The following is a 63,314-nucleotide window of genomic DNA, read 5'->3' on the forward strand; positions in this document are numbered from 1 at the left end:
CGTCCCTCGTGCCTCCCCACCCTGCCCATCTCCAGGCCCCTCAAGAAGAAAACAAAAAACAAAAAACAAACAAAGACATTTTTTTTTTTCAAATAAGACATCCAAGTGGCTAGCAGGTACATGAAAAGATGCTCAACATCAGTAATCATTAGGGAAATGCAAATCAAAACCATAATAAAATATCATCTTACAGCTGTTACGACAGTTATTATCAAAAAGAGATAACAAATGTTGATGAGGATGTGGAGATAAGGGACCTTGTGCACTGTTGGTAGGAATGTGAACTGGTACAGGTACTACAGAAAACAACATGGAGCTTCCTCAAGAAATTAAAAACAGAACTACCATATGATCCATAGATCTCATTTCTGGGTATATTCTAAAGGAAACAAAATCATTATCTCAAGAAGATATCTGTACTCTCATGGTCATTGCAGCATTATTTATGATAGCCAAGATATTGAAACAACCTGTCCTTTGACGGATGAACGGATAAAGAAAATGTAAGACACACACACACACAATATTATTCAGCCTTCAAAAAGAAGGAAATCTTGTCATTTGCAACAACATGGATGACTCTGGAGGGCATTTCACCAAGTGAAATAAGCCAGATAGAAGACAAATAACACACATTATCCCTTATATGTGGAATCTTTAAAAAAAAAAATCAAACTCATAGAATGAGAGTAGATTGGTGGTTGCCAGGGGGTGGGGGAAATAGGGAGAGGTTGGTGAATAGGTGTATTAACTTTCAGTTATAAGATGAATAATGTATCCATATCTAATGTATTATTGTATGGTGACTATAGTTGTTAATACTTTATTGTATAATTGAAATTTAGGTAAGAGAGTAGATTTTAAATGTTTTCATCACCTCCCACAAAGGGAAATATGTGAGGTGATGGATGTGTTGTGAGAATCCATTAACCATTTATTTATATATCAAATCATCACTTTGTATACATTTTTAAAAAAGATTTTATTTATTTATTTATTTAATAAGAGAGTGCGAGCAAGCACATGAGCAAGGGGAGGGGCAGAGGGAGAGGAGAGAATCCCAAGCAGATTGCCGTGAGCACAGAGCCAGATGCAGCCTGCTCCCACAATCCAGAGATGATGACCTGAGCCGAAATCAAGAGCTGAACACTCAACTGACTAAGCCACCGAGGCGCCCCCACTTTGTACGCTTTAAATACATCATTTGATCAATTATACCTTGATAAGACAAAAACAATTTTAGTCCATTTCCCTCATTTTAATATGAAGGACAAGAGAGGTGTTAGGAGATTGAAACTGCAAATAATTACAAAAACAAAATCTAAAATATTTGTAAACCACATGGTTGATAAGGGGTTAATAACCAAAATAAACTGGGTGTATCACTGTTCTTCAGTAAATGGAGGGATGAGAATCTCACATATTGGAGGTTCACCAACATCATCCATTTCCTTCCTCCATTACAACAAAAAATATCAGGAGAGGGAGAAGTGATTTTCAGGAACTGGCATCTCCAGTATGCTTAAGTACTTAAATCTTGTGCTATTCTACTGCCCTCTGCTGGATGTATGTGATACTGGTCACCTCAAAACTAGTTCTAGGGTGGTAGCAATAGTGATCATTATCATCATACTAGCAGCAGCATTAAAGGTCAAGCACTGTGCTAAGTGCTTTACACGTACTATCTTATTCAATCCCCTTAATAACTCTATGGCTAGAAAATGCAATTCTTATAGGTGAGGAACCTGGAGGTTCAAAGGCAAGCAAACCGACTAAGTTTACACAACTGAAGTAAGGGAACTGGGAATTAAATACTAACTCTAGAGCCCAGTTCTTAGCTATCTCCTGTTTACTAAACTTTCATGCTACCAACTGTACTGGAGATAAATCTGGAAAGGTATTATCATTTGAGACCTGTTGATTCACTGATTAATAATGGAATCAAGAAAACGACTTTTATTCTAAAAAGCCCAAGTAAGTATCTTCTAATTTTTCCCTCTCAAGCCCTAAAATTATTCAAAAAGGAAGAGTTTACTCAATTAAGAGGAGGACAAAGTGTTTCTTAGGGCTTCTCAAAGTGTGATCCATGAATCTTCTGCATTAGAATCATGTGAGTTGCTGGTTCAATGTGCAGAATCCCAGGCACCAGGATGCATTGTGGAGGTAGAGAGGACAGGACCTGTTACTGAGACATGATATGTGTTACTAATGTAGGGGTTGACAGAAAGAGGAAGCAAAGATGATTCCTAGGGTTTTTCCCTTAGCAACTGGATTGGTAGTAATGACATTAACTGAGATGGAAGATTGGAAGAAGATAATGGGTTTTTATTGTCAGCAGCTCAGTTGTGGTAGTTTGGTGTTTGGTAGTGGATATAGAACTGGGAGTTTTGGTTTAGACATGTTTGTAATGTCTAATAGGTAGCCAAATAAAAATGGGAAACAGAAACTGCAAAAGAAATAACAGACCCATTTTTTTAATTCAGAACCGTATTTAAGATCTATCCATGTTGTGGGCGCCTGAGTGGCTCAGTTGGTTAAGCGACTGCCTTCGGCTCAGGTCATGATCCTGGAGTCCCGGGATCGAGTCCCGCATCGGGCTCCCTGCTCAGTAGGGAGTCTGCTTCTCCCTCTGACCCTCCTCCCTCTCATGCTCTCTCTCTCAAATAAATAAAATCTTTAAAAAAAAAAAAAAAAAAAAAAAAGATCTATCCATGTTGTGTCATGTTTATCTAATTGCTGTATAGTATCTTGTAACCCAAAGATGAAAATGGCCAGATCGCTTCCAACTCCTGTTACCACAAACAATATAGCAAAGGCATCCTCCCAACTGTTCCCTATAAAATAATAATAATATATAGATTGGTCCTTGCCCTCAGTTCTTGACACCGGGATCCTAAAACTCTTAGAAATTCCTAAAAAGAACACTAAGAGCATCTTTTATTCTACTGAGGTGATTCTGGGTGGGTTGTGGTTGGCTGCTGGTCACCAGAAATACCAAGCCATGATTAGAAGTTTGGAATTTTCTTTTTATTTATGTTATGTTAATCACCATACATTAGTTTTTGATGTAGTGTTCCATGATTCATTGTTTGCGTATAACACCCATTGCTCCATTCATTATGTGCCCTCTTTAATACCCATCACCAGGCTAACCCATCCCCCCACACCCCTCCCCTCTAGAACCCTGAGTTTGTTTCTCAAGGGTCCATAGTCTCTCATGGTTTTTCAGTACCGCACCTCATCCTCCAGAGAAGGGAGAGGGACTAGAAATAGAGTTGATTGATCATGCGTATGGGAGCAAGTGTTCACAAAATCTCAGTAGTAAAGGGTTCAGAGAGCTTCGAGTCGGCCGAACACATTCACACTGGGTGAGACACCCCAACTCCACAAAGACAAAAGCTCCTGTGCTCAGGACCGTCCCAGACCTTGCCCTATGTATCTCTTCATCTGGCTGTTCATCTGTATCCTTTATCATATCCTTTAATAAACCAGTAAACATAAGTGTTTCTCTGAGTTCTGTGAACCCTTCTAGCAAATTAATCGAATCTGAGGAGGATATCGTGGGAACGTTTAATTTTGTAACCAAATCAGATGTAAGTTGTAACCTGGGGACCTATCACTTGCTATTGGGATTTGAAGTAGGGTGGGCACAGTTTTGTGCGACTGAGCCCTTAACCTGTGGGTCTGATACTATCTCCAGGCAGTGAGAATGAAGTTAAATTGCAGGACACCCAACTGGTGTCACAGAAAACTGCTTGGTGTGGGGAAAAACCTTTACACATTTGGTGTGTTCTACATGAGAAACACAGGTAGAAAACTGAGTTTGTCTAATACATCCCTGTAAGGTCTTCTGCATCCACTTCTTTGATTATACTCAGGAGTGAGACATTCTTAATTTGATGAAGTACTACCAGATTCTTTCCTAAAATGGCTGTATCAGTCTACACTCCAGCAGTGCACAGGGTTGGTTGAAGCATCTTCGCATGTTTTTGAATGCCTGTCATTATCCAACCAAATGTTTGCCAACTAAACAGATATAAAGAAGCATCTTGTTTTAAAATCTCTCTGGTAAGTTTATCTTAATACACTTCTTAGCTTTTGGGGTTTTTCTTCCATAAATTGCCTGTTCATACATATTTTATCTTTTTAAAAGAAATTAGAATTCCTGGCTGTAGACTTAGTGAATCTACAAGATGGCCCACAATGATCCTTGCCTCACGGCATTCACGTCTTTGGGTAGTTTCCTTCCACACTGGATAGGGCGGATCTGTGTAACCAATTGGGTATTAAGGAAATTATGGTGTGTAAATTCTGAGGTCATAAATGATATTGTGGTTTCCACTTTATTCTCTTAGATGACTTGAGCTCTGGGAGAAGCCTGCTGTCATGTCCTGAGGACACTGAAGGAAACTTATGGAGAGGTCCACAAGGTGAGAAATAGCTACCAGCCAGCACAAACTTGCTGGTCATCTGGCAAGTGAGTGAGTTGTCTTAGAAGTGGATATTCCAGGACCTGAAGCCAAGCCTTCAAGTATTTGCAACCATGGCCAATAAGCTGACTGCAGTCACGAGACCCTGACCCAGAAAAAGGGCTAAGTCACTCCCAAATTTCTAACCTATAGAGACTGCAAGAGATAATAAGTGCTTATTACTGCTTTAAGTCACTACATTTTTGGGTAATTTGTTATACAAAAGATTACTGACACCCTGATTGCTCTCTGTTGTTGATCTGTAGGACTTCCCTGCATAGTCTAAAAAGATGAGTCCCCTGTCAGTTTTAGACTTTATAAATATCCTCTTTCAACCTACCATTTGTCTATTAAATTTGTCTGTATTGCCTTCTTAAAATAAATCCGAAACTTTGATATAGTAAAATTCATCTATTTTCTGCATTATGGTTCATGCTGGGTAGGGGGAAGGGCTGGTGTTTAAGACTTCTACATCCTAGGTCACAGGTATTTCCTACATTTTCTTCTAGGAAGTTTTTAATTTCACCCTTTACGGGTATTTTTGACCTACTTCTATACTCTCATCAGACCAGGTTTACCTCAATTCAGGCACATATAATTTTTCACTGCAAGAATATGATCCCTTATTTGGGGGCGCCTGGGTGGCTCAGATGGTTAAGCATCTGCCTTCGGCTCAGGTCATGTGATCTCCAGGTCCTGGGATCGAGCCCCACGTCGGGCTCCCTGCTCAGCAGGGATTCTGCTTCTCTCTCTTCCTCTCCCTACTGCTCCTGCTCTTTCTCTCTCTGTCTCAAATGAATAAATAAAAAAAAGAATCTTTAAAAAAAAAAGAATATGCTCCCTTGTTTGGACGTAAAAAGAGTATAAATTATAAATACAAAGCATTTTCCATCCTGTAGCTTGAGTAATAAGCTTTACCTATGAATCAACTTATTCATGTGCTTATAAAAGAATTCCTTCTAATAAGCCTGTTTTTCTTACTTACCTAATACTTTAGGAGAATCGAGGTTCAAGTTTCTTGCTTATCTCTCCTTAGAAGTCCAAATCCTACAAAATAAACTACATTCTTTAGACAACTGAAGGGAGCTCTCAAGTCTTTATCACACTATCACGTATTTCCAGTTTAAATCATTTATATGCAGAGGTCAGAATAAACATTCTTCCACCACTTGGCTTAAATGAATATATCTTGAAATTGGTCTTTTAAAAAACATAAAGACTTTTGCCTCAAGATGTAGAGACCAGGAAAAAGTATTTCTTCCACCCTTGCAGCAAAAAAAAAGAACAAAACTAGCTTCAAATTTAAGACTTTATGTGAATCCACAGGAGACCTAAGGTTGCAAAGGAAACAACTGATCCAAAGTCTTCCCTGCAGGAAAAAGGAGAGGTGACACAAGCCAACCTGAGCAGTACAGCTGGTATAGCTGGCCAACGGGAAGGCAGACTCCAGAATGGCAGAATACTGTGAACCATGTGGGCCAAAGATACCCGGGGGAGTCCACACTGTCTCATAGGCTCTTCTTCCATGAATTCTACCTGGCACTCACAGAAAAGATCAGAAGGAACCTTAAGAAGTATCCACTGTGGTACAGATCCGGGGTAAGGGAACAGCAGCTCTGCAAAAGGGGCAGAAACTCCACCAAGACCTTTCCCCTCTATCTCCACTATAGAACAAAATTCCTTCAAGAATACAAGTTATCAAACTCAAGAATAAATAGTTAAGTATAAAGAAATTGAACCTGTACTTAAAAATTTCCAAAAACTCTCAAGGCCCAGATGGTTTCACAGGAAAATTCTAATTCTATACACAGTATCTTCAAGAAAATAGAGAAAGAACGCTTCTCAACTCATATTATGAGGCTAACATTACTGTAAAACCAAAATCAAAGACATGAGAAGAAAACTCCTGACAATATCCCTCATAAACACAGATGTAAAATTCATCAATAAATTTCAGCAAATTGAATACAGCAGTATATAAAAGTAATACATGGTTCATCTAACAAATGCAAGGCTGTCTTAATAATCAGTGTAATCTCTATTACAGACATAATACAAAACACTATATGATTGTTTCAATAGATACAGAAGACAAATCTAACATTTATAATAAAAACTCAGCAAACTAGAGACAGAAGGGAGATTCCTTAACCTAATAAAGGGCATATACAACTAACATCCTACTTAATGGTGAGAAACTGAGTGCTTTCTCCCAAAGATCAGGAACAGGTAAGGATGTCCACTCACATTACTCCTAATCAACACTGTACTGGAAGTCCTACCCAGTTGAATGAGTTAAGAAAAATATAAGATACACAGATTGGAAAGAAAGGAGTAAAACTATAATTGCAGAAGATATGACTATTTATGTAGAAAATCTAAAAGGACTTGCAACAAACAACAGGAATTAAAAATGAATTTGGCAAGGATGCAGAAGACAACATCATTATATGAAAGTCAGTTGTATTCCCATTACGAGCAATAAACAATTAGAATTTGAAAATAAGAAACCTAGCAGACACCACCTTAACCAACTGCTTCCTAACATAATGCAAAGAGAAGGAAGGGCACACCAGCTCAGTGGTATTCTTCCCCCCCAATTTTTTTTTTTTAAAGATTTTATTTGTCAGAGAGAAAGAGCACAAGCAGGGGGAGCAACAGAGGGAGAGGGAGAAGCACGTTCCCCGCTGAGCAAGGAGCCCGATGTGGGACTTGATCTCAGGATGCTGGGATCATGACCTGAGCCGAAAGCAGACGCTTAACCAACTGAGCCAGCCAGGCGTCCCTTTTCTCAAAAATTTTAAACTCAGTCTAATCATGAGCAAACATCAGGTAAATCCAAATTGAGGGACACTGTACAAAATTTCTGACCTCAATTACTCTTCAAAAGTATCAAGGTCATAAAAGACAAAGACAGAAACTTTCACAGGTTGGAAGGGACTAAGACATGACAACTAAATGCAATGCAGTATCCTGGATTGGATTCCAGAACAAAGACATTAAGTGGAAAAACTGAGGGAATGTGAATAAAACATGCAGTTAATAGTATGGTATCAATGTTAATTTCTTAGTTTTGATAAACATATGGTTATGTAAGATATTAACATTAGAGGAAGCCGGGAAAGGGTATACAGGACTTGTGATGCTTCTATAAATATAAATTTCAAAAGAAAAAGTAAAAAAAAAAAAGCAAGAAAAAAACTGTTACCATTTGCTACTATTTATACAAGTCAGATGTTTAAAAACACCATCAGGCTAATATAAAAAGTAAACTGGTTGCAAAGGCTTGTAAGATTGTCATCCACAAACTGAATTTCATCAAAACAACCCACTGTTGTCATAAAACTCCTATGAACTTACAAAAACACATATCATTAACAAATCCATTTTTGTTGTATGTATTAAGGATCCCTACAAAGATTTCAATTGGAAAAAACATCTGAAACTAAAAAGGTTTGACCAGCAAAATTTTTATGCCCCCCAGCAGTGACAGAGATAGATAGGACTGATAACTTAAAAGATTTGAAGTTATTTGTACTTTTGGTAAGTAAGATTTAACTGGGAAAAAATGTGGACAATGTGGTAATATCTAATAATGGATATCATTTAGACTGAAGGTATTCAAAACCAGAATATATCAGTAAAATCAGTTTGGAAGATTAAATAGAGAAAGGAAGAGAGCTTGCTGGCTTTATGAGCATGCAGGATACCTAAAGTGTATTAGAGGATGATGCCCATATTTGTATCTCCATATTACACTGTATCACACCTTAACTCTGACTTGGTCATTATCTCTATTATGGAGACTTCCTTGCAATACAAGAACTGAACTACAATTGGAAAAAGGAGAAAAGTAAAGGGGCACTGAAAGTAAAGAGTATTCTTGAATGATGATAAGAGAAAAAAAACAACAACAACTAAGGTTCCTTAAAGACAAGGTTAGTCACTCCATTATGTGCAGAATAGAAAGAACAGGGACAAGAGGCAATGTATAAAGAGAATGTCCTAATGGGCACTCTGGTCCTACTGCTTGGCTGTCCCACAGTAGAATGCATTTGACCTTTCTGAACTCCTACATCCAGATCTACACACTGATGTGATACAACAAAGAGATCCTTTTAAAGGCTAATATTCTACTATGCAATCACAACAGGAGAAATATTCCTGAATCCTTAATATAAAGTAATTTTGGTGGTATCAACTTACTAAAATAATCAGGAAAACAAGGTAAATATTAGCACATTTCCTGCCACACAGTAAGTTCTTCATAAATATTGGCCATTAGCAGGTAGGAGACTTGGGAAGAGGGGAGGGGACAGAAAATAAAAAGAACAGAGAGGAAGAGAAAGGGAAGGTATGTCTAGCCTGCAGTAATTTTTAGCCCTAGTTCATACTATTACAACACATTTAATGCCTTCCTCATACATGTGAACCAAAAATACTCTTTTATCATCCTATAGGAGATACTTCTTCACTTTCAGAGTTCTTATTTAAAGAAAATACTGTTACCATCTTTTGATAAGAAGCAAGAACAGTTTCTTTACACTCATTTTTATTAAACAAATAAGTCTGGTAGTGGAACTTTTTTTATTTAATGCATAAACATATAAGTCTCTTTATTAGAGAAATTGTACATATTGGTGAATATGATCAATGGTCACATCTATGGGTTAATTGTTTAAAAATCAGAAACAATAATTAGGATAGATTCTATGCTCTCTTCGTTACATTGTGAAGTGTCTTGTGTAGTCATATTCTATTGTTGGAATGACAGCTTGTACAAACTTCAAGAAAATTAGAAGATACCTATAGGTCTTTAGCTAAGGAAAACACATTGGTAAATGGTACTATGATTTAAGCTAACATTGTAATTATCCTTATTAAGCAAAGATTTCTCAGAAAAAATATGAAAGACAAAATCTTAAATCATGTATATTAAAAAAATTCACTCATGCAAGTTTGTTTCTATTCAACATGAGGTTCTCTATAACTTTAAGACTGCCTGACCCATTCCCATTTAATATTTGAATGTCAAACTTCCTAATAAGTATGAATTCACAGGAGCCCAATTATTGTGATATAAAAATAAGGACAAGCTTGTGCATATTTAAATGAGTGGGAAATGGTTCCTTTACTGCCTGTTAGTTTGCTAGGGTATGTTAGAAAATAAGGCAGGGTAAAGAATATAAAAGCACTGAAGCAAAAGAGAAAAAAATTAGTCCCTCTGTAAGGACTAATTTTAAGTTAGTGTATGTACTTGCCATAGAATCTGCTACAACGGACTGTCTTTAATAAAATCCTGATTTTTTCCCTATGTTCCACTGTTCTTGGATATATTAAGAGCTTAATTTTTATTGGGGGAATTGATGAGTCAATTATTAAACACAGAGTCTTCCAAGTTGCTACCTAGCCTATAAGAGAGATGAACGCTCAAGTTAGGCATCATGGGCTTTCAGGAGTAAATCTGGTTTGGACTAAAAGTTCTTGTTTCTTTTTTTTTCTTTTTAAATTTTTTATTGTTATGTTACTCACCATACATTACATCATTAGTTTTTGATGTAGTGTTCCATGATTCATTGTTTGTGTATAGCACCCAGTGCTCCATGCAGAACGTGCCCTCTTTAATACCCATCACCAGGCTAACCCATCCTCCCACCCCCCTCCCCTCTAGAGCCCTCAGTTTGTTTTTCAGAGTCCATAGTCTCTCATGGTTCGTCTCCCCCCAAAAGTTCTTGGTTTCTTTTAATGCCAAATAGGACCAGTGTTCCTCTGAGGAACACACTTTATTAGCAATTCTTAAGTTATTTGTAATTCCAAGACAGCGGTGACCCCCCTAACACTGAGTGGCATGAACTACCAAGTGTAACATCAACCTAGCACCAGATTAATTCAGACTATTTGGCATTTAAATCATTGATTTTGGCTGCTATTGAGGAATCCATGCTATGGGTACATGTATTTCAGGATCCAGCAGTTTACTTAAGTTTATTCCTCTTGTCAACCACAGAGAACTAAGTAGGAAAACCATAGTAAGATATAAGAAGGGTGCTTTTATCTGGAGAAAAATAAAAATACTATACTTTAAGAATATCTGAAATATACTTTGTGTGTTTTACTTTTTAATTAACCTATTTGTTAAGCTGAATTCTTTGCTTCAGAGACCTTAGAATGACACAACCTAACTTTACCTGATGGGAAGCACATTTTTTATAACAGTTAAATTGGAAATATACTTAGGGAAAAGATACTCATGTGTTATCTTCTAAATTAGTAGGTTACTCTTCTTTCATCAATAAATTATGCCCACTGAGTTTCTCTTCCATCAAGAGCAATGGTTTTATGTTCACATGCTCTTAGCCATTGTCTCTTGGACAGACAAAAGCAACTGGCAAGCTGCTGCCTAGAAAAGTACCTATTGATCTGAGGCTCTGGAACAAGGCAGAGCTGACTGGTGCACACAGGGACATGTGCTAACCAACTGAACAAAGCAGAACTATCACAATGTAACATTTTCCAAATAAAGACTCCTACTAAGACTTCCACATATGAGGGGCTAAAACAAGTTATAGGTACTGTGGCACTAACGTTGTACCAACATTTTCCAAAGAGGAAAAAAAAAAATCCTAGGAGCCAATATGCCACTAATGACATATATAGGTAAGGATACATATGAACACCAAGTTCTCCCCCTCCTTCTGCAACAGTCTCAATGATTTTCTTCATCACCTCAGCATGCCTAAAAGCAAAAGAACAAATAAATCTTATTAGCATAGAGCAATTAGATCAAAATTGGAAAAGCAAGTTTTTGTGAAGAAATCTACCTTATTAGTGTTTGTGATTTAATTTTAACATAATAATTATAAAATATTCTCCTCCCTACTCCCCAACAAGTCAGATTGTTGAGAATCATGTACAGTTTTATTGGAACACAGGCTAAATTTTAAAAGCTATGGTAGTCAAAACACAATAGCACTAGTTTCCCTATAACAGGGGTGGAAAAGAGGTGGGGGGGGGGCGGTTAGGGCAGCAGAAAGCCAGAGAAAGGGAAATCATGCCAGGGTGTAATTGCAGAGCAAGAGCTCTCTGCTCTAAGAAACAAACAAGAATCAGACCAGGAAAATTCAAAAAAGCCACATGGTAACAGCTAATCAAAAAAACAGACATATTTATAATGCTGTGATTTTGACTATTCAAATATTTAGCAGATAATAAGCCTAAATTGGGTTTTAAAAAAGCTAAGTTGGTTAGAGTCACCAAGTTATATATTTTTAATTTGTCCTAATGCATACTGTAAAATTTATCTGATTTTTTTTTTTTTTATTTGAGGAGAGCGCATTAGAGCATGGCGGGAGGGTGAGGGAAGGGGAGAAGCAGACTCCTTACTGAGCAGGGAGCCTGACACAGGGTTTGATCCCAGGACCCCGAGATCATGACCTGAGCCGAAGACAGACGCTTAACCGACTGAGCCACCCAGGCACCATCTATCTGATTCTATTTAGAAATAATTTTTTGGCTTTATATAAAGAAATACGTTTATCTGAAGTTTTTGTCCAATCCACAAATCTCTTCATAGTCAACCAGTGTCTTTCCCCTGATATCAAAGTAATTGCCTAAGTATATGAACTGAGAAAAAGGCCGTGCACAAAAGAATGATCTTTTAGGTACACTCTGGCTTAAATAATGGTGCTTCAGTTTTTATGAATATAAACTTCATGACAGAGGCTGTCAACTTAGAAGATGAGAGTAAAAGTATTAACTCTGAGAATCCGAAAACATAACCTGAGATGGCCCATGGCAAGGCCTAAAATGTACTTGAAATCTCATCTTATAGACCCCCAACTTTTTTGCCCTATTTACATTACATTGCATAAGAGTCATTTATTAAAATGTTTCACATTAATTACCAGTTAAACTACTCATTTCTTTTCCAGACTAAAATTTACAAGCAAGAGAGAGACATGCCTCAGTTTGATAAGCACTGTCCTGAAACCTCAAACCACCACAGGAGCTGACAAAATAAAATGAAAACTTTTTAGATAATACAAAACTAAAACTAATGACTCTTGAATTACTTTTCAGTTAGCAATATTAACAACTCTTGACAAAAAAACTGGAAAAATGAACTAGGCTTTCTATACAATAAAATTTGAGAATCAAGAGGCTGTAAAAAATGAGAAGAAAATATTAAAGAATTTTTAAAAACTAGAATGTTGCAGCCAATTAGTCAATGGAATACTAAAGTTTTCATCTCAAAAATATTGTTACCAGAATTTCTCAATGTTTTGTGAAAGCTACCCATTAGAAATAACTGAACAAATCATGCATACAGACTCAGCTTCACTTATTTGGCCCTGAAGAAACACAATAATACAAAGAAAATCCCAAATTATAAAATGCACTTGATTTAGTAGGGCTGAACATCTCTCAACTGAAGAGTAAAGGAAAAGAGAACTCTGCATACATCTCTCTTCACTAACCAATAAAAGAGATAAATAGGTCACAGAGAAAAACACAAGGATAACTTCATACTCCACATTCATAGAAGGCTACAACACAACAGAGCAAACCATGTCTAAATGATGCGTATTTTTTAAAATCTAAAAAGCATCTTCTAAATTATTCTTGGAGCTAAAAATAGTAGTAAAATCACAAAGATCTAGACTATAATTAAACACACAAAGAGAGCAAAAAATATTAATGAATTAAACTTAAAATAAATTGGTGACCTTTTCCTTTTTCTTATACATTTAAACACAAGAACATTTCTAAGAAAGACAAAAGAGAACTGTACTTGCTTATTACATCTTTTTTTTGTTAGGGCACTTTGTTTACAGATTCCCAAGTAATAAATCCATGAAGTACACACAAAACAAACACACACACACACACACACACACACACACACACACACACACACACACACACACACCTGCATGGGTGAACTGAACACATAGGAGGTGGTGGGAGATGAGGGTGATTTTCAATGGTCACTGTTTTCTTCACATGATCTTGACTGATGTCTTCATACATGTGTTCAACTGTTAAAGGCTGTCTTTGCTGAAACAATAAAAAAATGTTTTGAAATCACTGTTTAAAAACTTTTAGACCTAAACTTCCACGTTTAAAATACATTTATCCTCACCTCCCATATCACTTGTAATATAGAATTCCAGACTATTTAGAATTACCAGACTGTTTGGGGGAGAGTTTACAATCCATTTATGCCAATAAAGGGAGGAGAGAGGAGAAGTCTGTACATCAATGCTGTGATTTCAGCCACCATCTAATGCAATAAAGATCCCACAAAAAAAGCAAGTTCATGGCTGTCAAAGCATTTTATAACTTTACAACTCATATTTTGGGTCTATTTTGTTTCACTTTTTTGTTTCCCATTCATAATCATAAGAATGACAGGTTAAAATAAGTTAAATTTATTTGTTATCCTTTAATTCAATTAAGTAAATGAATTTAAAAAAAAGGGTTTTCTGTCTTAAAGAAAAAACCACACATGCCAATATGATCATTCTGTAAATGCCTCCTTGTATATTCAACAAATTTAATACAACAAACTAAGTTTAATTTCCCTTATATTTTGAAGGAATAACCCTCTGGGACCAAGCAATAAATATATAACAGATTATTTCTGTTTGATTCTTTATAGTGTTACTGTCACACTGAATAATTCATAGTTTCTTCAAAACAAGAATCAAGTTCAGTACTAATCATGAAATTGTAAAACAAATGATTTCTAAAATTTAGAAGGCCACAATATATACCCACAGACCAAATGACAAAGGAATTAAATCCAACAATTTAAAACATTTACATTAAAATATATTTTCTGTTTTTACCTCATCATAGCCGAACAACCATAGTCGTGGTGTCTGGTAATATTTATCATAAGTGATATAAAGGTCGTAAGTTCTTGTTTGCAAAATAGCATCTTCACCTCCAGCATCAGTTTTAGCTTTACAAGCTTCTACTATTTTCCTTGTGTCTAGGGTAGCCTGGCAATAGGGGGAGAAATTTACACCCATTAAAATCAGTATGAATCTGACAGGGGCACCTGGGTGGCTCAGTCATTAAGTGTCTGCCTTCGGCTCAAGTCATGATCCCAGGGTCCTGGGATCGAGCCCCACCGTCGGGCTCCCTGCTCAGTGGGAAGCCTCCTTCTCCCTCTCCCACTCCCCCTGCTTGTGTTCCCTCTCTCGCTGTGTCTCTCTCTGTCAAATAAATAAATAAAATCTTTAAAAATATATATAAATAAATAAAATAAAATCAGTATGAATCTGACAATTTAGAAAATATTTTCCCCACTCTCTATTTTTTTTTTCATAAACAAACAGAACTTAAAAGCCAAAGCTAAAATATTATATGCTATAACCAATGCAAACATATAAATAAAGATTTATTGGAAATATCAAGATACTATTAGAAATACTAATCCCCAAGTTTATTCACTAAAAGTTAACTAAAAACTCAATTTACAAACCTCATCTGTTTCCAACAATCCACTTTCTTCATATTCTGTTATAAAAAGCAACAGAAGATTAATCAAGTTCAAAAAAATTTCCCAAACCAAACTATGTATCACTTCAGAGTATCATTCAAAACCTGGGCTTTTGCTTTTGTTTTTAACTGAAGATACTGAATAGGTATGAGGGACCTAATTTTACACCTCCAAAGCAGCAGATTCTTTAACTGACAGAGCCAGAGAAAGTTAGCTTGCCAACGCCTGGTCCAAGCTACAGCCTATCAGCAATACTGAACAGCATAATGATACTGTGGAACACTCAGTGACTCCATCGCATACACATGGCTATTTATATAATTGCATAAAATGTGCTCATTAAAATCATCATAGGCTTCCATGTTGCTGAATTCAGGGGTAAATTCCCAGTTTTCATCTTAACTGATCTCTCACAGGGCCATCTGGATGATTTAGTCCCACCTTGTTTGAAACACTTTCCTTGGCTGTTAAAATACTGTATTTTCCTGGCTTTGTCTCTCACCTCACTGGCTTCTCCTTTACTATCTTCTATGCTCGATTCTTCTTCATCTCAACTTTTTTAAACACTGCAGTAACCAAGGGCTCAGTTGTTGGTCCTTGTCTTTTCTCTATCCACACTTACTCCTTTGATGATTTCATCTAGTCTTAATGGCTTTAAATGCTAATAATTCCCAAATTTATCCCTGGCTACAAACCTGGATATTTGTCTACTTATGGCTCTACTGGAATGACTAATGGACATTGCAAAGAGCACACATCCAAAACTGAACTCCCAAACTCCCCCTCCAAAGCGATTTGGTCCTGTAATTTTCCTTGTATCAGTTAAGACACCTTTCCAGACACTGTCAAAAATCCATGGAGTCACACTTGACTATTTCTGTCTCTCTCATGCTACTCCCCCTCAGCAGCAAATCCTTTTGACCCTACCCTCAAAATATGTCCAGAATTTTGTTTTTCATCACTTTCAATGTTACCACTTGAGCCCAAGGTGTTAGAATTTCTTGCCTAGATTATCAAAATAGCCTAACTATTGTCCCTAAACCTCTTCAATCTGTTCTTAATACAGCACTCACAGTGATTCTGTTAAAATGTTAAATCTCATTCTAAGTTCTTTTCTACTTAGAAAAACCCTCTAATAGCTTCTCATCTCACTGAGTTCGAGCCAGGGCCCTACATGATCTGGTCCCAAGGTTATCTCACTGACTCCACGCCTTACTTCTCTGCCTCTGCGCTTGCTCCTCTCTGAACGGGTATTTATTTTTTTAAACCCAATCAATGTGGGGCCTGAACTCATGACCTGAGATCAAGAGTCACATTCTCTACTGACTGAGCCAGCCAGGTGCCCCTGCTCACAGTATTTTATATAAGCTACACAAGCTCCTACCTCAGGTCCTTTGCACTCTTCCTTAGATAGCCAAATAGCTTGCTCACTCACTTCCTGCCAGGCTTTACTTAAAACTCATGTTCTCAATTAGGTTTTTCTTGACCAACCTATTTAAAATAACACTCATCCTTCCCCAAGACTCTGTCTCATTCCCCTCCTTTATTTTTCTCCCTAACACTTATAACCATCTAATATAGCTATATATTGCTTATCTATTATTTTTTGTATGTCTCCCATAACTAATCTCCATAAAATCATGTCTACTGCTTTATTTCTAGCACCAAGAACAGTACCTGATATATAGATACTATAGTGCCCAATGTTTGTTGAGTAAGGAATGAAAATTGCCTGTTATACTAATTGTTATATTACCTGCTATACCATCAACACTATTTTTTTAAGCAAAATTCCATATAAAGCAATTTTTTCTTTAGCTCTTTCCAAGGGAATGTAACAAACACAATAAAAGGCTGTCAGATATTTAAGGCAGTCCCACAGCTTGTACTCTAAAAACAGTGCTTTACTCATAGTATTCTTCCTACCCCCCACCCCAGCTTGGGTAACTGTACACAGTTCAGATAGATGGAATGCAGAAAGTATTTGTGCAAGGAGGTGGTGCTGACAATTATAAGACATTCAGGTGCAAGTGAAAAAAAACAAGTACATTTGAAGTTCAGGAGATCTGGACTGGAGATTTAGATATGAAGTTGATCACAGAGATGGTATGTGAGGTTGCTGTAAGCAATTTTGGTTACAAGTAATTCATTTTGATTTCTTCAAAGGATGGGAGTTTACCATAAAAATAAGGACAAAACTCTTACTAGAATTCAGGAACAGATATACAGCTAGGTTTAATGAGGGCTTAAAAGTAATTTAGGAAACAAAACTGAAAAGTACTTTAAGGAGCGCCTGGGTCGGGGCGCCTGGGTGGCTCAGTTGTTAAGCGTCTGCCTTCGGCTCAGGTCATGATCCCGGGGTCCTGGGATCGAGCCCCGCATCAGGCTCCCTGCTCTGCCGGAGGCCTGCTTCTCCCTCTCCCACTCCCCCTGCTTGTGTTCCCTCTCTTGCTGTCTCTCTCTGGGAGCGCCTGGGTCGCTCAGTTGGTTAAGTGTCTGCCGTTGGCTCTGGTCATGATCCCCAGGTCCTAGGATCTGATTGAGCCTCAAGTCCTGCTCAGCGGGGAGCCTGCTTCTCCCTTCCCCTCTGCCCTTCCCCCTCACTTGTATTCTCTCTCTCAAGCAAACAAACAAACAAACAAAAGAAAAGGTACTTTGAGTCATGGCTACTCTGGCAATTTGGCTATGCATCACCTCCTCATCAGCAAACACCACTTGCTATTATGGTGCTTCAACTCCACTTGGCACCATCTTCCAGTACTGCATGCTATAAAACATTTCTATCTCACCATAAATTCTATCTATTTGGTCAAAAAAAAGAAAGAAAATACATAATACATGAGCAAACTTTGTTCTGCTCTGAAATAGTTTTTAAGAATTAGCTTAAGACGGGGTGCCTGGGTGCCTCAGTCGTTAGGCGTATGCCTTCAGCTCAGGTCATGATCCCAGCGTCCTGGGGATCGAGCTCCGCATCGGGCCCCCTGCTCGGTGGGAAGCCTGCTTCTCCTTCTCCCGCTCCCCCTGGTTGTGTCCCCCTCTCGCCATGTCTCTCTGTGTCAAATAAATAAATAAAATCTTAAAAAAAAGAATTAGCTTAAGAATCTGTATCTTCGAGATGTATCCCACTAGAAATAATGCTATATAGACTATGTCCTAGGTAAAGTCCAACATTCCAAGACCAAGGTACGTTCTGCACTAACTAAATTTAAACTAAATAAAATCCTCTCTAGGCTGTTAAATGTTAAAATCTAAAAATGGAGTACAATTCTTATCCACATCAATTACAAATATTCCAAAATCAACATCCTAGTGTGACTAAAGAAAATACAGAACATAAATACCTTCCATATCTGCAGCTTCTCCTTCGTCTTCTTCTTCCTCCTCCTCACATATTGCTGAGCAATCTTGAAGTTTTATACTGTCCTTTGAAATTAATTATAGTTAAAGTCACTTAAATATGTCCATTAGTTCAAATACTGAACACTCATGTGTCAGCACAATGCAAACCACTGTGAAAATAAGAGTGGTAAAGACAGTTCTTATCCTCAAGAAACTCCTACTCCAGTGGAGATAACAAATCCATAAACCAAATATTAAAAGTGATGTGCTAAGTGCTGTGACTGAAAAATATAAAACGTATCATAGAAGCACCAAGAATCATCTCAGCTAAATTTAACGATTTTTGCACTTCCAAAAAATAGTATTATTTAACCAATTCATTGGTTAAAATTACCTAAATTCTCACAACTTCTCTGAAAGGAGGAGACAATGTTAGTAGCATTTTACAAATGAACTCTAAAAGGAATAACACCAATATTAGAAAATTGGTTCAGAGTTATAATTTATCATATAATTTAAAGGAGAAAAAATGTATATATTTGTAAATCACATTTATTGTTATAAATCAAACATATTCTAATTTGTTAACAATATTTTAGGATGAATTAAGTAAAATTATCAAGACTTTACAGTTATTATAACATGTAAGATTTCAGTTAAATTTTTAAGCTATATTTGCACTAGAATAAAAGAATAATACTAACCAAAGACAAGCCTAATATACAATTATCATTTTACAAAATCAATATTCTAAAAATCTGAAGTCAATGTAGTAAAGTATAAAAAACTGAACATCTAGTTTCACCCAATTTACAGTTTTACTTAGAGAAGATTTCTATTTACCACTAGAAACTTAAATTACTTTTAATTTTTACTTAAATTACTTATCATTACCACACCCAAATGTGATACTAGAAGATAGTATGTGGATAATTATTAGATGAGCGAATATCTAACAAACTGATCATTAAGGGAAATTTTAATCATGTTGATGTTATGGTGATCATACCTGAAACAGTAAAACACAGTAGAAATCAACAAGAAAGATTAATACTTGGGTCTGGACAATAAGTATTACAAGAAATTATAAAAAATAATGTAAATTCTATATTAAATAGGAAATGACAGGAAAGACATTCAAGTTGTACATTATTCTAAGTAGTCATCTTTTAGTCCGACATAAGGATGTTAAGTGGGATAACAAGTACCATATTAACCATTACTGCATTTTAAAAAAATTCTTGAATTACCATAAACCTATCAAAAAATGCTATCCACACTACTCTGCCATTTATCATTCCCAAAGTGTGAAGCATATACAATTAATGGCTGGAGTAAACAAGATTTTCTAAAGTAGCAAAAGCCATTTTGGTGATTTCTCTTTAGTCGTTCAAATTCTCCAAAAAATAGAATTTCAAAAGAATGAATTTTCAGGCCAATGAAGTGAACTTTAATCCCCAGCAAGCATAAAATTGTACATTGAAAAAAAAAACAAAAAACTTGTTTTAGTTTCTAACACTTCCTGTTAAGACCCAGTTATAAATCCCAAAAGATCCAAATGACAAAAACACACACAAGAGAGTATCTTAAACTAGTAATTCTTATAGTAAATGTTTTATAAGGACAAAAGAAACTCAATTACTCTGTCCAAATATCCTATCCTCTAAGAGATCTGTTAAAAAATAATTAAGAAAAGATAAGGGTAAAGGCATTTTGTATTCTTTTCAAACAAATATATGAAAACAACTGCAATCATTTTCTCTCTAGAAATGAAAAGCTAATATAATACAGACAGTTTGAATTAACTGAAAATTTTCAATCAGAAAAATTCCACCCAGTTATAGATTTTTACTCCCCCCCCACAATAAATCATACAATAAAACCTAACTGATTTAGCTTCCAGTCAAAATATATATTTTGGATGATGTTAAAGTTTACCTTTAAATTTTTAAAAACAAAAACTTCCACCCAAAATAGCAGTGAAGTAAGAAACTATAAAATTTAAACAATATTATCATTAGCATCTAATCAGCAAGTACATAAACCTCAAAAACCTCCATTTACAGAACATCTGGTACTTACACTTAAGAATAAAAAGCTATTTCTTTTAAACTAGCCTAGTAGCCTTCCCAATTGGTGAAAATTAGTAGTTACAATCTTAAAAAAAAATTTTTTAACCATACAACAGACTAAGGAAAATAAGCATTGGGCAGCAGCAGTTTGGATATAGGAAAGTGAGAGAAGAAAAAAACAACTGGAATTTTAAAAAGCTTGAAAATAATCAGGTTGAAGAAGAATATATATATATGCAAATAACTATGTCATTGAAATTTAGAAATGTAACTAATTAACCAGTACCTTGCTTTCCAATGTAATCTCCTTAACTGCTTCAGTTATCCCTGCAATACCTGTTTCAAATTTAAAAAAATAACTGAAATTGTAAACATCTTCTATTTACCAGATTCGAGCAACATATAAGCACTTAAAATTACCTAAATTCTCACAACTTCTCTGAAAGGAGGAGACAATGTTAGTAGCATTTTACAAATGAACTCTAAAAGGAATAACACCAAAAACACTTTTCAAATTGAAAAAAAAAAAAAATACCAATGTGATATTTTACCATGATTATTCTACTCTATCACTCATTTACTATTCCTCATTTACTTTCCCAGTGTGAGTCTCTACCCAACATATTCATTCTCAAAGTGAACACATTAGGAGACTACAGGACTCATATTTATTTTTATTCAAAACCACATTGAAATTTCCTCAAGAAGATATTAATGTTATTTGTTTCAGAAATCTAGGACATCCAGAAGTAGTAATACCACACCACATTTATATGGGGCTTTCTATTTTACTGTTTCCATAGCTTATTTCAGCCTTACAAACACTATCCTTTGAGGTAATTAATAAATCATTTCTCCCTATGACGAAATAAAGTCTCCAAAGATGAAATAACTTGAGTCTCACAGTTAGTGAAGAAATTGGGATTCAAATCCACATGTGCTAACTTTTAGTTCAATGTTCTGTCCACTACACCTCATTAAGCAACTACTTTGAACCTACTTGTCTCAATGAAGGTGGCACTATGCAGAAGGGGCACCACAAGTCAGCTAAATAATATTTCTAATTCAAAATACATGTCAGTGTTTTTAATTCAATAGTTCAACAGGATGAAATACACTAAAGAGGAAAAAAAAACACCCTACATACAAAATAAGCTTTGCCCCTTTGTTAATCTTCTAAAACCTTTATATATCTGTTCAACATCTCCAAACTTAATAACTTACTTTCACTAATAGAAAATGTCACAATCCACAGCTCTAACATAAAGCTTTTACTTCATAGTTTTTCTACAAAATACTACATAATAAATATGATTATTTCATAACAATAAAACCCAAATCTTGGCAAGCTGAATTGGTATTACAAAACAATCAATGAATCCAGTACTTAGATACAAACAAAATAAACCTCTTCAATCCATCCCAATATAATAATGTAGTAGTATTCCACTAAACTAGACTCTTCTAAAAGTAGGACATACTGGCAAAGAAAAGAAAAGCTCAAATGACTCTAATGAGGGTAATATTCTCAAGAACTGTGATGGTTAATTTTATGTCACCTTGGCTAGGTTATCATGTCCAGATGCTCAGTTAAATACCAATCTAGATGTAGCTGTGATGGTTATTTTGTAGATTTTAACATTTAAATCCAAAGACTGAATAAAGTAGATTACTCTCTATAATGTGGGTGGGCCTCATCCAATCAGTTGAAGGCCTTATAAGGAAAAACTGAGGTGCTCAGTAAAAAGAAAGAATTCTGCTTTCAGACTGTCTTCAGACTTGAGTTGAAACAATCTGCCCTTATCTGGGTCTTCAGCCTGCTGGCCAGTTCGTCCTATAAACTGCCGTCTTGCTAGCTCCTGCAATCATGTAAGCCAATTCTCAAAATAAATCTATCTATACCTAATACCGGTATCTATATATACATCAATTTTTCTGTGTCTCTGGAGAACCATGACCAATACAAGGGCTAAGAGAAATAAAAGAAACCTATGAGAAGTAAAGATGAAGCAAAGAGAACTGAGGTGAATAAGGAACCAGGCACGAGACCTTCTAAGTCAACTGGAAGCAGTGTTTTAATCAAATCACAATATAGTTTAAACTAAAATTCTAAGGATATCTCTCCAGCAGGGCAAACATTTTTTCAGTTGTTGAATTTCTATAATAGATTTTCATCAATCCAATCACACTGACACCTATTTATCTCCGTAATGAATGCCTCTGTAAATATGCACCTAGATTTTGAGTTAGTGATTATGGAATTGAATACAACCAGACATCAAAATAAGTCATTTACTTGACATCAGAAACACAGTGCTATAACTAATGGCTCTAGTTAGTCAACAATTTCCTACACATGTGCTGCCCACATCTTCCACCACAGGAAAACTAAAGCAGAGCAGCTGAACAAATTTGCAAAGATCAAAAAATAAAGAAGTCCATCTACCAGCACTCTCAGTGGGGGAAATAGGATGATTTTTTAAATCATTTTAAAAAGTTGTTCAATCCACTATTTTCCCAAGGCCTTGACATTAACGTTAAACTCAACTCATCAAGAAATAAACAAGTTTCAAATCAAGAAGCCCAAGTCCTGAATCTATGCCTATATCATCATAAACACATGACAATGTCCCTTTTTAAAAGTAGAGGGAAAACTGACCTAACAAGGTACTTTTTCCTGTGCAGATTACTTAGCTCTCTGACTACTGCAGTGGGTCTCAGCCGATGGCAGCAATTTTGCCCTTCATGGAATATCTGGCACTGTCTGGAGGCATTTTGAGTTATCACAACTGGGTGAATACTACTGGCATCTAGTGGGCAGAGACCTGAGATGCTGCTAAACATTCTGCAATGTACAGAAAATGCTACAGCAAAGAATCATGCAGCCCAAAATGTTAGTAGGGCTAAGGTTAAGAAACCTTGCTCTAGTACTACTTCTGATATACCTGCTACTTTCTAGGACTTCATGGGAGAAAACTTATTTTTTAGTATTCTAGATTTAAACTTAGAACACATTTTCTTCATTAAAACTAAGTCATAAATGGCATTTATATAACTACATAAATTAACTATTATAATTAACTAAGTGAAGTACTATCATTAATTTATAGTATTGTATGTAACTATATTTATATAACTATGTGAATGCAGATTAGTATACACTGCTATAGCTAAATTAGTATAGCTAAGTTAGCATGGCTAAGTTAATATAGCCATAGCAGCATATGCTAATTTGCATTTACATAGTTATATAAATATAGTGGCAAAATAGGTTTTTAGGACTTGAAATAAAAAATCATCTTCAGGCTTATAAATAACTTCTGCAAACATACACTTACAAAAGGCTTGAATTTAGTCAATTCTTTTAACACAAATTTATTGAACAACTTCTGTACCAGATACTATGTCAGATACTGAGGATTCAACAGTGACTCTCAACCTAAGGAGTGTGGTCCTTACAATCCTCTTATAGTCATTCAACAAATAAATATTAAGTACTTCTAAATGCCAGCTCTCTGAGTAAAATAAACATACATATAGTTCCTGTCCTAAAGCTTATCATCCAGCAATGGAATGACATGTAAATAAGGAATTCTAAAGCAAAGCAGTATGCCTATGCAGCAGTTCTGTCTTTCTTTCTTTAGAAATAAAGAAAATGATATGGGTATTTTCAATTTGCAACTGAAGTAGCAGTACTATAGAAATTTGGTATACTCCAAGGGCATTTTTTCTTTTTTTCCAATTTGTCTTCCTGCTTCTTTTCAGATAAAAGTCTATTGGGACAACTGTACCTTATGTATCTTTTGTTTTTGTTGTTTTTAAATCAACGCTGTAATAAAAGATTGTAAAAACATTTAAAACAATTTAAACTAACATATGGTATTCTATTTTCCTCTTACCTGTGTTATGATAAGTATCTACCCATCCCCCATCACCATCATCTTCTTCAATGATAGCTTCCAATTCATCTGAATATTCCATCTGTTTGCACCGCTTGTAGCATGGCACTATAAAATAAATGGCAAACACAGTTACTAGCACATAATCTGCTTCCTATAAATCTATTAGAAAAAAGAGACAGTTTAGTCCATTTTAAGGAAATATTATATTTCACTTCTAATAAAAGTGATTAAAGAGTTGTATGCAGTCCACAGACACATTAATGACCACATTTATCTTTCCCTAATAGCTTTGTTAGAACACAAATAGAAAGGCTCTACTGGAAATTTTCTACGTATTCTTTACCCTGATGGTCTGTGAAGAACAGCAGGCTAGAGCCAGACATAACATTGTTCAACTTTAGGCTAATGAATACCTTATTTTAATAGCTTTACTCTCAAAACAGGAAGGCACCACCTGTCATTCTCAGGGGTGGTAGAGGTGACCTCCAGTTTGCAATGCTATAGTAACTTTTAATATGTATTTCATAATTTTTATTTAAGTTCCAGCTATTCATAATGGATAAGCCAGTGTAAAATTCACTAAACTGCTACATTTTACCATCTTACACAATATTGGAGCCAAGTTTTTCATATAGTATATGTGTCAATTAACAGGTATTATTCATATAAGCCTAAAACTTAACAATTATAATGTAAAAACATGATGAAATGGCTATTAACCTCTTGATTTAAAAAAAAAAAAAAGCAGGGTATGAATGATCAATTCTAATAAAACATATGCTGTAGGAAAGAAAAAAACTGATTTGTTATACATATTTTCCCTTTCTGTTAATAGATAAATTAGGACAAAAATCAATGCACTTTATGTGATTAGATAGGGACTATAACAACCTTCTGATGCTGTTTTCAAAATTAACTTCATAAATGAGAAACTAGCAGTTTCAAAAACATTTTTTGTTCCTAAAGGCAATCTTTCAAAGACACAATCTTTAGCTTGGAACTTTTAAATGTCAAAGGTAGTATCAATTTCATTTTTCATGACAAATGTTTAAGTCTAAAGAAGATCAAAATCAAATAACCAAAAAGTTTATAATTATGAAGTCAACTTTAAAAAAAGGCAATTAAAATTCCAAATTCCAAATTTGCTTGGGCCCTTTCCCTCCACATCTTAAAACCAGACCTTTTTGGCAAAAAGTAGTGACAAAAAGGAAGGAGGTAGGGGCGCCTGGGTGGCTCAGTTGGTTAAGCGACTGCCTACGGCTCAGGTCATGATCCTGGAGTCCCGGAATCGAGTCCCACATCGGGCTCCCTGCTCAGCAGGGAGTCTGCTTCTCCCTCTGACCCTCCTCCCTCTCATGCCCTCTGTCTCTCATTCTCTCTCTCGCAAATAAATAAAAAAAATCTTAAAAAAAAAAAAAGGAAGGAGGTAAAAATGAAATACGGAAAAAAATACTCTAGCAATAGAAAACCCAGAGTTTCATCAAATTTCCAAATTTCTGTATGACTTCAAGCATAAATTAAGATCAGTAAATGCTAAGGTTTTGGGCACCTGGGTGGCTCAGTTGGTTAAGCATCTGACTCTTGGTTTCAGCTCAGGTCATGATCTCAGGGTCCTGAGATGGAGCCCCACATCAGGCTCCCCACTCAGCAGGAGTCTGCTGGAGATTCTCCCCTGCTTCTTTTGTTCTCTCTCTCTCAAATAAATAAATAAATCTTCAAAAACAACTTTTAAAAAAATGCTAAGGTTTTTTGTTTTTTGTTTTTTTTTTAATACAACTCTTTGTGCAAAATTTACTAATATATGCAACATAATTCTTACCATTTTTGGTGACCAAAAATTGTTTGCCTGTTGGTAGGTATGCCTTCACTTTCAATTCTTCCCCTGTAGCCCTTTAAAAAGAGCAAAAAGCACCAAAATATAAGAACTATTTTAAAAGGCAAAGACAGAACAGAAGATATCACATGTAAATATCAAAACTACACAATCCACACTCCTGAGAAAATTGTTTTAGGACTAGTTTTGGAAGGATGCCATTAAGTGATGTATGTTAGGGCATGGAAGAGCATAGCATTATAAGTGAAATGTACTAAGAGACGCAGAGAGACCTAAGAGAATTTAAATTAAATATGAGACAAAAAAGACGGAATATAGAACTATTAAGCAACTATTATGTTTGCCTCTAAACAAAAAGAAAATGTTGTTCCCTAGAGAGTATAATCTCAGACTTTTAATTCTCAAGTACTGCTCATCTTCAGATCAAGAAGAGGCAGAAAAATATCTGTAGGACATTATATAACAAAGTAGGTGGTTGGCAAGATCCCTAAAATTGGAACGGAGAGAAAAAAGATGCTTTGAATCGCAAGATGGTGATATTAAAAATAATGACTGAAAACAGAAAAAAAACCCCTTTCATTGAGTGTTTACTTAGAACTCTAACACGCATTATTTTTATTTACTCCTCAGAACCCTAAGAGGTGAGTAATATTAATATCCCCATTTTAGCTTAAAGAAGTCAGACTGCTCAAGGTCAGGAAACCAGAACATAGAAGAGCAAGTGAATCCAGGGCTCCTGCTCTTAAACACTACTCTCTCTGTGGGTCAGACCAGCTATACCACTTCTGATTTTTCATAGCTACCCTGGACTATATTACTAAGAATTTGTTCAAAGATTCTTCTGTGGGTCACCTAATGGAACTGGCCAGAGCTGGAGTGGCATGTGTTATCTGTCACAAACATCTGAAAAAAACTTGGAGTCTACTGCCTTTTATCAAAGCTTCAGTCTAAAGTTTAAACCATAGATACGAGCACAAGATAAAGCCAGAAAATGACCTACTATCTTAGTAACCTTCTAGGCTTCTTTAAACCATTCTCAAGTGTCAAATTCAATAATGACATGGCATTATTGAAGAATATACAATACTGTCATGATGGCACTTGTAGACACAAAACTGTAACATGGAAATAACCTGTTTCTAGCACTGGTTTAAAATGAATTGTTCCGGGGCGCCTGGGTGGCTCAGTCGGTTAAGCGTCTGCCTTCAGCTCGGGTCATGATCCCAGGGTCCCGGGATGGAGCCCCACATTGGGCTCTCTGCTCAGCGGAGAGCCTGCTTCTCCCTCTCCCTCTGCCTGCCGCTCTGCCTACTTGTGCTCTCTTTCTGTCAAATAAATAAAATCTTAAATAAATAAATAAATAAATAAAATGAATTGTTCCTTTGGCCCCAGTTCAGCCAGAAGTGTGGATGTTGGAGTAGTGTATAACTGAGTTCTAAATTATTTCAACTATCACAATTCATAAAGTGAAACTATAAACTACCTGCTAAAAAAAGATCCTGTCCATATACACATATTCCTGTAACAATATTATAAATCATATGTCTGAACTAATTAGACAAATAAGGACTATCACAAAGAAACCTGAAGAAATGTGTATCTATTATATTGAAGAAAATCCTAAATTAGTTCCTTTTATAAAATGGATGTTATTTTAAATTTTATATACCTATTTGACTTCAAATACATAAAAATTATAGGCTAGAACAAAGTTAAATGTAATTTTAATAGACAATTTATAATTTAAAAAAATCAATCACCCTTACTAAATCATCAGAGAGCTATGATATTAACTCAATTTTAAATATGAAACAGAAATACACATAAGGAAGACAAGGGCATAAAAATAAATGAACCTGACATTTTGGCCTTTCTTGGTACATTAAGAAATAGTGTTCTAAAAGATAAAGCGCAATTGATAAAAAGCTGTAAAACAATTTTGGTTATGAGTCAAATATAAAAATTGAGAAGAGAATAGGCCACATCTAAAAGAGAGTTCCAACTTTGGCTTAAAATAGTTTTAACTATTTATATGAAGGAAAACATTATCAGTTCTAACTTTATTTAGAAACCCTGCTCCCAAATTAAAACTGTACCTTTCAACCACAACTGAAAAAGTGTCACTAAGGGAATTAAAATAAAAAGAAAAAAGGATATAACAAGTTGAACCATTTATATCCAAACAAGATGATAATTCCAAAACAATTCTAGCCTAATTAAAATAGCTCTGCCAGTATTGGGATCACTTTTTCAGCCACAGTCAGGTGGTTTTACCCTAAGTACTTAAACATAATGAAACAGCATTTGTTTTAAAACATTCTCTTATTATTCAGAATATTTAAAATATGTTATGAGATCTGCTAAGTTGCTTAAATTACTTTTTTTAAATTAACTTTTACAATAAAAAAAGTTAATGAAAAAAACAAAAATGTAAAGTATATTACCAGCAGATTTCCAGTTACGGCCTTTAATGAGTATCATGAACTTTCCCTTTCAACTAATTCCTAAAGTGGGAGCATACTTTTGAACCTTATAGAAGGTCTTATGATTAAAAAACCTAAGACTTTGCAAAATATCTGCATTTATTAATGTTATAAAAATATTCAGTAAACATTTCAGTTTGAAAAAAATGAGCTGGTCAAATTTATTAAACTCTTGAACATTATTTTTTAAAGATCCACCACAAAATCAGACCTAGACACTATAGAGAAAGGGAGTACTAATAAAGAAGTAAAGGCATTTATCTTAAAAATGTCTCTTTTATTCTAACAGAGCAAAACAAAATAGGTATAACAGCCAATTTGTCAGCCTTTATTTTACCTTAAGTATCACTGGCACACTGCTTAACAGAAAAATCTACTAGAACAGAGTTAAATTGGTCATTCTAAGGTTCGTGCCCTCAACCATTTTGCAAACTGCCACAATTATAAAGTCATACCTTTTACTAATTTCTATTCCTCACTCAAGATTACTTACCATTGCCACGTTGGACAGTGGTGGACTAAGTGATCTCCAGCTGCCACAAACTATTTAGAATTGAAAAGGAATATAAAAGAAAAAGGAAAAAAAAAAATTGAACATCACTGAGTGTAAGATGATAAAAAACCGAAGTGATCATCCTGTGTAAGCTTGATACCCAATAATCATACAAATGCAAACAGCACCAAACTTGCTCTACTAGTCTGATGATTTTTGATTATTAAACTGCAAAATTTTTTACATCCATAAAATTTAAATTTTGCAAGAAAAAACACTGAGTGCTATTTATTTAAATTCAATTTTTATCATTGGATTAAATAATGCCAAAAGGATATAGTATTATGAAATGAATAAAGGTAACACTGCAGGATTTAAAATGTCAAAACCATTTTATGGATAAATAAGATGAAGACAGATTCCTGCTAGGGGCTTAAAACTCAATGAAGATCTTTGAGAAAAACTACTAAATAGATAAAGGCCTATGATGTAAGGAGTTTATGACATCACAGTGCACATTTCTCTCTCTTTTTCACGTTAACAAGAGTGAAAAATGTAATGCCAAACAATGGGGAAAGTTAGAAGCTTTTGGATTGACTCAGAAAATATCAACACAGTTAAGAAATTGAATCCTCTAACACCTTAGACTTTCTGGGCAGGCTGAACATTGCAAAAGTTTTTGTTTTTCTTCAGAAATCAAAAACAGACTCAGGAAGAAAGAGTTTAACCTTTTGAGAATTTCCATTATACATGAGCATGAACTGACCTTACTGTAAGACAGAAATCCTGCTTATTCTTGAGAGCAGAAAATGAAAGAAAGTCTCTTAAGCATGACTGCAGTGTCCCAACTCAGGCAATACAGACACATACTTTCCTAATTACTTCTATTTCATAATAGCTCTAACTTAAATTCATGTATTTTCATGGTTAATTACACAGCAAAAAAATACAGTATCTTTAATCTTCTACTGTTTGTCTCAGAAAAGAATTTCTATATATAATACTCTATTTTCATTTAAGAGAGTAAAAATTTTATAAAATAAGTTTTCTAAGAGTAATTTCTTTCAAGAGATACATTAACAAGATTTAACAGCATATTCCCAACAGCAACTTTTCAAATGTTTCTATTCTTGTATTTTAAAGAATCTTATTATTATTTCAACTAGTTAGGTAAAGACAAAAACCCAAATAAAAACAATACTCCCTCCCAAAGTTTTAAGCATTTTAGGTCGCTGTAACCAAATGCTACCTTTACCTTTAACTCTGTGGTTACCAGGAACTAATTTATCACCACCAAAAAAGTATTAATTCAACAAAATGCAAGCAAAACAAAGAGTTAAAAATTTAAAAATTCTTTAATGATATTGCCTTGTCACAAGACTCTAATATTTTATTCTCTGGCACCTCTAGTAGCATCTATTAAAAAAATAATAGGAGCACCTGGCTAGCTTAGTCAGTTGAGCATCAACTTACATCTTGGGGTTGTGAGTTTCAGCCCCACGTTGGGTGTAGAGATTACTTAAAAAATAAATAAAATTTTTTAAAAAATAACAAAACACTAGAAGGTAAGAAAAACTATAAAAGAACATAGAATTGCACAGATAATTAGTACATGTGTATATCTGCCCTCTTTAACAGTGGCCATTATTGCACGCTTCATATGCTCAAATGAAACAAAATGTAAGGCAGACTCAAATTTCTCAATTCTCAGTATCGCTTGCAGTAGCTTTCTCTCAGTGATTAAATATTATACAATACTGAATAACTCCAAGATAGAACCAGTTATTAACATTTTGGTCAGCAACTTTATCCTTCAAGCTATTCTACTACTAATACTCTACTTAAATCATACATATGTATATTAAAGTAATTTTAGTCAGGCAATTCTGTATTAGATAATGCCTACCCCTCTTTTTAAACATAGTACTTCCAACAGCTCTCCATGAAAACACAGAGAGAGCTGGAGGATAAGAGCCAGAAGCCCAGAAACAGTAAGAGAAAACAAATAAATAGATCACCTCAGTAGATCTTTTATCCAAAGCAAATTATGTCTTGTTTTCCTCCTCTAGACTCATTCTAATCTAACTCAATCCCGTAACCGTGCTCTATCTCAATCCAGCATTATGTGGTTGGTACCCTGCTAAGCTAGTTTTGCCTTGCATTTTTTTTAAAAAAGGAGGAAATTCATAAACCACTTAATGATACAGTTAAGTGTTATTCATTCTATGGTTAGTAGCTGTTTTAAAACAGCTTCAGTCTATCCAATGACCACAGACTTGCACCTCTAACTCCAACCACCTATTTACCAATTAGTCATCTTCCCATAGATAAAGCCAAAGAGTGCAAGAAGAACAGCATACTTTCATCCCTCCTCCTGATTTCAAATAGTTTTAAGAGCCAAGTCTAAATTACACCTCTGTTTGGCAAGAAAGTTAACAATACCAAAACTTAGTTTTATGTGGCATTCAAGGTATTAAACTCATGGTGCCTAAGGTAGAATAGGTCCTTTAGAGAATGTCTAGCCAAAATCCCTCATTTTACAAACAAGGAAACATGACTGTCAAAGCTTAGATTTGCCCAAGTCAGAAAAGGAGAAATTAAGAGAAATGGGCCTAGAAGGCAAATCCCCTATGTTCTTTCTATACCACCATGTGTCTTCATTAAAAATAAAGATAATTTTAGATAAAAGATCAATTCAGTGCACCATCCTCAGAACTCACAAAGATTTGGGACTCAAAAGATTCCATCACAATTGAAAACTGAAAGATCAGTTGATTCTTAGGCTTGAGGTCTTAGATCTGGCAATAGCCAGATCATAAAATATGCCCCAATTCAAAATGTTTCTTTCAATACAGTAAGTAAAATTCTATTGCCAAATAAGTGGTATTTTTAATGAAAGTTAAAGGTGAAACTTAAAATAAATTCTTTGCTATTTATTAAGACTAAAAAATAAGTCTGATGCAACCATAACTATTCATGAAACTGGGATGTAAAAGGATGTTTAGAACAGTATTTATTTCTCTAAGGATAACAAAACAAACTACCTAACGGAAAGAGAACACTTTTATTATATAGATTTGGTGACCAAGTAAAATGATTCCTCAAATTATTCCTTCAAATAATTCTATGTTAAAAGTTCAATAAAACACAACTCATCTATAAAATAGACATCAGTTTCAGTATTAAGCAGATTCAACATTACTTGGTTAATAGAAAAAATGAAAGAATTGTGAGAAAAAAATCAGCATTAAGTATGTAGCAATAAAATATTTAAGCTAAATACTGAAAGAAAATTTAATATCCAAGCAGAGAGCCAAAGTTTCCAAATGAAAAGCCACAAAAACTCATGTTTGATATAGACAGAGGCAAGACAACAGCAAACACCACAGAGCCCACTGTATAGCCTCAATGTAACACAAATATGAGTGGAGGGTAAACAACCATCAGAATCTTTTCCATTCCCTCTCCCACCTCCATTTCTAAATAAAGAGGAACTATAAAGAAATATGAGAAGTGGCAAACTGAGAGAGAAGTTACATCCTCTCTTATGGGAAGTACAAATCCCTATAAAATTGCTAATATAGTCAAAAGAATCAAGATTAAAGTTTAAGATGTTTCCTTAGAAAGCCAAAAAACCACCCAGGTAAATATAATTATAAAATATAATAGCTTCAGAATATCTTTAACACTCACCTCTTCTGGGGTGATAACACCTGTTTCCTTAAACTTTGATTCCTAAAGAAAGCAAAAATAACGTATTATTTTTCACTTTCAAATTAAAAATGTTTGTGGGCAAGTATCTGTCTGGCACCCTTCCAGGCAACAGAGCACATACAAAAAAGAATCTATTACTGGTACCTGACCCCAAGGAATATACAAGTCTAATGAAGGTAACTGACATGAAAATAATTACAAAGCAATTTGATCAGTGCTATAATAGAGCAAAGCTCTTTGGAAAAACATTAAGCCTTACAATGATTTTGTGAAATGACCAAATATCTTTATTTTACAGAACAGTAAAAATGTCTTAAAAATGTTTAGGGAAATTTTACTATTCAGCCAACATCTCCAACATCTCATTTCAATTGAGTAACACTAGAAAATCTAGAAGTCATAAATCATTTAATCCTTTTCCATGATTTATTTAATTTTTTTAAAGACTTTATTTATTTATTTGACAGAGAGAGACAGGGAGAGAGGGAACACAAGCAGGGGGAGTGGGAGAGGGAGAAGCAGGCCCCCCGCGGAGCAGGGAGCCAGATGCCGGGCTTGATCCCAGGACCCCAGGATCATGACCTGAGCCGAAGGCAGACGCTTAACGACTAAGCCACCCAGGTACCCCAATCCTTTCCCATTATTATCTCCAAGATATTGATAAAATATTCTCTCCTCTAAAGCAAAGATGCTATTTACCAAATATTTCTAAATTTTAAGTTAAATGTTAAGATTTTGTAGTACAGTCTACAAAAATGAAAGGATTCATTGATGAACATCATTCATTCAACAAGTATTTACCGAATAACCACTATGTGCCAGGCACTATTTGAAGTAAGGGGGATATAGGAGTAGATAAAATAGACCAAACTCAGCCTTATCCTCATAAGGAGTTTAAACTCTAGTGGAGTGAAAAAGCCAAATGGTAATGAAAACCACAAGGAAAAAAATGAGGCAGCTAGGAAACTGGTCAGGGGTGGAGGGAGAGTGATGGCTATTTAAAATAGGATGGTGGGGCGCCTGGGTGGCTCAATTGGTTAGGTGGCCAGCTCTTGCTTTCTGCTCAGGTCATGATCTCAGGGTCCTGGGATGGAGCCCAGGGCATGGTGCGCAGGGCATGGCAGGCTCCATGCTCGGGGCGGGGGGAGTGTGCTTGAGGATTCTCTCTCTTCCTCTCTCCGTCTGCCCCTCCCTCCTCTTGCTCACACATGTACTCTCTCTAAAATAAATAATCTAAAAAAAAAAAAAAAATAGGGATGCCTGGGTGGCACAGTCGGTTAAGTGTCCAACTCTTGGTTTCGGCTCAGGCCTGATCTCATGATCATGAAATCAAACCCTGCATCAGGCTCCATGCTGGGTGTGGAATCTGCTTGAGTTTCTCTCTCCCTCCTCCCCACCTCTCTATCTAAAATTAAAAAAAAAAAAACTAAAACAAATAAATAATAAATAGGATGGTTAAGAAAACGAAGGTTTCACTGATAGGTGACTACTGACCAGAGACCTTAAAAAAATGAACAAGGCACAAGGCTGTAAAAGAGCACTTTAGGCAGATGGTGTGCCGAGTACAAAAACCTGAGGCAAGAGAGTATTTAATGGAGTAACAAAGAGGTCAGACTAGCTCAAGTAAAAGTGAGCAAGGAACAAAGCTACATTGAGATAAGGGCTTCTATCAATCAAGTAGAGGATTGAAGATCATTGTAAGGACTTTGGTTTTTACTGTACCTTGACTTTTCTTAATTTCTACTTGCTAGGATAAGTCATTGTTTTCTTTCCGAAGGATTTAGTTTTTCCTTCTTATGTCTAGTAGGAAACTACAAGGATCCTCTCTGTAAACAGGGACGGGCAAGGAGAGGGTCAGTAATTCTGCTTTCCTTATTACTGAAAATACATACTGACAAATATATACTAACAAGCTAACACTCTCCAGTTTGGAGAATAAGCAAAATGACTTCTCAAAACATAATTCTGTTATAAGTTCGATAAAATACAACTGGCCAATAAAACAGAAGTTTGTTTTTAAAGACTTTATTTATTTGACAGAGAGAGAGAGAGAGAGCACAAGCAGGGGGAGCAGCAGGCAGAGGGAGAGGGAGAAGACGACTCCCCGCTGAGCAGATAGCCAGACTCCAGGCCTGATCCCAGGATCCTGGGATCATGACCTGAGAGGAAGGCAAGATGCTTAACCAACTGAGCCACCCAGGCGCCCCTGAAACATTAGTTTAATGTTTAATTTGGGAACTTTTTTTTTACTCTTTCTCTCTGAAACTAAAGAGTTTAACAATCGTGTATTATTTAAATGCTGCATATCTAGGTAGACATGTTTCTGAAAAATGACATGCAAAAGAATCATTTGATTCAAACATCAAAATTATTTTCAATTTCAAAGTTGACTAATATTAATTACAAAGAATTTCACAGTAAAAAATATATAAGCATAGCAAGAGTTGGAATTTTCATTTATAAACTTTTCTTTTTTTGTTTTAAACTTGGCCCAACAAGCTATCATTTTAAAATCAGTCTTAGGAATAAATATTAAAAAAAGTACATGACTAACATTTCCCTTTGTCATGGAAAGGGAGCAAAGTAAAACTATCCACTATTCTTCTTAGCATACTAGAATAACTTATTATAAAGAAGACCAACCATATCCAAGGATATTTCATCCCCACAATAAGATCTGTAAAATTTTCACTGAAAGCTTAAAAAAATAAAAGCACTTAAGCAAGAACTCCCTATTCAAGAAATTTCTTCTCATTGCTCACTTATCAGAAAGGAAAAAGTTACAATGACAAAAAACTTATAAGACTTATAAAACTTGAATGTACTTCTAGAAATTTATCTCTGAAAATTAAAGTCACTGTTAAAATAGCTAATCTGTTACTACTTTTACTTTAAAAACGCTGTATTATTGACAAAGAAAAAAAAAGAGTAAATATAGGAGGATCAAGCTGCTGGTTATCAACAAAGAAGTACAGGATTTACAAATAGTTTTCGGCTATTTTAAAAACTCGGAAAGGGAAGTTTTGCCTGTTAGTTGGGTTCAATGATGCTGACAGAGATAATGTTGCAATTCACCTTGTTCCTCTGAAATCTAACAAGAGGGGACCTCAGTCACAACTTACTATTTCAAGCTCCTAATTATAAGAGACTTTCTATGACATTTGAAAGAAAATAGTGACATGTCATTTTACTACCAAATATTGATTTCGTTTTTAAAAAGATAAGCAAAACTAAAAAGTTTAAAAGACTTCCAATGTTAAGATTTATGTTCTCAAATCTACTTAGCTGCCGACCACCTTCCAACTTGACGTACCCAGATGCGCCGGGTTCTGACGGGTGGCGACAGCAATGCGCACACGGCGTCGCTCCAAGTTTACCTGAATTCAGAGCCCGAAAGCCCTAGAGAACAGCTCGGTAAGACCTCCGGTAGGGCTGCACCCTTTCCTGTGTCCCACCCTTACCACCTTCCTACACTTTTCCCCGCCGGAGAACACGGTGTCCCTCCCGGCGCCGGGTCCTCAATCCCTGCGGAGTTGAGCGTGTACCTGACCAGCCCATGGCAAGCCCGGCCTGGCTTACCTTGAGGACCGGGGTCAGGTACTCAGCCACTTCCAGTGCTTTTCCCTTCACCGTGTTAATCACATTCTGCATCCTGGGGCCGGAGAAGCGGCCGGCCCCGCAACGGGGCGGGAAGGGCAGCCGGGGAACGGACGGGAGTCAGAAAAAATCCCCGCTGCCGCCGACGCGCATCAGCACCCGGCCGGCGGCACCCAAGGGGACGGGACGCGACGGGACGCGACGGGACGGACCGGACGAGGGGGAGGGGCGGCCGGCGCCAATCGCGAGGGCAGGGCGCGCGCTGCTCGCCACCCAGGCAGTTCGCGGCGGACCGGGCCAAGGTGTCACCTGGCCGCGAGGGAGGGCGGCGGGGACAAGGGGAGAGTTAGGAGAGGCGGGCGCACGCGCACCCCTCGCCTTCTCGGGAGCTGTCTTCTCCCCCTTGCTTCACTCGCGCCCCTTCCGGCTTCCCCTTCTCTCTCTTGCCGTAGCTCCGCCGCCACCTGGGCCTCACGTGACTCAGGACTCTCCCGACACGTGACGCGAGAAAGGGCGCGCTGGGGCGGGCTCAGGCCGCTTCTTCCCTCCTTCCGGAAGCGTAACACTGAACGCGCCTGCGCAATGGGTACCAGGTCCGCTCTTTCCCGGTTGGGACGTTATTGTGCTTTTTGTTCCGGAATAGGAGGCTCCGGGGCGGAGGCTTTTTAGCTTTTCTTTCCTTCCCATAGCTTCCCCAACTATGGACCCTAAAAGCTACTGCTGCTTCTGCGGAGTTACACAGTTACTGCCTCAGCTCTAGGATGTGCGCTCCTCCACTAAAAACCCTTCGGACGGACAGAGGTAACCTCACCCAGCTGGCAAACAAGTGCGCGTGCGTATGAGGGGAGGGCGCCCCGCTCGAGATAACTACTGCGCATGTGACAAGAAGGATTCCCCCCCCCCCCCCCCCCCGTTGAGGGAAACCTGCCTTCCTAGCGTACATCTTTGACCTCTACGCTTGCGCGCAGGTGGGCTGTCCGTATTGACGTTTCAAGCCCGTCTGTCTCCGATGTTCCAGGCCCTGTGCACCATCCCTGCAGTGGGAGGCTGTGGAGGAGTTACCCTGCCTAGAGTTTTCCTCAACATATCAAAAAGACGACCTTAGAGGCATTGATTTTTAAGCTCTCTTATGCTTTTACCACTAGTTAAGTATAAATTCACAGCACTGTTTCAAATATTTCCATTTGGCTCATTATTGTAACGAAATCTTTCCCAGCAAGTCCTTTTCCCACTTTCTAGAGAAGTGCTGCTACTGAGGAGAACAATAGAAATCTGAAATTCTCTTCTAGAGCAAAGTTGCTAATAGGAATGGAAGTTAAAATTGCTTTCTGCAGAATTCTGCAGCCCTAAAGTGTCAGTTGCTCACTTGCTACTTTGGGCAGCACTTATAATCTGGCACTGCCTTTTCTGTCTCTCGAGTTTCCCCTCCTATCAGGCTCTTTCATTTTTTCCCCATTTCCTCTTGTTCTCCTCAGTTTTCTTGGTTTTGATATAACCATAGCCGGAAATCTACATCAGTTCTTTTCTGTTCTTCACTAATCAGTGGTATTTGTGCTATGCTTTTCTGCCTGCAGCGTTGCTCACGAATATGTTCTTTTCTTTAAGGCAATTAAAAAACAGTGGAATGGAAAGCAAGTGCTGTGGTCATCCCATGTTCTGCTCCTTGTCAACAATGTATACATTCCTGTTAGGCACCATATTCATTGCTTTAAGCTCAAGTCGAATCCTACTGGTAAAATATTCAGCCAATGAAGGTAAGTTAAGACTTGGAATATATGGAGCACTTCTATCTAATCACACATTATGTCTCCTGTGTTTGGTCTCCTTATGTGTAAAATAGAGATAATACCCTTTCAGGTACTCTGCTTCATGTAAATGATAAAGTATGTTTAAATTTGATTCTGTAACCTCTCATTCCTGAGCAAGAAAAATTTGATGCTGAATGAAATTTGGATTAGTCAAGTGCAGTGCTGAGCCCTTTAGAGAACAGAGAATAACATCTGACTGTTGCTTTAATCAACAGATATCTCTGGGTCTGTAGCAGTACGTGTAATTATAACTTACTTTGAAATAGGAGCATATATATGGTCACTTGGCATTTGTGAGGTACTGTCTTAATTACTATACCAGTGTGGCAGTAGAGATTATTAGCTTTGAAATTATTAGCTCAAGAAGTCTTCTGGTTGGGTTTTTTTTGTTGTTTCTTTGAGAGAGAGCTTGTGTGTGCATGGTGTCGGGGAGGGGGCCAAGGAAGGGGGAAAGAGAGACTCTTAAGTAGGCTCCATGTGTGGTGCAGAGCCCAATGCAGGGCTTGATCTCAAGACCCTGAGATCATGACCTGCGCTGAAATCAAGAATCAGACACTTAACCAACTGAGCCACCCAGGTGCCCCTTCTGTTTTTTTGTTTGTTTTTTTTTTAATGTAGGAATTTGTATTTAGATAAACAGTTTATTTCTACAAAGCTGTATTGAGAACCTTTCACTAGTTATTGAGGACACACAAAGTCATGACATCACGACCCTTAATGGTTTGCTTGTGGAGTCCAATGTGTATATAAGTCTCTACTTTGGGGGCGCCTGGGTGGCTCAGTTGTTAAGCGTCTGCCTTCGGCTCAGGTCATGATCCCAGAGTCCTGGGATCGAGCCCCGCATCGGGCTCCCTGCTCTGCGGGAAGCCTGCTTCTCCCTCTCCCACTCCCCCGCTTGTGTTCCCTCTCTCGCTGTATCTCTCTCTGTCAAATAAATAAATAAAATCTTTAAAAAAAAATAAAAAAATAAGTCTCTACTTTGGTTAACATTTATTTCTCGGGCACTAGGCCAAGTATTAAGTAGCAGTGTTCAAACTGTGTAAGACATAGACATTGTTCTCAAGAACTCGGTTTATTAGGAGAGCCGTACGTGTGAAACATCATGAAAATATGGTAGAATAAATGCAGTTCTATATCAAAGATGCAGAGATAGTTTAGATTAGGAAGTGATATATTCTCTCTGGGAGAGGATGGTATGGAGTGCAAAGGGATCAGGGAACACTCCCTGATAAGGCGAAGTTGATCCACAAGAAGACCAGTGGTCAGGGGTATTCAGAACAGAAGCAACAATCCGTAAAAATGAATAGATACGTTAAAAAAAAAAAAAGATTAATTGTGAGAACATGTACTTCAGAATTACTGAGCAAAAAGTTTAAGGACTTGGAGGAGAGGGGCAAGGAGTGCTTGACTAGAGAGGAAAGTTATGATCAGATACTTAAGGACTTCATATGCCATGCTAAGGAGCTGGAACTTTGACTTTATTCTCTAGGCCCTAGAGTCTGGGGGGTGGGAATGCTTGAAGATTATAAACAAAGTGAGAGAGACTGTTATGGTAGCTGGATAGAGGATGGACTCGGGAAGAGACTGGAAGCAGAGTAGCCAGTCGAGGTTATTGCAAATTCAAGCCACAGATGAAGAAGACTAACCAAGGCTTTTGAGGTAGAAATAGAGAAGAGAGGATAGATTAAAAAAAATACTCTAAACATAGAAAAGCCAGGACTCCGAGAATGTATTGAATATGGAGACTAAAGAACATGAAATACTCTATAGCTCAAAGGTTTCTGGTTTGAGGTGCTAAGTAGATTGATGGTGTTCTCAGCTCAGACGGAAGCTATTAGTAGAAAGAAGCAGGTTGGCCAGAATTTAGAAAGATTACAGAGTTTTAGTTAGGTACCTTCCATGAGGCCAGGAGCTATGTCCTTGTTCATTGCAATATTCTGCACTATCTAGCACATCACATACGTGAAGGAAATACCAATTGAATTCATACATAGAAGGTAGTTATTCATGTGGATATGTTTAGTGAGCATTAAATGTTCCAGAATACAGATTTGGAGACATTAATATTAAATTGACATTTACAACCATAGGAGCAGAGAGCTCATTCAGGGTAAGCATGCAGAAGGAGAAAATAAGAGCCAAGGATAGAATTACTAGGAATGCTAACATTTAAGAGCCATGCCGACACTCAGATGTTAAGAAAGAATCATTAGAGAAATAAGAGAACTAAATGCACATGATTATAGAAGGGAAGGAAATGAGTTTGGAGACAAAGGAAATAGTATCATCATAATAAGATAGGGATTAAAGCGTGCCCTTTGGAATTAGTAATTAGAAGATGTTTGGTAATCTCAGAGACTAGGTAGTTTGAATAAAGTGATGGGATCAGAAACCAGATTGCTTGGGAATAAGACCTGAATGGAAAGTGGGTAAAAGGGAGATAATGAATGTTGGTGCTATTTTAGGGAAAGAAGGAGAAAGTATGGTAGCTGGGGCAGAGGTAGGATCTTATATTTTGGTTTTTTTTTGGATAGGACAGTTTGAGCATACTTACAGGCCAAGGGGAGGAAGCCATTTAATAGAAGACAGAGGAAGTACTTATTGGAGCAAAGTTCCTGAAGAGAAAGGAAAGTTTTAAAGGGGAGAATGGGTCATAATGGATCATGGCCCCTTTCTTCGGACTAAATGGAGCCCAGTAAGGATGGATGCAGTGTAAATAAGGTGTATGCGTGAGGGCAGAAGGTAAGCGCAAGGAGGCCCAATGTGATGCTGAGTCACAGTTTGGGATCTACCATGACAGAAATACAATTTAAAAATAAATAAAAGCCAAAGTGAGTTCTAGAGCAGTGGCAAGAATTTGAGAGCTGTAATCTGAAGGCCTCTCCCCCGTTCTTGTTGTGTGCATGTTCGCTTGTGTGTATCATAGAGATTAGTCCAAAGTAATTATTAGCAGGTAGTAGAGTGTGATCTCAGCCTAGCTTTAAGCTCAGAGAAGGGAGAAGTTTTAATGAGGCTTCAAATGATGGAGAAAGTTTAACAGGCAAGTATTAAATTCAGGTGAACATTTATTAAATGCAGAATACTGTTACCTGCCAGTTATATGAAGATGACTAATGTGGGCCCTTTCTCATAAGAAGCTTAGATTCTAAGGTAAGACATACACAGAAGTAACTATAATACAGTGGGACAAGTACTGCTATAAAGGTTTATAGGTAGTGCAGCAGAATCCGAGATGAACAAAGAATTGACTATGCTTATGTTGAGAAGGTCAAGGGAAACCACAGAAAAAAGAAAAAAGTTGTTCTGGATAGAAAGAATGCTGAGCTGGCATTTTCCCTCTGTACTTGGCCAGTTTTGGTTTTTCATATCATGACCAAGGGAAACAAGCAAATGTTTCGAAAGGGGGGATAATGCATTCCTTAAAATAGGACCTAACAAAGTTTGTTTGTTCCTGGCAAAATTGTACAGCAAGTTGTTTGTCAGCATTTGGAATAGACAGAGGTAACAGCTAAGACCAAGGCATACTGACCTAACCTCATTTCCTAATTAAATTGACTTGTAAGTTAAGACCCATCTTCCCAACTCATCAGTGGGTTTGGATTATGTCAGATATTTCCTCCCAGCCCTAGAGGTAGCCAGAGCCCTGGGCAGTTGCCTCTTGGCTCTAATAGCTTCCTTCTTTTACCCCAAGGTACTGTTTATCCAGAGTGCCAAACAAATAACGTTTTCTATACATGCCACGATGCGAAACAGATGGGACTACTCTAAGGAAATATCACAGACTGTGTACCTTGATTCTAGCAAGGCAGACAAGTCACACAAGAGGAACCATGAGCTGGGTCCTAATTCAGCCAGATAAATCCATAGCTTTTGAGGAGTCAGGCCCTGAGTGCTAATTAGTGGTCAATTTAGAAGCCCATCTCTAATGCCATACCCCAAAGCCTTCTTTGCCCATAGCCTTAACCTCCTCCACATATTTATCAGCAACTTGGATGAAAACATCAGAAGGCTGTTTATCAAACTCAAGAATAATAAAACACTGAATGTCATAGGGATGGCTAAAACATTAGGTGAACAGATTAAAAAATCCAAGAGAGAACAAAGCCAACTGGATTGAAGTTTAATATAACCAGTATTAAAATCTAGCTTTTAAAAACAGCTATAAATTATTAACTGTATATAAGCATTATGTAGAACAAAATTTATGGTTAAAAAAATTTGTTACATTTCAGAAAACAAGTATGATTATCTTCCAACTACTGTGAATGTGTGCTCAGAATTGGTGAAGCTAGTTTTCTGCATGCTTGTGTCATTCTGGGTTGTAAAGAAAGGTAAGTCCTGAAGTGGTACTCTATACTTGTTAAAAATCACAGAATCAAAACATTTTAGAACTGAAAGGAACATTCAATGTCATTTAGTCTAGCCCACTAATTTTATATATATGAGGACACTAACATAACAAACTTAGGTATGATTACTGCTGTTTTGCAAGTGGAGAAACAGGCCCAAAGAGAAAATGTTATGCAGTGGTGGGTAGGAAGGGGCAGGGCCAGGACTCCAGCCCACATTTTCCTCGTGTCTTGGCCATTGCTCTGCCGTGTTACTTGTTCCTTTGTTGGGTCACACAGCGAGTTAGTTTTTATTCAAATTCAGGATTTTCTAAATCACAGCTGTCTGATTTGATATGTAGCATATTGCCAAAACAGCCCCCATTTCCTACAGGGGAGGTAGTATAGTGGATTGGAGTCAGAGAGACTATATTCTGGGGTAGATTATTTTAACTTCCCTGACTTCTAATTTCATCAGTTATCGAGCAGAGATACTCATCCCTTCCTCACATCTAAAACATTTGGCCTTTTGTGGCTCTTCATATGTATTATGTATTAATTCTCCACCTTAGTTCCCCAATTCTTGAGCCTTAGCACATTCTATTCTTTAATCTGCCCTCACATGTGAGGTAAACAGAATTTAAAGTATTAACGGTCTTTTCCAGGAAGATTTCTTTTTATTCTTAAAAGTTTCAATTTGTGCAAAGTTTCTAGTTGGAATACATTTCTTAATCTCATGAAATTTATGTGTTATTTGCAGGGCTTATATTTAAATTTTCTATTTTTGCAGGTTATTTTACATTCTCTTGTTATGGTACCTTCCTAAGTTTTTGGAAATCTGGAGATGGGATCATAACTCATATGAGGATTAGTAAAATTCAGTTTTCTCTACTCCTACATTATAAATTTTTGCCTGGTATCTTCTTTTCCTGATCCACCCCCCCCCTCCAAGGGGGAAGAAAATCCCTGCATAAATACTTGATTTTTTTTTTTTTCCTCTATATTCTAACATCTAGCTCTCTCTCTTGGCTTTAGGCTCTCATAGTAGTAAGAAAAACCTTAAGTATCCTGAGATGTTCCAAGTGATGTTTCAAGTTAACAGGAATTAGGTTTTCCTAAGGGTGTTGCTGATTGTCAGTGATGAGGCAGGGTAGTTGGTGGGTTGAAGAAAGAGAGACAATATGAAATCCTACATTGCCTTTGATTTCTTAAGGCTAATAGTCACTGATGAAAGCAAGTTCATAAAGCCTCTTTCAAAGAATTGTATCAGTAATCAAATACAACTCTAAAAATATGGGCATTCTCATCAAGATCCTTTGTTTATTGCTGTCTTTCTTTCTTTAGAAGATCATCAAAGTAGAAACTTGAGATGTGCTTCCTGGAAGGAATTCTCTAATTTCATGAAGTGGTCCATCCCTGCCTTTCTTTATTTCCTGGATAATTTGATCGTCTTCTATGTCATTTCCTACCTTCAGCCTGTAAGTAAATATGATAGATAATAGCACTGGAAAAATACAGAGAAATGAATCCCAGAACTAATCTTTTTTATCATTTTCATTGTCAGTGTTAGTTTCTCTTTGCCCCCAGTGGTCTTCCTGAGGTTTGACCAGAATCATCTGAATACGGTACAATCTGCTTGCCACATTCTCTCTCTGTTAAAGATTGCTGTAGAAAGCTGTGCTGACTGGCAGGAGCTGGTCCCTGGCCAGTGAATGTGGAGCCGTCTCTCTGTGTGTAACCTTAGTTAGTCTGCCTGTTTGCTGAGCCATCCTATGGTTGCCAGCCTCCATTAACTTTAGCATTTAGTACCTCCAAACAGATTTCCATGATTAACTCAGAAAATCATGTACTCAGTGCACTACTTCGTCCTATACCTGCTTTAATGTAGTATATGCATTCTGTTTGTATGATCTTTTTTTTTTCTCTATTAGTCCTATCATTTAATCAACAAGTTCCTTAAGAGTAGAAAATACATTTTCCCAGCTATAAATGCTATCTATACCTGATAATACTAGGGATGTTTCTCATCCCTCTTGGCATCCTCCATGCCAATTGAGAAACCCATTCATAATCAGAATTAAAATTTGGTCTTCTGCTTTTACATATTACTCATTTTGGGGCATGTGTATATTTTCCCCTAATATTTTATAAAATGATGATTTCTATTGCCATTGTTGCCAAAATGTGTTTTAAAGTTTCTTTAAAGAATATATGCAGGCATTTTGATGATAAATAGGATTTTTATTGGCACTGGTTCTCTATCTGAAGCCTCTTAAATATAGCCAAATCAGTTTGAGAGTGGGACAAGAAGGAGAGATCAGTAGAGCACTAAGTAGAAAACAGGAATTTGATTCTTTTGCACAATTTAGAAGCTGTGTGATTAGGCAACCCCCAACTACTGTGTCAGTTGCCCATCTGTAAAATAGAATAACATTAGAATACCATACCAACCCAAAGGCAGGAACCTGGACCGGGTGATCACCTGAAGTTCCTTTCAGCTGTGTGATCCATGTTATTAGTAAGTCTTTTGAATATTAGAATGTGTTCTCTCTTAACATTCTTCCACTTTGTTTTTCAGATCTGAGAATTCCTTTACCCAACAACATAATTATTTGCATCAATGAGTACATAGTTGTTGTATTTTATTTAGATCAGCTCTAAATTTATATCCCTTTCCTCTATCCTCAATATGAAAGCAAGATTGCAGCTTCCTTGTTCTTCCAGCTTATTGCTTTGCTCTTCCTTCCTGATTGTGCACAACCACAGATATTACAAAATCAGTCACATGGCATATTCTGTATATTGCTGTGCCCAAGTCTAGTTGGAAAGAGTTAGAGATGCATGGAAGTTTTGGGGCAAAGAGCTCTGATGTTTTGTTTATTCTCTGCTCTGGCATGGAAAGCAGTTTCAGAACTCACCAGGGCAGCCAGGCTGCTTGGTTAGGTGATGTGCACTGTTATTGTGATCGATCAGAGCCACTGCCCCCTCCCTCTCACCAGCCACTTACTTTCCTCCTCAGCTCTTACTCGTCTCCTACGCAGGGGTTCATAAACATTCGTCTCCAGAGGACACTGAGAAATCCTTAAAACAGTGCTTCCCATGAGAAATTCAATAGAAAAACAACAATGTTGTATTCTTGGAATTTTTGCTGGTTTTTATTGGATTTATTCTTATTTCTTTAATTCACCTACACGGTAGCCATGTTTGCTGGTTATATAAGACTACTGAAAAATACTCTTTGGAGTTCAGTCAGCAAGGAAACTGACAGCAAGGAAAAAGCAGAGTGAAGTAAACAAGTAGGATTTGTTTTGAAAAATTGTTAATATTGTCAGATCCAATCATGGGGAGCAATGATGAAATTTCATACTTTCCGAGCCAAAATATATACATGTTCAGATTAATATCTCATATGTGAAATATGACTGAATTCATGAAAAGAGACCTTTATGAAATCTGGCTAACACATTTCTAAGTGTTGAGAACAATATGAATAAATCAAAGGACTGTCAAATATGAGTTTGGTATTGAATTACTGGTACTGAGTCACTGCAGTTCAACCAGGAGAACTGATTGAATTGCTACAATAGTAAAGATGCTTAAAAACCTGTACCTCAATTTTCTTACTGTATAAATGGGCCTAACACTCCTTGCCTTCCCTCCACCCCTGGAAATAGTGTGAAAAGTCTGTAAAGCACTTGAAGAGCTTGAAAAAGTATACTTCATAAGCAAGGTAGCTGTTATTTCTAGACCTGAACATTTAGTTTCTAAGCATTTCCAGATCTGTATATACAGATTATTTACACAGGCATTTGCTGAATTTAAGCATGTTTTCAAAGCCTATACAATAATTTGGTCATATCTGCATGCGTTTAACAACCAATAAAAATGGAATTTAATCCTCTAGTGAAATAGCTGCCCTAATAACCCCTCAGGTTTTTGACCAAAAAGCTCTTTTTATCAGGTGAACCAGAGAGCTGGGAGATTTCTGAAGTCACTACTTTGTTTGGATTGTAACTCTATCTTCTCCTTCTTTCTAGGCCATGGCTGTTATCTTCTCAAATTTTAGCATTGTAACAACAGCTCTTCTATTCAGGATAGTGCTGAAGTAAGTAACTAGCTCTGATATCATATATCATACTTTAAAACGGCACAGCCTTATTTCAGATGATATACCCAGAGCACTGAGCCCTCCGAATCCCAGGGCCGGGATTTTATTCCTAACTGGCTTTGTGTTTTGGACAAATTGTTTAACCCATCTAGAAAGCAGCTCCAGTGCTGGCCCGTCTAAATCTTTGCAACTAGATGTATGAAAAGTTTTTTCTTAGCATCTCTGGGACGCCTGGGTGGCTTAGTCGGTTAAGCATCTCAAAAAAATAAATAAATAAATAATTGACCAGCTTATTTTAATTTTTAGTGCCAGATTTTCAACAAAGAATTCATGAGCTTCCCCCCCCCCAGGATCTCTATACTTTAGTAGGGAACCAAGAAGTTCCTAAATATTGCTAATGCATTTGTTATTTGTAGTTTGGATATGATAAAGAGTGGCAAATTCCTTCTTAAACTACTTGAGACAGGTACATGATTTAAGCTCTGATTGGCAGAGGATTTGCATGAGGACTCTAGTCAAAAGTACAATTAATAAGAATGATAGATCTTTAAACTTTTTTTAAAAATGCTGTCACCAGTGTTTCCTTTCTCCAGGAAGACCTTTGAATAAAATAAACATTTTTAAGTAAACAGGCTCTGCTACCAAGCGAAGGCCAGAACATTCTAAGATGTAATGGGATCTGGGTATTTAACTCCAGTTTAATTTGTTACTTGATGATGATAAAAATAAAATTAACTTCTTGTTATATTTGTTGTGATTGTTTTTTTTTTTAAATTTTGCGTTCACTTCCCCTTTTAATTTCTTATTTCTCAATGTGCCATGTCATAGTATGTGCTTTCATAATTTATGTGTACAGAAGGGTGAATGGCTTAGTACATAGGCACTCAGTAAATATTTGTTGAATCCATGATGGATTCAGTATATTGATTATATGGAGTTCTTGAAAGACTTTCTTTTATCCCGAGGAAGCATTCAGTTTAACAGTTGATGTGAGAGATGATGAAAAAAATGAACATTATATTTCACCCAGGTTAAAAGTTAGAGTGCACTGAAATTTGCGTTGTATCAGGTTCTTCATTTTATTTATGAATTGTGACAATAATTCAACTAGCAAGTTAATGCTAATTCCAAAATGTTTTGAAGTGTTTAAAATCAACATAAAAGTCACTTTATAGGATAAAAAGTTGGCTTCTGAGATATATAAATAAATATATATATCGGAGATATACATATATATATGTTATATATAAACAGTAATATCTTTATATTGATTCCTGTCATAAAATTGGAGATGCATGTCCATGGAGGAATAAAATTGGCCCTGCCATGTAATAAAAGGTTCATTATTTGATAAGGGAGTCTCATAAAGGGGTCTCAAAAACATGTTGGCTTTTTTTTAAGTAAAAATTTTTTTTCTGTGAAATGACAGTTTATGGGTACACGTGGTATTATACTTACGTTATACAATACATAAGTATTGTGTCAAGATTATATCAATTTAAAATTGAATTTGCCAGAGCAAAAATATATAAAATATGTATTGCCAGATTTGGAATTGGCCCATAGCTCTAGCTGTGCCCTTAATTGTATATAATATTTTTTTTATTTTTGTTTGTTTGTTTTAATTTACTCCAAAGCATGAGCTGTGGCTCAGAGGTCAGGGCCTCTCAGAAAGGCCTTATCCAGGGATGGCCTGACTGGTTTGTAGGCAACAGGGCAGGCAGGCTTTCAGCTGGACAGTGAGAAGATAACACAATAAGGACTCCTCAGGGCCAAGGGCTGGGCCAAGGGCTGAGCTGAGGGCCTTTCCCCTATCTAGGCTTAACTCCACAACAACCCCAGGAGGCAGGAGGTATTGTCCCGGTTCATCAGGAGATTCATCCCAAGCTGAGTCTGTGCCCAGGGCCCAGAGCCACCAGGCATTTTGCAGCATTTAGGTGGCTTTGACCACAGGGGAGGGAGCATGTGGGGCGGCAGGGTTAGAGGCAGAGGGACCAACTCAAAGTGAACTGCCCCTGTCAGGCTAAGACAGCTAGCACACGGGCAGAGATGGCCCTCTTAAATTTTTAAGCATTTAACTATTTATATTAAGAAAGTTAGTTCTTAGCATAACCAAATCTAAATCTAATTATACTGTAAACTTAATTATAATAACATTGTTATATTGTTGCTAGTTTTAATAATAACGTTACGAACTAAAGTTCCAAGAAGGTTTTGCCCATATTTTACCTCTTAATATTCAGAGCAGTAATATTCTTAGACATGTATTTGCTTTGTTGTTAATATCTCTGTTTTGAATCCTTCGAAGTTAATTAAATAGACAATAAAATCACTCCATTTTTATTATTTTTGCAGGCACTAACTTAGCTCCTAGAGGGGGTCTTAATTTGACTGATTTCACAAATCAGCACTGAAGCTACTTTTAATATTGCTAAAAGAATATAATAAATCTAATACTGTCTTTTATGAGAATGTCTTCCAAGTACTGTATTATCTATTATTAAATTTTAAATCAACTTTGTTCTATTTTGATCTTTTTGTCGTTGGTGGCATATGTTGTTAGTTTGGTTTTCCTTATTCGTCTACTCTTTGTGAACCATTTAATGTTCTTTTGCCCTTAACAATAAAATTTTGACCCAGGAGTAGCAGCTTGAGTCTTATTATATATTCTTAATGTGTTTGCCATAAATAACTCATTTTGCATTTAGAATATTTTTAATTTAAATTCAATTAGTTAACATATAGTATATTATTAGTTTCAGAGGTAGAATTCAAGTTGTATATAACACCCAGTGCTCATTATATCATGTGTTCTCCTTAATGCCCATCCCCCTGTTACCCTATCCCCCCAGCCCCCTACGTTTAGAATATTAAAGCTGTTGTCTTATACTTGACTCTAGCAGAGCCATCAAATACCTGTCTCATACAAAGAGTATAAGGCTACACAGGTAGGAAAAAAGACCAGTGACTAATGCAAGAATTAGTTGGAAGAATTTGAAAGTGGTAGAAAGAAAAATAGCACCAATCAAATATCTTACCGGATGTTCAAGAGAAACCCCATGTGAATGTGTAGATTTGTTCCTTGAAGTATAGCCACTGGTCCACAGTGGGAACTGGTGGCAGGCATTATGCCTTGGAGCCTTACTGGTTTGCTCTTAAGGCTTGGCAAAGTTGTACTATCTTGTTTAATTAGACTTTAGGAAATAGTAGTATCAACCTGAACATTGAGGTCTGGGGGCAAAAGATAACCAAACAAGCACTTTTATCTAAAAAATGTATATAAATTTCTCTGATATCTTCAAAAGGAAGCTGTTGGGAAAAAAAAATTTATGAAAAACATTTTGACACATGATGGGTGTCTTAGAAGTTATGGTAACATTTAGTTACTCTCCACATAAGCAAAAGAAAAAAAAAGTGCCACTCACTGGTACAAGCGTTTCTTCAAAATCATTCACTTGATAACTCTTTTTTATAATTTCCTGTTATAAATATGCCACTGGTCACTCTCTGTGCTAAGAAATGTTTTATGTACAATTTTTTTTAAAGTCCTGTGAGTCTTTCCACTTTATTTTCGTGTTTTGCCCTGTTTTACTGTCACCAAATATGGTAGAGATGCTCTTATCTAACACAATTTGGACTTAATTTTTGAGTTATTAGGAAAACTCAAAGTGGTGAATCATTAAAAAAAAAAACACATACTTTAAACAGCTTAAGATGTGTAAATGTCCATTCATCAATGTTTTGAAGAGCTCAGGCCTTTCCTTTGAAATGTGTGGGATTTGCTGATTGGAGTTTTTTTTGGCTTCTTTCTTGAAACTACATTCATTATACATCATCCATGCTTTCTGGTTTTAGTTTCTTTAAAGTAGAACAAGTTCTTAAAAATACTTTTAGTGTAGATTATTGTAGATTTTTATTATTTATTTCCTAATCTTATAATTAGCTCATTTGCACCCAGTTTGAAGGCAGGTTAATCTTGCGAGTAATTTGCCTTTAATTAATCTTCCAAAGCATTCAACTTTTCATAAAAAGAGCAATCCTTTTCTTTTTTTCATAATTTATCATTTATGTAATCATTAAATATCTAATTACAATAATGAGGTCACCTGGCAAAAACACAGGAGCAGAGACTCTTTGTGAGCATGGAGGTCATTTGGAAGCAGAAGCGCTCAGGTAGAGTGGCCTTCTAGCTGTAAGCGTTCAGCTCTAATCAGCAATCCGAATGGTTTGTTTACTAGGGTAGTGGATAGATCAGTTAGGTGAGTTTCTACTGTTGCATTCACTAAACTGTGGGAATTCTTTCATGCACAGTTATTTATAAGAGCACCTATCCTCAGCTGACTTTATGGGATAATTTATTAAGCTTTATTTTCTTTGCTGAAAATCTACCATTTTCAGCCTAACCCTTAATAATTTTTCCCTTCTTCTAGAACATTACCTTGAATGAGCAATATTTGCAGTGGTACCGATTAACTTGGATAAGGCTTTGTTTAATTAGGTTCTTTTTTCTCAGTGTCAGTATTAGTGGAAAATCTGTAGCTGTCAGAATTGAAAACTTCTAAAGGAATTATAGATTATATTATATATAATTATATATTATATTTGTCTTGATGTCCAATAATCGGTTATATAATGATTTTTATAAGTTGGGCATATACTTTTCATCTGTCTTTTCTGTTTCCAATCAATTTGCTTTCTACCACTTATTGCATACCATCTGCATCTTTAGAAATTTATGTGATTAGTACACAGGTTCTGACCTCATGGCTTAGGGCTATGCTAGCCTCATAACTAAACGCTAGATCTGGTTATTTGAAAGTATACATGAGAAGACATGATAGTGTGCACATGTGTGCTGCTATCTAGGCTGGTCTGTGCACATAAAATTTTAATTCATGAAGCTCTATGGAAGCACTGGTGAAATCAGACACCTCTCCCTATATATGCACCTTGGGAAGTCATTGTACTTGAGAGGCACGTTGGTCCAAAAGGAAGACATTCAAACCATGGCTCAGATCCCTTCCTTGCTCTTTCATAAATATGTGACCTTAGGGAAGTCCATTAACCTCTCAGAGCACTCTTTCCTTCCTTAGAACAGAAATTGCCTGACCCATAGTAGGTGTCCAGTAAATGCTCCAAAGTTCTTGTAACTTCCATTTCTTACCTTTTGCTTTACACTTCTTCCTTTGCTTATATTCTCTGTGTGTGTGTGTGTGTGTGTATGTGTGTGTTCCCTCTTCTTCATCTGACTAATTGATCTTTAAACTTGAAGATTTTGTTCTCCTTCAGATCTCCGTATCTACCCCAACCTGAGTCAGCTGCTCCTCTTTCCTTAGTCAGCATTGTACATTCTTGTTGCCTTTGTATAGACTCTTCTCTCTGCCTGGATATATCGCCAAATGCCATTTCACCTGGCAAATTTCAGTTTATTTTTCATGTTTCACCTCAAGTGTCATTTTTTCTTTGAAACAACATCTGACTCCCATTTACAGACTCAAGGTTCCTTTCTTATTGTGCCCCAATTGTTCTGTGTATCGCTTGTCACACATTACGTTTGCATTGTTTAGTTTCAAGGTTCTTCCCCTATTAAAGTGTAAATTCCTTGGGGATGGAGATCAAGTCTTATCTCCCCAGACTCATAGTAGCCTGGCACATTGTAGCTGCTTATTTAAATGTCTGTTGAACTGAATGAATCCACAAATAGATTGACAATAAAGCATGTCTTCTGTATCATACAAGTTTGTGGTTAGGCAAAAAAGTAAAGAAATAAAGCATTGTTGAGACTTTGTAAACTGAAACACTAAAAATACTTTTTTCCTTACTGTCCGAAACAGTAGTTTACTGTAAAATTCTTTTATGATTAAGCCACGGATCTAGGAGCAGGCTCCCTCCTTAAATCTTTTCTGGGTCATGAACACCTTTGAAATTTGACAGCTTTGAAGGGTCTCATGGGATTGGTGGGGGCAGGGCCGAGAATTCACCTGTATAGAAGATTTGGCACCTACTGCAAGGATTTGTGGATTTCTAAGGCTCCAAATTCAGGTTCATGGAAATCAGATTGAGAATCTGCCATACTTACTTCACAGCAAAGTAAAAAATTATTGTTAACAAAGGTCTACGATCAGCTCTGGAGGTAAAAAGGAGACTTAGTTGAATCTAAAGTTAAAAGGAAACTTAACAATGAGGAGAAGTGACTGAATGGCATTAAGGGACAATTTATTACAAAGGTGAATAAAAATATCGTGCTTAAGCACCAGAGACACCAACGGGTTTCCTTTGAACTTGAATTGTGAATGCTAGCAAAAACTGGGTACAGTTTATTCAACCAAGTACTTAAGCGTCTGAGTTTTCAGTTTCTAGAAACAGTCGATATGGGAAAGGAGTAGGGGGGAACAGTAGTAAAATCTTGTTTTTCCTCTTTGAATAGGAGGCATCTAAGCTGGATACAATGGGCTTCCCTCTTGATTCTGTTCTTGTCTATTGTGGCCCTTACTGCCGGGACGGAGACTTCACAGCATAACCTGGCAGGACATGGATTTCATCATGATGCCTTCTTCAGCCCATCCAATGCCTGCCTCCTTTTCAGGAGCGAGTGCCCCAGAAAAGGCCATTGCACAGCAAAGGCATGGACTTTTCCTGAAGCTAAGTGGAACACCACAACTGTGGTTTTTAGTCACATCCATCTCGGCTTGGGCCATGTGCTTATTATAGTCCAGTGTTTTATTTCTTCAATGGCCAATATCTATAATGAAAAGATACTGAAGGAGGGGAACCAGCTCGCTGAAAGCATCTTCATACAGAACAGCAAACTCTATTTCTTTGGCATTCTTTTTAACGGACTGACGCTGGGCCTTCAGAGCAGTAACCGTGATCAGATTAAGAACTGCGGGGTCTTCTATGGCCACAACGTGTTTTCAGTCGCTCTTATTTTTGTGACTGCATTCCAGGGCCTCTCGGTGGCTTTTATTCTCAAGTTCCTGGATAACATGTTCCACGTCTTGATGGCCCAGGTCACCACTGTCATCATCACAACGGTGTCTGTCCTGGTCTTTGACTTCAGGCCCTCCCTGCAGTTTTTCTTAGAAGCGCCCTCAGTTCTGCTCTCCATATTTATTTACAAAGCCAGCAAGCCTCCAGGTCTGGAGTTCACACCTAGGCAAGAAAGAGTCCGAGATCTAAGTGGCAGTCTCTGGGAGCGCTCCAGTGGGGTAAGTCTGTGAGGATGCTGCCTTTTGCCTGTTCTTCCCAAAGTCAGCACATGGTTATACAAGAAGAGAAATTGGTCAGTGCTTATTTTGCAAAGGATGTATTGGATTTCTGTGACTTTTAAAAATTATTCAACAAACATTCATTGGACTTTGGTGTGCAAGGGCTCATGATAATGCTGTAAGGGGTCGAAAAAGAGCATAAATCACAGTCTTGAGGACCATACGTGTTAGTTGTATCTTAGAATGTTCTAGAGCCACAGAGCTGGGAGATGTCCCACAGGTTATCTTGTCCAGTCTTTCTAGTTTGGTAAATGAATAAACGGACTCAGAGAGGCTAAGTGGTTATAGATAGTACGTAAAAAAAAAAACTATACTTAACCCATGAGGTTTGACTCCTAGTCCATTATTCTTTCCAGCCCACCAGTCGGGAAATATGCCTCATTCATAATAAAAGTTGGTCTTTGACATGAGTCAGTCTTGTTAAATATAAGTGGAAGTCCTGGCTCCTTGATTTTCCCTGAGTTACTCATGAACCCCAGTGTGCCAGAGGGGCAGGCCTTATCTCATTAAGAAGGTGATTTTCAAAAGGATCTTCATAAGAGAAAAATTTTTTCTAGTAGTATTCTGCCAGTTGCTTATAATTCTTCTAGGAAGGTCTGTCAGTCATGGTATTAGCAGATTAATAGTGGTCTTTTGGAGATTCAAGTAAGGAGTTAGATATATGTTTAAAAGAAATAAACTCTAACTAGCTTTAAACTTAAAATGTTCATGAACATACAAAATATTAAGTACTTCGGGCGCCTGGGTGTCTCAGTCATTAGGCGTCTGCCTTCGGCTCAGGTCATGATCCCAGGGTCCTGGGATCGAGCCCCACGTCAGGCTCCCCACTCAGCAGGGAGTCTCCTTCTCCCTCTCCCTCTGCCTGCTGCTCTGCCTACTTGTGCTCTCTCTCTCTGTCAAATAATTAAAATCTTTTAAAAAAAAATATTAAGTACTTCACAAAAATGATCTCTTGCCTATTAGTTCGTGGTGGAGCTTCCATCAGTAATGTCTCTGAAGTAGAAACAGAACAGATTCTTAAGATGAAGAAATTAGAAGGGTGGGTCTCAAATGCCCTGATCTCAGCCAGAGTACAGTTTCAAAAGTCCTGTATTCTTTTCCAATGGTCTGATAACAGTGCTTGCCCTAATTTTTAGGTAAAAAAAAAATACCGATTTTAGGTAAGGGCCTAGTTCATACTTATTTCTCCAACCACTAGTTACTTCCCTTCAAGACCAGCAGAGGGTGCTCCTTACTGTGTTCTGGTTGTTAGTTTTGAAATTCAAGTACTGAGATGCATGTCGATTTTTTGTGATCTCATTGTGTGTCTAAAATTAGCTTTCCAAGAACATAAGTATTTACCTAATTTCATTTGACTAGATTATAGTTGTAGTTTAATGAAATAAATTTGCCAGTAGGGTTTCTCCTTAGTAATCATTAAAAATGGTATATTTCTAGTGTTTTAAAGTAATTACTGATTTCATATTTCCTTTTAGGATGGAGAAGAACTGGAAAGACTTACCAAACCGAAAAGTGATATCGAGTCAGATGAAGATACTTTCTAATTGGTACCCAAATGATTGGCAGCTCTCAGAAACCTTATTTTCACATTTTCAGCATGTGTAATATTTATCTTTTCACTTTGATAAACAAGAACATTTCTAAAGCATTATACTCTTTGCATATATGTAACCACTCCCTAAACAGTTCCATCCAAGGCTTAGAGTACCCAAAGGCTAAAACATTCTAAGGAACTGACATGGGAGTAATAGTATGGAGACTGAATTAATGGTACTTGGTAAATCGACAAGACACATTCCCAGGTTATCTTCCTTGTCCTCCAGGGTTCCAAAAAACTTGTAATAATCACGTTGGCTGTACCTTATAAATACACAAATAGTGATCAGTTTGCCAGATACTCACAATTATGTAGTTCCATTCTGCATTCTAAAGTCTTTCCTTATGTATCATTATAAATATCACCTAGGTTGTCCCTTGAATTTTGAAGTCCTGGAGATACTCACTTTGCAGTTAAAAAGCAATGTGACTCTTTCTAAGAAGTTTGGTGGCAGGACCTTACCATCTGGACCAAGGTTGATTTGAGGGCAGTGTAATCTGTACCAAATGTTTTGCCAAAGAAGCAATTTTTCAGAAAGAAAATGTTAGAATTTTAATTTTTAGAAATTCATAGGGAATTTGATTTTCAGTGATTATCTTTTGATGTCTTTCTACACAAATAAGCTTCAATTAGGTAAAAGTTGGTTCCCAATTACCACGATTCTCACTTGTATTTTAAATCATTTAAACAAGCCACAGTGGATTTTTTCCTCCTCAGTTTGACCTCATTACTCTTGGATTATTAGATTTTAAAGAACTAAAGCCATTTCACTGTATTAGTTATTAATTAGAACTTAATGATTGTTATATTCTTACTATCATACCCTATTCCTAAGAATTGAGACACTGGCTTCAGAATCATAACAGACTGTCAGTAAGATTAATGCCTGAGAGTTCCTTTTAAGAGGGTCACTTTGCAAACAAATGACTTTCACTGAAACATTAATAGTATTACTCTAAAACAAGGAAACATCATAATAAAGTACAGTAATAATATTGACACTTCAAATGCATGATATTTTTCAAGGTATTTTTGCATGCAGCCAATTAAGTATGAGGTAGAGAAGTAAGGTGAAGATAATTTAAAAGTGAGAAAACAGAAGTGACTTGCCCAAGGTCATGCAGCTAGATGGCGATAAGACAGGCCTAGCTCAGAGGCCTGTATGTTTATAGAGCACTACACTGTAGATGTGAACTTTAAGGTGTCATTTTCATGCAGTCTGTACATCTCTTCTTTCCCCTAATTTTCATGCAGATGAACATGTGATAATAGTGTAAATAATCCATCTGTGATATCTGGAATAATATGACAGGCAAGAATTGGTGGAAATTTATAAATAAAATAATTATTAAACCTGTACCTTGAGTCATCACTGTCATGTGAAGTGGGACACGGGGTTCTTTGCATTTTCATTTCAAAAAATGGAGGCGGCAAGAAATCCAAACAACTTTTAAAACTTTCTTTTTCCATAGATCTTGACTTCTGAGAATAGCAAAACTGAGAATCACCTTATCATAGGTATACCCCTCCATGTTGTGAAAGAGGGAGATTACCTCATTATGGCAATTCATTTTAAAGGTAAGGAAATCAAGTATAGAAAGACCTCACTTTTAGGAACTATAATATATAAAAACATCTATCTTATGGAACAGAAAAAATTACAACAATATTATTGGCAAAGGTATTGCCTACGTTAAATACATACATTAAATAGCAGATTTCACTAGTTCATGGAGCTTGATTTTCTTATTTACAACAACTTTATTTGTAATTACAGCTTTACTTGTGTTAACTGACCAATTAATAGGATAATGAAAACTGGAACTAAAATGTAAAGTTCTGGTGTGGACGCGCTGTAGTACTTTGTGGGCACTAATGCTTTAAAAAGAGAATCACTGGAAGGTGAGAGGTCCCGAAACCATAGCTTATCATCTCAAGTGCTCTTAGAGTCAAGTGTATAACCTGGGGAGAAGAACAATTGTCATGTGGAAAAAGAAGTAGTCTTTCCTACTCTAAAGAACCAAATTACAGTGAAAGTTACAGGGTGACGGTTATTCTTTCCTTATAAGCAAGACACTCCTAACAAATGGTTCTTTTCAACAGTAGAAAAGGTCCTGAAGAGTGGTAGAGCGTAGTAGTGAATTCTCGATCGCTGAAGTTTTCAGGGAGAGGTTGTACCATCAGGTTGTTTTAGAAGACATTCCTTCATTGGTATAGAAGTTGACCTATTTCTGAAGTCCCTTCTAATTTTTAGATGCCCTTCTAAGCAGTTATGACCTACAACTGATGTGCTGAATCTGCTTGCTTCATAGTTTCTGAATAGCCTTTGGTTGGGCCTGCAGCAGCCTGGTTCCACCTCTGTCACTGGCCCCAGGACCAAACTTAGGTCCAGCAGTGTGCTTAATCCTGAGGGGAAGCAGGATGTGGATGCTGCTTGTAGTGGGAAAGATGGCCTAGACCCAGGATCCCAAGTCCTTGGCCAGCTGTGTCCTACTGGCATAGGTCTTCATGGTCCACATGCAGAGGAGACTCATGGCCAGATTCCTTTGTTTACAGCTCTGAAGCCTGCCTCTCAGCCCCCATGTGGAAGTCCTGTTGCATGTGAGCTGGACGAGACTCTGGAGCTGCAGGGCATCCCTGCGCTTCTCCGAACAGCCCAACACGCTTGACCTAACACAGGCCAGGTCCTCCTTGGCTCTTTTCCCTTTTATGTAAGTCCTGATTTTTCCCACCAACTCTTACCACTCCAGTGTGGAGAAGAGGCAGAGAAAGCCAAACTCAAAGACAGTGGCTTTCCTTCTCTAACACTTACAGCTGACTTTCTTGAAATTGAGTAATATATATTCCTCTTTTAAGAGAAAAAAAATTTTTTTTCTCACAGATCTGTGTTGGCCTTTTTCTCCTTTGCTGTTATTTAAACTCATACAAACGTAATATGAAGTATAAACTTCCTTGCTTATAGTTTTTATATGAAAACCAAAACAAATTTGCAAATTAAAATAGAAACATAGCTATAAAAGCAATAAACTTTCAATTCAAATATGAATATAGTGAGAAGGGGTTGTTTTGCTCAAATAAAATCACAATAAATCCCTTAACGACCTGCAGAACATGTGCCCTCACTTGCTATTTTACTTGCTTCAAACACCATCCTGTCTTCTGCCAAGATAACTGAAACCTGCTGACATTGCTAGTAATGCATTTAATCCTGCTGGGATTTATCAGCCCATGTCCCTGACAATCCCATACGGATGTGGTGTGGGTCAAGCTGCCAACTCCCATTGGCCTCGGTGCCCTGGAAAGATTTTTAAAACGTCAGCTTTATGTGTTCCCTAAAGTTTTGAAAGAACTCTCCAATAGAATTGCCTAGGCTTGGCACTTTTTGAGCCCTTCCCCCCCCCCCAACATTCTCTATTTACTCCTTGTCCCACTCTGGGTCCTCTCTGTCATTTATATTTTGCTAAAAAATCATCCAGATTTTCAAGTTTATTTGCATGGGAATTTTTGAATCATTCTCAAAATTCTTTTAATTTCTTCTGTTACTATAGTTCTATTTGCTTAGTTTTGTGTGTGTGAATGGCTTCACTATCGTTCTTTTTTAAATAAGTTAACAAGCAGTTTCTAATTTTTATTTTATTGACATTTCTTTTATGTTCCATTTTTCTAAGATTTGTTTTATGTTCTTTTTCCATCTCATGTACTTGAAATACATTTATTGTTTTTCAATGAACATTTTTATAACTAGTAGAAATGTTTCCTGGAGTAAGTACATACTAGGCCAATCCCCAAAGACTTTAAAATATGGTATTGTCATCATTTTCTAACTAATCTGTTTTGAGTCAAGGGCTGTGGGATTGAGGTTTTTATTCATACTTTTAATTCCTGGTTTTCATACACTTGATTAGAAAATGAGATCTGTATTCTTTCTGTTGTTTGCATATTTTTATTGAATTATTAAGTGTAATTTGGCTGGTCCTTTAGTATGCAATAACTTTTTTGAGAAAGTTGGTATTGGTTTGATATTTTGAACCAGTCTGAAAGTTTCTTGTAATATTTGACATTTATTCCACTTAACTTTCTAATCTATTTCATCACCATTACTTTTACATTTAAGAAAGCAAATTTAGAACCTTATTTATAAATCTATCAATTTGAAAAATTAAAATACAGTCATCAACTCCTTTCACTAAGAGATGAGGAACTTAGGATATTATGTTTCCTCCCAACTCCCAGTTTTTCCTAATAAACTCGAGAATTTTATCCAGGTCTGCTATACTATATTTTATCTACTCTAAGACTCCTATGTTTTCACATTACCGTCTTTAAAATTGGAATGCCTTAAGCAATGGCAGGTTAAAATAGCTACTGTCTTGCAGCATAATGATGAAGTTGTCTTTGCTTGCATGTGCAGGTATTTGGTGTGACTGGACAATGTTTCAGTCAACAAACCACTTAAAAACCATTTGAGGAGAAGGGCGCCTGGGTGGCTTAGTCGGTTAAGCATCAACACTTGACTTCGGCTCAGATCATGATCTCAGTGTTGTGAGAACGAGCCCCATGTAGGGCTCTATGCTGGGTGTGGAGCTCATTTAAGATTCTCTCTCTTTCCCTCACCCCCTCCCCCCCCCAAAAAAGCCAAACCATTTGAGGAGAGGATAAGAGTCCTGGTTGTTGTCTGAAAATCTTCCAATGAGACCTCCTGGTAAGATCAGGAACATGCCAGTATTACATTTTACAAAATGGGTGTCAATAGCTTGAAAGTTTTTGAAAGTACTGGCGACAGAGAAACTTAAGAAATGCTGCATCATCATCAGTTCTCTCAAGGGCGCAGAGAACTCTGGAAAACCTCAGACATCTGCAGCTCTGCGCCAGAAAGTGATTCAAAAGATTTTTGGCTCAAAATGGGAAGATGTTTTAGAAATAGCTTAATTAATTTAAGTTACAGTTTCCCTTTTTATGTAACCAGAAAATGGTACATTCGTCTTTAAGAGCTCTTTGAAGAAATACAAAGTAAAAATTCTAAGTTGTGAAAAATAATATGTTTAATTGACAGTGTGCTCTCTTAGTGGGGACATAAAATAGTGATTGATTCCTTTTGGAATTAATGCTGTCATAGGCATGGTAAAATTTTTCATTCAATTTTTTTGTTGTTTTGTACCTTTTCTTTCAAGAATTAATAGTAATCCCAATTATCACAGCTAATTAAACTTAATTTGTTCATGACATAATTTCCTCATTCATAACTTTTTAATGCTAATTTATCTCTCAGCTGGAAGCTGCCACGAAATAGATATTTCTCTTCTGAAAGGGCTTTTGGCTGATACACTTTCTGAGGTTTTGGGTTGTTTGTTTGTTTGTTTTAGCATCTAGCAATTATTTACTAACAACACTTTTTCTAGTCATATTGCTCAAACAGGTTTTACATTTTTTTATTACTTTCTATAGTCATTTAACATGAATAACAGCTTGTCTGGAAAATATTTCTTGAGTCACCTTTTTTTATTATCAGAAATCTCTTTTTTATCATTTAGTGTTGCAAGAAGTTAAATGTTTCCCTGCTATTTTATTGTGTATGGACGTGTGTTTGTGTATTTTTTCTTTCTTCTATAGGTGAACTGTGTTCTAAGCCTAGGTGATTGAACGCCTATTGTATGGGTCCTTTCTTTAAGGTTTCTGTGTACTCCTCTTTAAACAAAGTTTAACACTCTGAGCTAAATATATGCCACATATTTGCCACAAAATGGCATAGGTAGAATCTCCTTTACCTAATTGCTCTTTGCCTGGATACTAGGAAGCCGGGACCGTAGAAAATTGCAATGAGGGAATTTTGTAGATGATGCTTTTCTTATAGGTTGAAACTTCTGCTTTGAGGGCCAGTTCCATAAAGATGAGGGAAAACTGTCTCCTGTCTGTGAGGAGGGGGTGTCACTTGGAGTTTTAGTTTATTCCTCTGTTTTAGGTGGAGCACCCTGCTTTGGTTAAGAAGTCAGGTTAAGCGAAGTGCCTTGAAAGTAGCACACAAACTTTCTCTACAGCTGTGAAATTTACTGCTAGAATGTTTATATTGTATACTTCTATATCATATAATATTATATATGTTATATTTAATACCCTATATACATCTAATACGCTATATAAAATGCTATATTTTATATTTTATGAATTTTTATATATGCACATATATGTATACAAATACATACTTAAATATCTGTACACACACACATACATACATATATACATAACACACCACCCTGCAAAGATTTCCCAAGTTCATACATTTGAAAGGACTCACCAGACTCCACACAGTACACTTTTATTTAAAGGCCAAGGATACAGTGCAGCAAGAAAAGGAGAACGTAGACGTTGGCAATCCAAGAGAGAGCGCATGACTACACTCCGCAGGGTTCTCATCTGTTCATACAGACCACACTGTCTCCACTGTCTCCTGCCTGAACTACCAAGATCTGTGTGAGGAATCTTGACTTTGGGAGAGCTCAAAGCAGAATTTTCCAGGATTTTTATGCCTCGCTGGCTATGTAATCAGCTGGATTTACTTAATCCTTAGGCCAGTTGGAAACCATCATTAAAGAAACTGACCCTAGGGATCACCAGAGTAGTCCCAGACTTTAAACAGCACATCATAAATCCCACTGCTGTAATCTTGGCCAAGGGTCAAAAACCAGACATCCTTATCTCCCCAGAGATAAAGATAAAGCATTTCCAAGCCTAGCTGTAAACCAACTCTGTCCTCCATATATACACCCTCACCCCCAAGCCTCCTTCCTCCAATTAGGAAGCTAGATGAGTCAGAAGGGGGAATGTAAGGACACAGCCATGTCACCTATCTTTGGCCTCTCAACAGCTGACCCTTGCATAGGCAATGGACTACAAGTGTATTCCTTATCTTTCCTCTTGCCAAGTTTCCCCAAGTTGGGGATGGTAAATAGGCACACATTACTCAGAGTTCATGCTATAAGATTAAGGCCATTCCCTAGTTTCAATTTTGATGAAGTTTTCTTCTATAAATTCACTACTTTTTGTCCATTTTGGTTTATTTCAGGGAAAGTGGTGTTTACAAATGAATTAATGCCACCATCTTCCCATGGATATCTAGACAACTTCTTAAATCTGGGAGAGGGAAGAAGTTCCCAGGAGAGGCAGTGCTTGCACTGTGAGTATCCGAAGCCCTTGACCATGGTGACAATGGAGTCAATATGAGGCACTTGCTCACATCATGTGGACTTGACAGGAAGAGCAGTTTATAATTCTAGACTCCAAAAGACTGAAGAACTATCACCACTCATCTCTCCTTGGTTCCCTCTGCACCCCATACCCCCCCCCACATGAGGACCCAATATTGATTATCCATACACAGTATTTTATAATTAACTGTGCATATGACTATTCTCAACTAGTCTATGAGCTTCTGTGCAGGGAAATTTTTTTTTCCTGTTTTATATTCCTGGTTTCTAGGAGACTACACAGAAAATAGTATAAATACAATAAATGTTTGAGTCACCATATAACTTGAGTCTAATCTACAAGCTAGTGTCTTGGATTAAGAACCAGAATGACCAGATGGTTCTTTGCATACATCAAGGCTTTCAGCTGTTGTGGATCAGGTCTTGCCGAATTTGGGAGTATTCCAGCCTCTGCCTACCCTACCCTACTTTGGCTCTCTAAAGAGTGTTCATCACAAAGAAGTAAGCTAAAGATAGAAAAGAGCACTGAAGGAGACAAATGGAATGGTGGTGAAGTCTGCAGGAGGAAATTATTCTTTCTCTAACATTTT

At 36.8% G+C, this 63,314-nt stretch overlaps 2 protein-coding genes across 9 annotated transcripts; one reads left to right on the top strand and one right to left on the bottom strand.

Annotated features, from left to right (window-relative positions):
* Positions 1-9,037: 9,037 nt before the first annotated feature.
* Positions 9,038-36,897, bottom strand: ATG3 (autophagy related 3). The gene is made up of 12 exons (XM_036066614.2): positions 36,396-36,897; positions 32,796-32,837; positions 29,103-29,152; positions 26,112-26,182; positions 24,290-24,397; positions 20,677-20,726; positions 18,321-18,402; positions 14,962-14,996; positions 14,321-14,476; positions 13,399-13,526; positions 11,137-11,205; positions 9,038-9,275 (listed from the first exon to the last, which is right to left on the bottom strand). The coding sequence occupies exons 1-12, from the start codon at positions 36,465-36,467 to the stop codon at positions 9,194-9,196; spliced, it is 945 nt and encodes a 314-aa protein (XP_035922507.2). The 5' UTR covers positions 36,468-36,897; the 3' UTR covers positions 9,038-9,193.
* Positions 36,898-36,963: 66 nt separating this feature from the next.
* Positions 36,964-56,881, top strand: SLC35A5 (solute carrier family 35 member A5). 8 transcript variants are annotated; one of them, XM_078066019.1, is made up of 8 exons: positions 36,965-37,214; positions 37,382-37,557; positions 38,019-38,167; positions 42,454-42,552; positions 43,894-44,027; positions 46,587-46,654; positions 53,085-53,865; positions 55,401-56,881. In XM_078066019.1, exons 3-8 carry the CDS (start codon positions 38,038-38,040, stop codon positions 55,467-55,469), a joined length of 1,281 nt encoding a protein of 426 aa, XP_077922145.1. In that variant the 5' UTR covers positions 36,965-37,214; positions 37,382-37,557; positions 38,019-38,037; the 3' UTR covers positions 55,470-56,881. The 8 variants fall into 8 exon arrangements, with proteins under 8 accessions (XP_077922150.1, XP_077922145.1, XP_077922140.1 ...); XM_078066014.1 differs by having other exon boundaries at positions 37,382-37,520; XM_036066604.2 differs by lacking the exon at positions 37,382-37,557 and having other exon boundaries at positions 43,897-44,027.
* Positions 56,882-63,314: the final 6,433 nt, after the last annotated feature.

This window comes from Halichoerus grypus, chromosome 1 (genome assembly GCF_964656455.1).
Source record: "Halichoerus grypus chromosome 1, mHalGry1.hap1.1, whole genome shotgun sequence".
NCBI classification, from domain to species: Eukaryota; Metazoa; Chordata; class Mammalia; order Carnivora; family Phocidae; genus Halichoerus; species Halichoerus grypus.

Bases quoted from the DNA above. Each gene is read 5' to 3' on its own strand.
- ATG3 (XM_036066614.2), bottom strand. From the start codon at position 36,467: ATGCAGAATGTGATTAACACGGTGAAGGGAAAAGCACTGGAAGTGGCT. The intron at 14,477-14,961 runs GTTTGTAAATTG...CCCTATTGCCAG, and splicing joins GATTGTTGGAAACAGATGAG to GCTACCCTAGACACAAGGAA. The intron at 13,527-14,320 runs GTAAAAACAGAA...TTATTGTTTCAG, and splicing joins GGTTGTTCGGCTATGATGAG to CAAAGACAGCCTTTAACAGT.
- SLC35A5 (XM_078066019.1), top strand. From the start codon at position 38,038: ATGGAAAGCAAGTGCTGTGGTCATCCCATGTTCTGCTCCTTGTCAACA. The intron at 42,553-43,893 runs GTAAGTCCTGAA...TTCTTTCTTTAG, and splicing joins ATTCTGGGTTGTAAAGAAAG to AAGATCATCAAAGTAGAAAC. The intron at 53,866-55,400 runs GTAAGTCTGTGA...ATTTCCTTTTAG, and splicing joins TCTGGGAGCGCTCCAGTGGG to GATGGAGAAGAACTGGAAAG.